The sequence below is a fragment of the Myxocyprinus asiaticus genome, chromosome 20 (assembly GCF_019703515.2).
Source record: "Myxocyprinus asiaticus isolate MX2 ecotype Aquarium Trade chromosome 20, UBuf_Myxa_2, whole genome shotgun sequence".
NCBI lineage: Eukaryota > Metazoa > Chordata > Actinopteri > Cypriniformes > Catostomidae > Myxocyprinus > Myxocyprinus asiaticus.
Window position 1 is genome coordinate 72,090 of NC_059363.1, and position 65,411 is coordinate 137,500.

The window sequence follows — 65,411 nt, forward strand, 5'->3', positions numbered from 1 at the left end:
TTTGATGCACTTCTTGAAATAATTTTGGTGCACTTCTTGAAATGTTTTTGGTGCACTTCTTGAAATGTTTCTGATAAACTTCTTGAAATGTTGTCTGGTGCACTTCTTGAAATGTTTCTGATGCACTTCTTGAAATGTTTTTGGTGCACTTCTTGAAATGTTTTTGGTGCACTTCTTGAAATGTTTCTGATAAACTTCTTGAAATGTTTTTGATGCACTTCTTGAAATGTTTCTGATAAAATTCTTGAAATGTTGTCTGGTGCACTTCTTGAAATGTTTCTGATGCACTTCTTGAAATGTTTCTGATGCACTTTTTGAAATGTTTTTGATGCACTTCTTGAAATGTTTTTGGTGCACTTCTTGAAATGTTTCTGATAAACTTATTGAAATATTTTTAATGCACTTCTTGAAATGTTTCCGGTACACTTCTTGAAATGTTTCTGATGCACTTCTTGAAATGTTTCCGGTACACTTCTTGAAATGTTTCTGATGCACTTCTTGAAATGTTTCCGGTACACTTCTTGAAATGTTTCTGATGCACTTCTTGAAATGTTTCTGGTGCACTTCTTGAAATGTTTTTGAAACACTTCTTGAAATGTTTCTGATGCACTTCTTGAAATGTTTTTGGTGCACTTCTTGAAAATTTCTGATAAACTTCTTGAAATATTTTTGATGCACTTCTTGAAATGTTTTTGATGCACTTCTTGAAATGTTTCTGATGCACTTCTTGAAATGTTTCTGATGCACTTTTTGAAATGTTTTTGATGCACTTCTTGAAATGTTTTTGGTGCACTTCTTGAAATGTTTTTGGTGCACTTCTTGAAATGTTTCTGATAAACTTCTTGAAATTTGTCTGGTGCACTTCTTGAAATGTTTCTGATGCACTTTTTGAAATGTTTCTGATGCACTTCTTGAAATGTTTTTGGTGCACTTCTTGAAATGTTTTTGGTGCACTTCTTGAAATGTTTTTGGTGCACTTCTTGAAATGTTTCTGATAAACTTCTTGAAATGTTTTTGATGCACTTCTTGAAATGTTTCTGATAAACTTCTTGAAATTTGTCTGGTGCACTTCTTGAAATGTTTCTGATGCACTTCTTGAAATGTTTCTGATGCACTTTTTGAAATGTTTTTGATGCACTTCTTGAAATGTTTTTGGTGCACTTCTTGAAATGTTTCTGATAAACTTATTGAAATATTTTTAATGCACTTCTTGAATTTTTCCGGTACACTTCTTGAAATGTTTCTGATGCACTTCTTGAATTTTTCCGGTACACTTCTTGAAATGTTTTTGATGCACTTCTTGAAATGTTTCTGATGCACTTCTTGAAATGTTTCTGATGCACTTCTTGAAATGTTTCTGATGCACTTCTTGAAATGTTTCTGATGCACTTCTTGAAATGTTTTTGATGCACTTCTTGAAATGTTTCTGATGCACTTCTTGAAATGTTTCTGATGCACTTCTTGAAATGTTTTTGATGCACTTCTTGAAATGTTTTTGATGCACTTCTTGAAATGTTTCTGATGCACTTCTTGAAATGTTTCTGATGCACTTCTTGAAATGTTTTTGATGCACTTCTTGAAATGTTTCTGATGCACTTCTTGAAATGTTTTTGGTGCACTTCTTGAAATGTTTCTGATGCACTTCTTGAAATGTTTTTGACGCACTTCTTGAAATGTTTTTGATGCACTTCTTGAAATGTTTCTGATGCACTTCTTGAAATGTTTTTGGTGCACTTCTTGAAATGTTTCTGATGCACTTCTTGAAATGTTTTTGACGCACTTCTTGAAATGTTTTTGATGCACTTCTTGAAATGTTTTTGATGCACTTCTTGAAATGTTTCTGATGCACTTCTTGAAATGTTTTTGGTGCACTTCTTGAAATGTTTCTGATGCACTTCTTGAAATGTTTTTGACGCACTTCTTGAAATGTTTTTGACGCACTTCTTGAAATGTTTCTGATGCACTTCTTGAAATGTTTCTGATGCACTTCTTGAAATGTTTTTGGTGCACTTCTTGAAATGTTTCTGATGCACTTCTTGAAATGTTTTTGACGCACTTCTTGAAATGTTTTTGATGCACTTCTTGAAATGTTTTTGACGCACTTCTTGAAATGTTTTTGATGCACTTTTTGAAATGTTTTTGACGCACTTCTTGAAATGTTTTTGGTGCACTTCTTGAAATGTTTTTGATGCACTTCTTGAATTGTTTTTAAAGCACTTATTGAATTGTTTTTGACGCACTTCTTGAAATGTTTTTGACGCACTTCTTGAAATGTTTTTGATGCACTTCTTGAAATGTTTTTGACGCACTTCTTGAAATGTTTTTGATGCACTTCTTGAAATGTTTTTGATGCACTTCTTGAAATGTTTCTGATGCACTTCTTGAAATGTTTTTGGTGCACTTCTTGAAATGTTTCTGATGCACTTCTTGAAATGTTTTTGACGCACTTCTTGAAATGTTTTTGACGCACTTCTTGAAATGTTTCTGATGCACTTCTTGAAATGTTTCTGATGCACTTCTTGAAATGTTTTTGATGCACTTCTTGAAATGTTTCTGGTGCACTTCTTGAAATGTTTTTGACGCACTTCTTGAAATGTTTTTGATGCACTTCTTGAAATGTTTTTGACGCACTTCTTGAAATGTTTTTGATGCACTTTTTGAAATGTTTTTGACGCACTTCTTGAAATGTTTTTGGTGCACTTCTTGAAATGTTTTTGATGCACTTCTTGAATTGTTTTTAAAGCACTTATTGAATTGTTTTTGACGCACTTCTTGAAATGTTTTTGACGCACTTCTTGAAATATTTTTGATGCACTTCTTGAAATGTTTTTGATGCACTTCTTGAAATGTTTCTGATGCACTTCTTGAAATGTTTTTGATGCACTTCTTGAAATGTTTCTGGTGCACTTCTTGAAATGTTTCTGGTGCACTTCTTGAAATGTTTTTGATGCACTTCTTGAAATGTTTCTGATGCACTTCTTGAAATGTTTTTGATGCACTTCTTGAAATGTTTCTGGTGCACTTCTTGAAATGTTTCTGGTGCACTTCTTGAAATGTTTCTGGTGCACTTCTTGAAATGTTTCTGATGCACTTCTTCAAATGTTTCTGATGCACTTCTTGAAATGTTTCTGGTGCACTTTTTGAAATGTTTTTGATGCACTTCTTGAAATGTTTCTGATGCACTTCTTGAAATGTTTCTGATGCACTTCTTGAAATGTTTCTGATGCACTTCTTGAAATGTTTCTGATGCACTTCTTGAAATGTTTCTGATGCACTTTTTGAAATGTTTTTGATGCACTTCTTGAAATGTTTTTGGTGCACTTCTTGAAATGTTTTTGGTGCACTTCTTGAAATGTTTCTGATAAACTTCTTGAAATTTGTCTGGTGCACTTCTTGAAATGTTTCTGATGCACTTTTTGAAATGTTTCTGATGCACTTCTTGAAATGTTTTTGGTGCACTTCTTGAAATGTTTTTGGTGCACTTCTTGAAATGTTTCTGATAAACTTATTGAAATATTTTTAATGCACTTCTTGAATTTTTCCGGTACACTTCTTGAAATGTTTCTGATGCACTTCTTGAATTTTTCCGGTACACTTCTTGAAATGTTTTTGATGCACTTCTTGAAATGTTTCTGATGCACTTCTTGAAATGTTTCTGGTGCACTTCTTGAAATGTTTCTGGTGCACTTCTTGAAATGTTTCTGGTGCACTTCTTGAAATGTTTTTGAAACACTTCTTGAAATGTTTCTGATGCACTTCTTGAAATGTTTCTGATGCACTTTTTGAAATGTTTTTGATGCACTTCTTGAAATGTTTTTGGTGCACTTCTTGAAATGTTTCTGATAAACTTATTGAAATATTTTTAATGCACTTCTTGAATTTTTCCGGTACACTTCTTGAAATGTTTCTGATGCACTTCTTGAATTTTTCCGGTACACTTCTTGAAATGTTTTTGATGCACTTCTTGAAATGTTTCTGATGCACTTCTTGAAATGTTTCTGGTGCACTTCTTGAAATGTTTCTGGTGCACTTCTTGAAATGTTTTTGAAACACTTCTTGAAATGTTTCTGATGCACTTCTTGAAATGTTTTTGATGCACTTCTTGAAATGTTTTTGGTGCACTTCTTGAAATGTTTCTGATGCACTTCTTGAAATGTTTTTGACGCACTTCTTGAAATGTTTTTGATGCACTTCTTGAAATGTTTTTGATGCACTTCTTGAAATGTTTCTGATGCACTTCTTGAAATGTTTTTGGTGCACTTCTTGAAATGTTTCTGATGCACTTCTTGAAATGTTTTTGACGCACTTCTTGAAATGTTTTTGACGCACTTCTTGAAATGTTTCTGATGCACTTCTTGAAATGTTTTTGATGCACTTCTTGAATTGTTTTTAAAGCACTTATTGAATTGTTTTTGACGCACTTCTTGAAATGTTTTTGACGCACTTCTTGAAATATTTTTGATGCACTTCTTGAAATGTTTTTGATGCACTTCTTGAAATGTTTCTGGTGCACTTCTTGAAATGTTTTTGATGCACTTCTTGAAATGTTTTTGATGCACTTCTTGAAATGTTTCTGATGCACTTCTTGAAATGTTTTTGATGCACTTCTTGAAATGTTTCTGGTGCACTTCTTGAAATGTTTCTGGTGCACTTCTTGAAATGTTTCTGATGCACTTCTTGAAATGTTTCTGATGCACTTCTTGAAATGTTTCTGGTGCACTTCTTGAAATGTTTCTGGTGCACTTCTTGAAATGTTTCTGATGCACTTCTTGAAATGTTTCTGATGCACTTTTTGAAATGTTTTTGATGCACTTCTTGAAATAATTTTGGTGCACTTCTTGAAATGTTTTTGGTGCACTTCTTGAAATGTTTCTGATAAACTTCTTGAAATTTGTCTGGTGCACTTCTTGAAATGTTTTTGGTGCACTTCTTGAAATGTTTTTGGTGCACTTCTTGAAATGTTTCTGATAAACTTCTTGAAATGTTTTTGATGCACTTCTTGAAATGTTTCTGGTGCACTTCTTGAAATGTTTCTGATAAACTTCTTGAAATGTTTCTGATGCACTTCTTGAAATGTTTTTGGTGCACTTCTTGAAATGTTTTTGGTGCACTTCTTGAAATGTTTCTGATAAACTTCTTGAAATGTTTTTGATGCACTTCTTGAAATGTTTCTGATAAACTTCTTGAAATGTTTTTGATGCACTTCTTGAATTGTTTTTAAAGCACTTATTGAATTGTTTTTGACGCACTTCTTGAAATGTTTTTGACGCACTTCTTGAAATATTTTTGATGCACTTCTTGAAATGTTTTTGATGCACTTCTTGAAATGTTTCTGGTGCACTTCTTGAAATGTTTTTGATGCACTTCTTGAAATGTTTTTGATGCACTTCTTGAAATGTTTCTGGTGCACTTCTTGAAATGTTTCTGATGCACTTCTTCAAATGTTTCTGATGCACTTCTTGAAATGTTTCTGGTGCACTTCTTGAAATGTTTCTGGTGCACTTCTTGAAATGTTTCTGATGCACTTCTTGAAATGTTTCTGATGCACTTTTTGAAATGTTTTTGATGCACTTCTTGAAATAATTTTGGTGCACTTCTTGAAATGTTTTTGGTGCACTTCTTGAAATGTTTCTGATAAACTTCTTGAAATTTGTCTGGTGCACTTCTTGAAATGTTTTTGGTGCACTTCTTGAAATGTTTCTGATGCACTTCTTGAAATGTTTTTGGTGCACTTCTTGAAATGTTTTTGGTGCACTTCTTGAAATGTTTCTGATAAACTTCTTGAAATTTGTCTGGTGCACTTCTTGAAATGTTTCTGATGCACTTCTTGAAATGTTTTTGGTGCACTTCTTGAAATGTTTTTGATGCACTTCTTGAAATGTTTCTGATAAACTTCTTGAAATGTTTTTGATGCACTTCTTGAAATGTTTCTGATAAACTTCTTGAAATTTGTCTGGTGCACTTCTTGAAATGTTTCTGATGCACTTCTTGAAATGTTTCTGATGCACTTTTTGAAATGTTTTTGATGCACTTCTTGAAATGTTTTTGGTGCACTTCTTGAAATGTTTCTGATAAACTTATTGAAATATTTTTAATGCACTTCTTGAATTTTTCCGGTACACTTCTTGAAATGTTTCTGATGCACTTCTTGAATTTTTCCGGTACACTTCTTGAAATGTTTTTGATGCACTTCTTGAAATGTTTCTGATGCACTTCTTGAAATGTTTCTGGTGCACTTCTTGAAATGTTTCTGGTGCACTTCTTGAAATGTTTTTGAAACACTTCTTGAAATGTTTCTGATGCACTTCTTGAAATGTTCTTGGTGCACTTCTTGAAAATTTCTGATAAACTTCTTGAAATATTTTTGATGCACTTCTTGAAATGTTTTTGATGCACTTCTTGAAATGTTTCTGATGCACTTCTTGAAATGTTTCTGATGCACTTTTTGAAATGTTTTTGATGCACTTCTTGAAATGTTTTTGGTGCACTTCTTGAAATGTTTTTGGTGCACTTCTTGAAATGTTTCTGATAAACTTCTTGAAATTTGTCTGGTGCACTTCTTGAAATGTTTCTGATGCACTTCTTGAAATGTTTTTGGTGCACTTCTTGAAATGTTTTTGGTGCACTTCTTGAAATGTTTCTGATAAACTTCTTGAAATGTTTTTGATGCACTTCTTGAAATGTTTCTGATAAACTTCTTGAAATTTGTCTGGTGCACTTCTTGAAATGTTTCTGATGCACTTCTTGAAATGTTTCTGATGCACTTTTTGAAATGTTTTTGATGCACTTCTTGAAATGTTTTTGGTGCACTTCTTGAAATGTTTCTGATAAACTTATTGAAATATTTTTAATGCACTTCTTGAATTTTTCCGGTACACTTCTTGAAATGTTTCTGATGCACTTCTTGAATTTTTCCGGTACACTTCTTGAAATGTTTTTGATGCACTTCTTGAAATGTTTCTGATGCACTTCTTGAAATGTTTCTGATGCACTTCTTGAAATGTTTCTGATGCACTTCTTGAAATGTTTCTGATGCACTTCTTGAAATGTTTTTGATGCACTTCTTGAAATGTTTCTGATGCACTTCTTGAAATGTTTCTGATGCACTTCTTGAAATGTTTTTGATGCACTTCTTGAAATATTTTTGATGCACTTCTTGAAATGTTTCTGATGCACTTCTTGAAATGTTTCTGATGCACTTCTTGAAATGTTTTTGATGCACTTCTTGAAATGTTTCTGATGCACTTCTTGAAATGTTTTTGGTGCACTTCTTGAAATGTTTCTGATGCACTTCTTGAAATGTTTTTGACGCACTTCTTGAAATGTTTTTGATGCACTTCTTGAAATGTTTTTGACGCACTTCTTGAAATGTTTTTGGTGCACTTCTTGAAATGTTTCTGATGCACTTCTTGAAATGTTTTTGACGCACTTCTTGAAATGTTTTTGACGCACTTCTTGAAATGTTTCTGATGCACTTCTTGAAATGTTTTTGGTGCACTTCTTGAAATGTTTCTGGTGCACTTCTTGAAATGTTTTTGACGCACTTCTTGAAATGTTTTTGATGCACTTTTTGAAATGTTTTTGACGCACTTCTTGAAATGTTTTTGATGCACTTTTTGAAATGTTTTTGACGCACTTCTTGAAATGTTTTTGGTGCACTTCTTGAAATGTTTTTGATGCACTTCTTGAATTGTTTTTGACGCACTTTTTGAAATGTTTTTGACGCACTTCTTGAAATGTTTTTGATGCACTTTTTGAAATGTTTTTGATGCACTTCTTGAATTGTTTTTAAAGCACTTATTGAATTGTTTTTGACGCACTTCTTGAAATGTTTTTGACGCACTTCTTGAAATATTTTTGATGCACTTCTTGAAATGTTTTTGATGCACTTCTTGAAATGTTTCTGATGCACTTCTTGAAATGTTTTTGATGCACTTCTTCAAATGTTTCTGATGCACTTCTTGAAATGTTTCTGGTGCACTTTTTGAAATGTTTTTGACGCACTTCTTGAAATGTTTTTGATGCACTTTTTGAAATGTTTTTGACGCACTTCTTGAAATGTTTTTGGTGCACTTCTTGAAATGTTTTTGATGCACTTCTTGAATTGTTTTTAAAGCACTTATTGAATTGTTTTTGACGCACTTCTTGAAATGTTTTTGACGCACTTCTTGAAATATTTTTGATGCACTTCTTGAAATGTTTTTGATGCACTTCTTGAAATGTTTCTGATGCACTTCTTGAAATGTTTTTGATGCACTTCTTGAAATGTTTCTGGTGCACTTCTTGAAATGTTTTTGATGCACTTCTTGAAATGTTTCTGATGCACTTCTTGAAATGTTTTTGATGCACTTCTTGAAATGTTTCTGGTGCACTTCTTGAAATGTTTCTGGTGCACTTCTTGAAATGTTTCTGGTGCACTTCTTGAAATGTTTCTGATGCACTTCTTCAAATGTTTCTGATGCACTTCTTGAAATGTTTCTGGTGCACTTTTTGAAATGTTTTTGATGCACTTCTTGAAATGTTTCTGATGCACTTCTTGAAATGTTTCTGGTGCACTTTTTGAAATGTTTCTGATGCACTTCTTGAAATGTTTCTGATGCACTTCTTGAAATGTTTCTGATGCACTTTTTGAAATGTTTTTGATGCACTTCTTGAAATGTTTTTGGTGCACTTCTTGAAATGTTTTTGGTGCACTTCTTGAAATGTTTCTGATAAACTTCTTGAAATTTGTCTGGTGCACTTCTTGAAATGTTTCTGATGCACTTTTTGAAATGTTTCTGATGCACTTCTTGAAATGTTTTTGGTGCACTTCTTGAAATGTTTTTGGTGCACTTCTTGAAATGTTTCTGGTGCACTTCTTGAAATGTTTCTGATAAACTTATTGAAATATTTTTAATGCACTTCTTGAATTTTTCCGGTACACTTCTTGAAATGTTTCTGATGCACTTCTTGAATTTTTCCGGTACACTTCTTGAAATGTTTTTGATGCACTTCTTGAAATGTTTCTGATGCACTTCTTGAAATGTTTCTGGTGCACTTCTTGAAATGTTTCTGGTGCACTTCTTGAAATGTTTCTGGTGCACTTCTTGAAATGTTTTTGAAACACTTCTTGAAATGTTTCTGATGCACTTCTTGAAATGTTTCTGATGCACTTTTTGAAATGTTTTTGATGCACTTCTTGAAATGTTTTTGGTGCACTTCTTGAAATGTTTTTGGTGCACTTCTTGAAATGTTTCTGATAAACTTCTTGAAATTTGTCTGGTGCACTTCTTGAAATGTTTCTGATGCACTTCTTGAAATGTTTCTGATGCACTTCTTGAAATGTTTTTGGTGCACTTCTTGAAATGTTTTTGGTGCACTTCTTGAAATGTTTCTGATAAACTTCTTGAAATGTTTTTGATGCACTTCTTGAAATGTTTCTGATAAACTTCTTGAAATTTGTCTGGTGCACTTCTTGAAATGTTTCTGATGCACTTCTTGAAATGTTTCTGATGCACTTTTTCAAAATGTTTTTGATGCACTTCTTGAAATGTTTTTGGTGCACTTCTTGAAATGTTTCTGATAAACTTATTGAAATATTTTTAATGCACTTCTTGAATTTTTCCGGTACACTTCTTGAAATGTTTTTGATGCACTTCTTGAAATGTTTCTGATGCACTTCTTGAAATGTTTCTGATGCACTTCTTGAAATGTTTCTGATGCACTTCTTGAAATGTTTTTGATGCACTTCTTGAAATGTTTCTGATGCACTTCTTGAAATGTTTTTGATGCACTTCTTGAAATGTTTTTGATGCACTTCTTGAAATGTTTCTGATGCACTTCTTGAAATGTTTTTGGTGCACTTCTTGAAATGTTTCTGATGCACTTCTTGAAATGTTTTTGACGCACTTCTTGAAATGTTTTTGACGCACTTCTTGAAATGTTTCTGATGCACTTCTTGAAATATTTTTGATGCACTTCTTGAAATGTTTTTGATGCACTTCTTGAAATGTTTCTGGTGCACTTCTTGAAATGTTTTTGATGCACTTCTTGAAATGTTTTTGATGCACTTCTTGAAATGTTTCTGATGCACTTCTTGAAATGTTTCTGGTGCACTTCTTGAAATGTTTCTGGTGCACTTCTTGAAATGTTTCTGATGCACTTCTTGAAATGTTTCTGATGCACTTCTTGAAATGTTTCTGATGCACTTCTTGAAATGTTTCTGATGCACTTTTTGAAATGTTTTTGATGCACTTCTTGAAATGTTTTTGGTGCACTTCTTGAAATGTTTTTGGTGCACTTCTTGAAATGTTTCTGATAAACTTCTTGAAATTTGTCTGGTGCACTTCTTGAAATGTTTCTGATGCACTTTTTGAAATGTTTCTGATGCACTTCTTGAAATGTTTTTGGTGCACTTCTTGAAATGTTTTTGGTGCACTTCTTGAAATGTTTCTGATAAACTTCTTGAAATGTTTTTGATGCACTTCTTGAAATGTTTCTGATAAACTTCTTGAAATTTGTCTGGTGCACTTCTTGAAATGTTTCTGATGCACTTCTTGAAATGTTTCTGATGCACTTTTTGAAATGTTTTTGATGCACTTCTTGAAATGTTTTTGGTGCACTTCTTGAAATGTTTCTGATAAACTTATTGAAATATTTTTAATGCACTTCTTGAATTTTTCCGGTACACTTCTTGAAATGTTTCTGATGCACTTCTTGAATTTTTCCGGTACACTTCTTGAAATGTTTTTGATGCACTTCTTGAAATGTTTCTGATGCACTTCTTGAAATGTTTCTGGTGCACTTCTTGAAATGTTTCTGGTGCACTTCTTGAAATGTTTCTGATGAAATTCTTGAAATGTTTTTGGTGCACTTCTTGAAAATTTCTGATAAACTTCTTGAAATATTTTTGATGCACTTCTTGAAATGTTTTTGATGCACTTCTTGAAATGTTTCTGATAAACTTCTTGAAATGTTTCTGATAAACTTCTTGAAATGTTTTTGATGCACTTCTTGAAATGTTTCTGATGCACTTCTTGAAATGTTTTTGATGCACTTCTTGAAATGTTTTTGATGCACTTCTTGAAATGTTTTTGATGCACTTCTTGAAATGTTTCTGACACTCTTCTTGAAATGTTTTTGATGCACTTCTTCAAATGTTTCTGATGCACTTTTTGAAATGTTTTTGATGCACTTCTTGAAATGTTTTTGGTGCACTTGAAATGTTTTTGACGCACTTCTTGAAATGTTTCTGGTGCACTTTTTGAAATGTTTTTGACGCACTTCTTGAAATGTTTCTGGTGCACTTCTTGAAATGTTTTTGATGCACTTCTTGAAATGTTTTTGATGCACTTCTTGAAATGTTTCTGATGCACTTCTTGAAATGTTTCTGACACTCTTCTTGAAATGTTTTTGATGCACTTCTTGAAATGTTTCTGATGCACTTCTTGAAATGTTTCCGGTACACTTCTTGAAATGTTTCTGATGCACTTCTTGAAATGTTTCTGGTGCACTTCTTGAAATGTTTTTGGTGCACTTCTTGAAATGTTTCTGATGCACTTCTTGAAATGTTTCTGATGCACTTCTTGAAATGTTTCTGATGCACTTCTTGAAATGTTTTTGATGCACTTCTTGAAATGTTTCTGACGCACTTCTTGAAATGTTTCTGACGCACTTCTTGAAATGTTTTTGACGCACTTCTTGAAATGTTTCTGATGCACTTCTTGAAATGTTTTTGATGCACTTCTTGAAATGTTTTTGGTGCACTTCTTGAAATGTTTCTGATGCACTTCTTGAAATGTTTCTGATGCACTTCTTGAAATGTTTTTGGTGCACTTCTTGAAATGTTTCTGATAAACTTCTTGAAATGTTTTTGATGCACTTCTTGAAATGTTTCTGATAAACTTCTTGAAATGTTTTTGATGCACTTCTTGAAATGTTTTTGGTGCACTTCTTGAAATGTTTCTGATAAACTTCTTGAAATGTGTCTGGTGCACTTCTTGAAATGTTTCCGATGCACTTCTTGAAATGTTTCTGGTGCACTTCTTGAAATGTTTCTGATAAACTCCTTGAAATGTTTTTGAAACACTTCTTGAAATGTTTCCGATGCACTTCTTGAAATGTTTTTGGTGCACTTCTTGAAATGTTTCCGATGCACTTCTTGAAATGTTTTTGATGCACTTCTTGAAATGTTTCTGATAAACTTCTTGAAATTTGTCTGGTGCACTTCTTGAAATGTTTCTGATGCACTTTTTGAAATGTTTCTGATGCACTTCTTGAAATGTTTTTGGTGCACTTCTTGAAATGTTTTTGGTGCACTTCTTGAAATGTTTCTGATAAACTTCTTGAAATGTTTTTGATGCACTTCTTGAAATGTTTCTGATGCACTTCTTGAAATGTTTCTGGTGCACTTCTTGAAATGTTTTTGGTGCACTTCTTGAAATGTTTCTGATGCACTTCTTGAAATGTTTTTGATGCACTTCTTGAAATGTTTTTGACGCACTTTTTGAAATGTTTTTGACGCACTTCTTGAAATGTTTTTGACGCACTTTTTGAAATGTTTCTGATGCACTTCTTGAAATGTTTTTGATGCACTTCTTGAAATGTTTTTGACGCACTTCTTGAAATGTTTCTGATGCACTTCTTGAAATGTTTCTGATGCACTTCTTGAAATGTTTTTGATGCACTTCTTGAAATGTTTCTGATGCACTTCTTGAAATGTTTCTGATGCACTTCTTGAAATGTTTTTGATTCACTTCTTGAAATGTTTTTGATGCACTTCAAATGTTTCTGATGCACTTCTTGAAAGCAGATCACGCGGTGGCGCTAAAGAGTAATTTCAGGCGTTAAACTGAGTGAATGGATTGAATCGGTCACGCGTAAGAGCCAAACTGAAACATTAAATTGTAGAATTTGGACAAACAGACATAAAGGGAGAAGGAGCGCTAGCTCCTGTTGCACGAATACAAAAATGTAATCAATTACATTTGTGATTTAATACTTAAACTCGCTGGTTTTGAACTTACCGCAGTGGGACGCGGAAGACTGACCTGATCTCAGATCTGTCTTGTTTAAATTTCCTGCGTGCAGCTTTCAGCCCGAAACGCACCAGTTTCAAATGGAGGAAAAGATGAATTGATTTTTAAATTTCGGTCTGTTCCTCACACAACACTGTCGAATGGCTTCAGAAGAATTTAAATATACGGCACAAGTGATAAATGTGTTTTTGAGATGGGTGAGTGCGCGCGAAGCAGTTTTCTGACCACTATCGATTCTTTAACGTGTGGACGGCAGTTGGACCGTTCACGTACCCAGAACACCACGTGACGGCTTTGGTTTCCGGTCCGTTTTTATTTCAGTTTCATTAATGAGTAGTAAATTATTGTCCAGAGGTCCGAGAGTGCACGAAGGTGACACTGTCACATGGTACCTGTAACTTTTCTCAGCGCTGGTAAGGATGGGCCAATCACAGTCGTTTATTATTACTGGAGTTTAAAATGCTTTAATGCATTCTGCTGAGGCGGATTAACATTCACAGGCATGAATCCTTGCAATTATTCGTTTTTATTAAAAATATCTATCAGTGTAAAATGTCTCCAATTTTGCTCATGCTTAGCAGCATTATAAATGTTTACTCTTTTTTTTTTGTATGCATTGAAAGCATAATTAACATGTTTAATGTATTTAACACAAAGCTTGCATAAAATAAGAGAACGATGTTGTCACAAATGTTCATTCACATCCTTTTTCAATGAAGTGTAAATTTTCATCTAGTTTTCATAGTATTTTTAAATTTAAAAAAAAAATTATATTGCGAAATTAAGTCAAAAGACAATGTAACTGATCTTGTATATTGGGGCCGAGAGAACCACTGACTGCAGAAAGTCCCCTATAGATGCTCAAATGAACTAAAACACTAAATACACTTGATTTAATTATTTCAACATGATCACCTGTTAATTCTTCTTATAATAAATGAGTGACACCACATTAGCTTTATTTGAAACCATCATGCAAAGCTTTAATCAACTTCCATTTTCCATCTGAAACACATCCATATTCTTTCCACTAAAATCAACATCCATCTCAGAAATCCAAACACAATCCATCGTCCAACCTGCTTCTGACTTTCTAAACTCGTCCTAGAAATACATGACATTTTACATGCAAAATGACCATTTCATTACATCCACAGTTTTATCTACCACACTATTAGGAATGATTAGTAAGTATAAGTGACATGAATCTGATTCATTATGGGTTATTAATGTCGTTTAAGAATGATCTAATCCATGCAGAGGACGGCGACTCCACGCTCATAGAAGTGATGAGGGTCTTCTTTAGTGGCGATGTCAAAATCAACCGTGAATATGAGATCAGCACGTGTGAAGTTCAGATACACGGGCAGAGTGACCTGTAGGTATACAAGAGAGAGAGAGATGTTACAAATCAGGAATGACGGCACGAGTGACATCAGTGTTTGTGTCTCATGACTGACCATGTTCCTCTTCTCAGTGTTGCTCTGTTTCAACCAGTGCAGCTGTGTCAGAGGAAGTTCAGTGGAGATCGTTGCAGACAGAGAGAGCTTGTTGTTTGCACACGTGGCGCCCTGAAGCTTCAGTCCTGTTTACAGACACACAGAAGATAACATTATTAAACTGATTTACACAGGATGAATTCTTTGACAGGACTCTTGGGTTCTGCTGGCCGCTCTCTCTCTCACCCTTGATGCCGAAGCTGCAGGAGTCCAGCGCCGCTCCCTGAGCAGATGTGACGTTCACCTCCAGACAGAGTTCCTCCAGAGACCAGCTGTTGACCTGGGCCACATACTGACGTGTAGCGGTGATGTACGCCTCCGGAACAAACAGACTGCCCAGATTCACGTGGATGTTCTAAAGAGGATCAAAACGTGTCAAACACTGAAGTGATGTGTTTTCATCAGTTCTACTCATTAAAACGGTGCACTACATCGACACGTTCAGTGTGGTTTAATTGGTTTATTTCATTAGAAACATTTAAGTAGCGTGCACAGTAGAACCTTGAGCTCTTTAGCGCCGCCGCTGGCCGCTCCCTGCGAGATCTGCTGCAGCTGTTTAATTCTCTCACTGAAGTCTGCGATCCACTGGATGACGGTCATGGCCGCAGGGACGGTGTAACGACACCAGCTGCGAGGCAGAATGCCTGAGAAAAACAACACAATGACAGTGACTCTGGTGGGAATATATACATTTGATGATCATTTTTATAATGCTTCATAAAATTAGGAAAAAAAAAGCCACAAAACTCTATAAAACAGGTTAGTATTTAAAACAAATCTTTGACGCAAACACACAGCGTTACCTTTAACGAGGTCATTGATGAGCGTGCGCAGGTCGTTGGTCTGTTTCCTCTTGCCCTCACACACCTGCACTACATCAGTGAGATCCTGACGAACGTCCTGCAGCATACGAGAACCCATCTTCACCTCACGCTCGAAGAAACGGAACAGAGGATCCTACAAATGTAGAAGATGCAGGTGCCGTTATTCAGATCAGTTGAAGACTGATGTTCATTGAAAATGTTCAATGCATTTATGTGGAGGCTGCCGTCTGAACATTATCAACTGCCTGCAAGGAACTGTGTAGACTAGAGCTGTCAATCAGTTAAAATATGTAATCAAATTAATTACATTATATGCTGATTAATTAACTCAATAAATTGCAAGTAATCACATATACAAATATCTGCTGAGAAAGGCCCTGAAATAATCCCATTTATAATGATTCAATATTTATATTTAAATCCTAATAAAAATAACAGAATATATTATATTGTAAATTAAAAATAATAGAATAGAATGTATTATAAATATAATACTTTAGATAATTAAAATGCATTGCATTACTGTGGCAGACAAGTAAAGCATCGATAAGATAAAGGTGCATTTATTCCCAAATTACTGAACAGAAGTCTATCATTGGCCTTAATTCCACAGAAAAACATTTTGCAACTGAATTCCTCAATCTGTCCGAGATAGATTTTTTATAAAGGTTTTTCTAAGGACGTGTCAATGTACACATGCATCAGGACACTTTACAAGTGTCTGTCTTTGGTTGTGTCGCATCATAAGCAGTGTTTTTTAGGTTAAATGTAGTTTGAAACTTAGAAAAACTCATGCCGAGATTGCTGCTTTCGGAATTGCGCACCATCCAGCTGTGTTTGAACTCAAGAACGCGTCCTCATCTTGTGCTGTCGCAGTGTAAAGCAAGCCTGAGTGTTTGTTCTCTGTACAGCTGGAGTTTGGCTTACTGCCCCCTGCTGAAAACAGGTGCTACTTCAAGCTTGAATGTCTCTGATGATAGAAATATTGCTTATTACGGTCCTGGGACATGATTCATTGCTTTTTTAACAAGTAATTTTTAATATAATTAATAGGGGTGGGGGGATTTTTTTTAATTTTTATTTTTTTACAAATCACGATTCTTGAGACAAACGATTTTAAAATCATCTCCCTGATGTAAACTCGATTTTTAATTTAATTTTAAAAAAGTTTTCACGTTTAGCTTAATGCGACAATGATTAATAAATATAGTAAATATATTTCTGCAGGAGTTCAACACGAACAGATTTTCTCTGAGCAGTTTCCTCTCTTTAATTCTTTACATTAAGTGGTTTACTGCACCGCTGCTACAGTCATCAAAGCGCCGCTTGTTCACTGTCGGACGACAAATCCTCTGCAGTGATCAATGTTCCTGTTATTATGCATAAATGAATCGCAATACACACTGAATGAGGAAGTGTGTGGCAATTCCCTGTCCTAATAATCGCACTGAATTAACGCATTACATCTACAGACCTTGTAAACATGTATGAGGTCCCGTGCAGCGCTCAAGCATACCTTGATGTTCTCCACAGTGCGTTTGAGTGGAATGACGGATTCTGGGATGAGCTGCAGCCAGTTGCGGGCGGTGGTGTGCAGCGTTCTCATCCAGGCCGGCTGCGCGTCAGATGAAGACGTTGTGCGCTGCTTCTTCTCCGTCTCATACGCCAGATCGTCCTCATCCTCAAACATCTGCATTTTCAGCAGCTTCCCCATCATGTCAATGCCTGAGGATGGAGCAGCAGTGGAGGGAACAGGTTGGTGAAGAGCAGGAGGGGTTTGAGGTACAGAAGAATCAGGAATGAGCCGCCCACAGGAAGTGAAGGAGGGAGATTAAATTAACTGGTGGACAAACTTGCCCGTTCAAGCAGTGCTAATAGAGAAAACCTGACATTACTGGTGTTCAAGAGTGCATCACTACTAACACCGATCAAGAAACTGCTGAAGATCACATGCATTTAAGCAGTGCACTAAAACAGAACAACAAAACAGCTTCAAAACGTTAAAGAAAGCATCACAAGGTTTGCAGGAGTCAGTGACATAACAGCAGTGAAATACAGCTGCTGAAGGAAGAGGACACAGAACCGAAACACTCTCCACTGTGTACGGCCCGTTTACTCTACTAATATAAAGCTTTTGTCACATCAGTCCTCGGGGTTCCCACTCTTTTCAACCAATGAATTTCCATGACTTTTCCATGACTTGAAAGATAATTTCCATGCCCAAACATTTAGCCTTCCATTCTGAAAATGGCACCGAAATCACATAAATCGTAAATTTGTAAAAACACACACACACACACACACACACACACACACAAAAAAAACCACACCACTGTCTGATAGAAGTTCAACTGAAAACATTTCATTTTAAAGTTAATCCATACAAACACACTGCGTGACTCAAATGGGCAGGGATTAGCGGCACATCGTTGTTTCGAAGGGTGCTTTCACTCTTGGTTCACTTCCTCCCCCCTCCCCCTGCTGGTCTCTGTTCACATTATATTATTTCGGTCCGAACCGCGTTCTGATTGAGTCATCAACACGAGTACAAGCGGCAGCTGTTTACCACTGTAACTAGGCAACAATCAAGAAGACATCAGCTTCACTGTGTTATTAAAGTATTAATCTCTTTGGATTCATCACCAAAACTTTACATGCACACAACGACACTTGTGTTTGTCTCCCGCTGATGCATTGAATGTGCAGTGATGTGATGAAAATTAGCGTTTATCTGCCGCAAGCCCACGGATGCGTTGCAAGAGATGTGAAGAATGTGATCTGCAAGAAACACACTTATTATATTTTTAAGAACAGTCTAAAAAAAGCCGTCATTGCTTGTGTCAGATTCGCTGTTTGTTCAGAGGTGTGCAGCGGGACCCTGTCTCGTGTACAAGCGCATGTAAAGAGTTTTCACTCCTTTATCTCTTTTTCATTCATCTGAAAACTGTTTGCAAGAACAATGTCGTCTATAAGAATGCTGCAAATGATCTCCGATCATCTCAGGAGGTGCTGTGAGTTTAGTTCGCTTTATTTCCACGGAGCAGTTCGTGGGTAACCTGCATTGTGAACGCAACTCTGCAGGTTCAGTAATAAATATCTTTGTATTAAAGAAACAAAGATGAAAGTGATTAAATCATAAAATAATAAAAGACACCTTAAACCTAAAATTTAGTTCTATTTTATTTTCTTTAGGCAGCATTAATTCTATTACCAAAATGAATTACAAACACATTCGATAAGAACACACATTTGGCAGCATTATTTTGGGAGCACAAGGGAATTTATTAGGCTTTATTATTATGATTATTATTATTATCTTTACATTTATAATTGTCTTTTTGTAGGCTATTAGTAATTTTCCACCTGTTGTCGTTGACTGATACTTGCGTGACGGCAAATGGGGCCGTTGGAGACGGTAAATGTTTGGATTTGAGGAGGTGGTTATATAAGATTTTTATAGTTTTTTATATTATTTTAATAGTTTTTTTCATTTAGTTCTAAGTGTAATTTGAATTTAGAAATGTCTTTTATGTTTTTCGTGTTTCAATAAATGAATTTAAAATGAATTTTCACCAACCCTCGGCAGAGGGGTTGACGATATAATCGAATAATGCAATATTTTTTTAAGGTGATTATCGTTAAAATATTTTTTATGTATCGCCCAGTCCTAGTTCACTTCCGTGATTTGGTACGACTGCATTCATATCAGCAGTGAAGTGTACTGGAGTTCACATGAACCGTACCCCAGACGGTTCCCGGGTGCGCACCTGAGTTTGGAAAACAGTGTTCACATTATCCAAACGAACTGAATTTTGACGTCATTCGAACCCAGGAGCATACCAGAAGAGCTAGAGTGAAAGCACCCTAATTGGCCAGGTATTCTTCATTTATAACTCTTCACCGTGTTTTTAATCCAGCGCAACGTGACACTCTGGTTAAATATTTCAGGACAGAGCATAATAAATAAAAAATATATTTACTATTAAAAAAAATTCCATGATTTTTTCCATGACTTTTATGATTTTATTTATTTCCATGACTTTTCCAGGCCTGGAAATCACAACTTTAAAATTCCCTGATATTTCCAGGTTTTCCATGACCGTGGGAACCCCCGAGTCCTATCCTGTACGGCCGTACACAGTCAAGCAAGTTGTTCTGCCCCGTCAAGATCAAACTTCTGCAGAAACTGACAGCTTGAACTCGAGAAAGAGAGAGGTCAGACGCCATGAGAACGCAATGTCTCCATTGCAAACCAATATGTGTAAGTCGTGCATACGCTCGTACCCTGAGTGGTGAGCAGGACCTTCTCCGCGTTGCTCGGCAACCCCAGCCAAGATGGCGTCTGAGTGTCTGGCAGCATCTCGACCCAGTGCATGAACTCTTCACGCCTGACAAACACATAACAGGAAACACATCACGAGAGCGCATCATCTGCAGTGTGACTCAAACACGGAGACAAATACACCGAGAATAAAAGCATGTTTGTGCTGACCGGATGCCTTCGGGCATTTTGATGTCCTTGTGTCCGTCCACTTTGAGCGCCAACTTGAATTCGCTGTCGAAGCTGCTGGTGGTGAACAAACTATCCAGGAAGGTGATGAGCAGCCGCTGGTCAAACTCATTATCGATGCGACCGCCATAGATGGACTGAGCCATCAGGGTCTTCAGCGCCGCCCACGGGATCTTATCTGGAGAAATGTTTTGACGACCCTGTAGAGAACAACATGAAGTTCAGCTGATGCACAGATTATCATCAATTACTGTTTCACTTTACAGCAACATGCATCTAATCAGACTGAAAATACATGAACACACTCTGACCTTTGCGGTGTCGTCCAGCCAGGTGTCTACAGTGTCACAGGCGGACCGCAGATCAGACTCCCCAAACTCATATTTCTTAGACCAGCCCAGCGGTACATAACGCAGTCGCTCCTGAATGACTGCATGGAACCAGGCCAAGAGGAAGTACAAACGAGCTCGTTCATTTGGAGACTGCGACAAAAAACAGACAATATGATTGACGGTTGAACTGCTCAATGACTGAGAGAAACAACAACAGAAAAACTCATTAACAGCGACAATCTACTTCCCGAAAACTCAAACCACAGCTGTCGCTCACCTTGCACATGCGTGCCACAGGAATATTGCTGAACGTGCGCAGCATGTTGGCCTTCACACCAGGAGGCGGCTCGAAAACAAAGATTCGTCCAGCACGCAGCAGGTTCACAGGGACCTGAGGGAGATTCGGTTGGAGTTTATTGTTGATAAATGTCAATCATTCTTCATGACATTAAACAACACAAAACACAATGACCTCTGACCTTTGGATTTATCTCCATGGTGAGGAAGAGACGGAAACTAGCGTGTGGCTGCATGGAGTGAAGCTTCTTCTCCAGCTGCATCAGCCAACCAGGAGCCAGATGGACATTCTCCAACATCACCCACCTTCAACAAACACAAGAGAACATTTCATGAGCCCATCATCATCATCATCATCATCATCATGAGTATGAAGGATCCGTCACTCTTACCTGCCGGACTTCACAGCTGTGTTGATGTCTCTGTCGGCTTTATTAAAGCCTTCAGCAGAACCTGAAGACAAATGTGTTAGTTGACATTAATACACTCTGGACAGTTAAGATGTTTGTTGATATTGAAGGTTCTTACCAATGGAAATGGAGGTGATGTGTTTGTTCTGTTCAGCAGCGAGATCCCGGACCAGCCCGCTGGCATCATAACCCGGCACAGAACACATGAGAACTGGAGTTCCGGGCTTCACCTGTAGATTCAAACATCTCCATTAATGCATGACCAGCATCCATCACACTGACAGCAAATAATCTACAGTCCATGATGAGAAGAGTATGAAACGAAACAAAAACTCCACATCAGTGACCAACAGAACACTCATCTTTACCTCACTGTCCACGATGTTGGCCAGGTCAAGCGGCTGTTCAATGATGGCCATGAAGTTTTCTCCCATGACTTTAGACACAAAGATGTGTGTCATGGCCAACAGACGATCAGGTCTGAACGCTTGAATCAACAGCAGCTGATGCACAGCCTGACCAATCACAGCTGAGGACAAACATCAACACACACTTGTTACTTCTGTACACTTCAACAAAAAGTTGTAGTATGAAAATTAGGCTTGGAATCAATCTGTTTTTCACACATCGATAAACAGAACATTTTCCTGATGATTATCAATATATATATCGGCATTTTTCAGATATAAATAGGGCTTTTCAAAAAGTCTCTTCAAACATATTTCTCAACACAAGTAAAGTGTGAGCGGCGGGGTAAATTAAAGGGGGTCACACACCAGACGCCTGGCAGACGACGTGGCACATTTTAAAATTAGAAACAATTATTTTCAATGCAGGCATGACCAGCTACAAGTGCAAAGGCTGCTCAAAATTCTGCAGCGCCACCGAGCTTAACTCACATAATTCTCCATTACATTCGATCCAAAACATAATCAGAAGGACATAGATTATTTACTCCAGCCATCACTGGATAATCTATTGTGTATATGTATCTTTCATATAGTCCACACAATATATTTTCAGTTACAAGTATGTATTTTTGTGGTTTGACAGCTTGAATGAAATCTATTCAAGGCCACATACAGAGAAATTGCATAATAAACGTCGCCATTTCTAATAGTTCAGTTTACGCAGTTACACCTGTTTCATACACTAACCTGCAAACTCAAAGTCACTTCTTGAAGAGGTACAAAAACCTTCAAAACTTTTGTGTCTGTCGATGACTAGATCACAACTTAGTTTCGACTGCCACCTGCACCACATCAATGCATCCAGTGTTGTGAGACCTGTGCCATGTCCGCCTCTCGTCTGGTATGCGACCGGCTTTAGTAAATGTTATTTCACCCCCTTGTGGTCTACCAAAGCTATTACATCAGACTACATTAAACGGAGGGCCTGACAGTAAATTAGAAAGCAGACAATTTAGGCTTCTAATTTAAATGTCGGCTAATGTTATCTTGATGCCTCAAAAATGTATCAAAATAACATGCCAATTAATAAACAATATATCATTGTTTTATGACATCCCAAGTGAAAATGCATAAATACTTACTGGATGTCTTCTCTTCAGTCCACAGATACGGCACAGACAGTTCTGGAGAGTTGCTCTCAATCCACATAAAGAATTGCTGGAGAAGAGAAAATCATCATTTAACATTTAGACACCGTATCAACCAAAACGTTCCTTCTTTAGCTTATTATTTCTGTGACAGTATAATGGATGGACGGACGGATAGTCACCTCATCAGCCTGAACTTTAGACACCAGATCTTTAAATGCCGGCAGACGGCTGAGGCGCACCATGGCTTCCGACTGCTCTGTGCTCAAACCCTTCACCTTCGGCACAGTCGACCCGCTTAACACAATCTCCTTTCCACGCAAAAAGTGCTGGAACTCTGCGTCAAATGATGGTTCACTGGAAAACATCAGGGCAGAGATAACAGGAAGTGATTAAGTAAAACAAAATGTCAGTTTTTTTCAAATGACACCTCTCACTTATAGAGCAGGGCCACCCCGTCTTACACTAATAATACTCAAAGTGCATTTGGGAAATCTAAAAGTTGTTTCAATTTTGAAGTTCTTGATGGTTTGTACCTGGTCAAGCCCTTCAGGTTGATTCTGGCAAGCAGCATAGCAAACGTGATGTGATCCTGATGCAACATTCCTCGAGCAACTCTGTTAAAAGCAACCTGAACAGAAAAACACCACATCACAATATATTACAACACAACAACATAACACTCCCTAAATAAGTCCTTCAAAAGACATCTACCTCCCCTTGGGAGTCTTTTTTTTTTTCTCTCTCTCTTTTTCTCCCCAGTTTGGAATGCCCAATTCCCAATGCGCTTTAAGTCCTCGTGGTGGCGTAGTGACTCACCTCAATCCGGGTGGTGGAGGACGAATCTCAGTTGCCTCCCCGTCTGAGACAGTCAATCCGCACATCTTATCACATGGCTTGTTGAGCGCGTTACCGTGGAGACGTAGCGCACGTGGAGGCTTCACGCTATTCTCCGCAGCATCCACACACAACTCGCCACATGCCCCACCGAGAGCGAGAACCACATTATAGCGACCACGAGGAGGTTACCCCATGCGACTCTACCCTCCCTAGCAACCGGGCCAATTTGGTTGCTTAGGAGACCTGACTGGATAAATGTTACTGTGTACAACTTTCACATTGCATTCCTTCAAATGTGACACGAAGTTTACTCGGAATTGCTATCCAACAGAACATGAGGACAATTGTGTTTCACACTGTTCATGGAACGGCGATTTGTTTGCATGCACAGTAAGGGAATTTAAGCATTTTATAATGTTTCAGTGTGGACGATCAACTTTTGGAAAACGCTTGTAAACTGCAGTGTGGACGGAAAGCGTTTCAAAAATGAAAACACTGTTTTCAAATGTATCCGGATTAATCTGGATGAAGCCTTAATCTTTCATCAAACCCCACATACAGTGAATACTCAAGAGTATCTGACCTGGAACAGATCTTTAGTGATGTGGGACAGGCGCTGTGTATGGTCGCTCACACTCTTAAGATTAGAGTTCTCATATAACACAGTGTGGTAGATATCCAGGAAGAAATGCAGCGAGTACTGATACAGGAAATGCATCTGAGAAAGACACAAAAACAGTGTAAATGAAGAGGAAGAGTATAACGACAGTCACAGACACACAAAACCATAAGCCACATTAGAAACAATATGTTCTGCCTATAGAGAAAATCACTTCAGCATTATTAATGATCCAGATGTTTGTGTGACCTGGTTTAGAGACTCCATAGTGAAATAGATGCTGCTGCAGGCGGAAGACAGAGACAGATACTGCTGAGACACCGTCTCCACTTCCTGCATGATGATATCCGTTTCCTCCACCTTCCTGGTCACTTCTGCTGCTTCCTTCTTCAGGTTCTCTAGAGTGGTGATGATGGTGTCATCGTCCAGGATACGACCCTTGACCTCGTTCAGGGCCTGCAGCAGAGATTTCTCCAGTTGACGCAGACGCAGCTGGAATTCACCTGCACAGACGATGGTCATGTTGACATTATAAACCACAGCAGAACTTCAATAGTCCCTTCAATAGCAATCAGTAAATGTGCTGTGGTGTTCCCAGTCACTCACCCTGCAGTTTCAGCAGGTCTGATCGTTTCTCGTCCACGTCTGGACGCTCTGCCTTCAGGACCTCATTGAGACACTGACTCTGCAGGCTGCTGCGGGTCACGGTGAAGTTCACAAACGTCACACGTGAGCAAAGATCTGGAGGGAACTCAACCTGCGAAGACACGTTAACTTTCAATCAATACTTGCATGTGTGTTTCAATATTTGGTTTCATAATTCACAGACAATCTGAAGGCAATGATATCCATGTCATCAGATCATGTACCGTTGGGTCTCGTGTGGAGAGGAAGATGACAAATGAGGGAGACAAGTCGATGTCCTGATCTCCGAGGGTGATGAGAACTCGCCCGCCGGTCCTGCGCACCTCTCTGTTCAGCACTGGGTTCAATATAGGATCGTAACTCTCCACATCCTAAGAGAAGATTGGACAAAAGCCTCGAATCATGAGCAATAAATGATCCAAATACCAACAGATTGACACAGAGTTTACAGACATTAAGGTATGATTTCACTGGAGTCTTCAAGACTTTACAGTTAAGAGTTTCTGTAAAGCTGTTTTAAAACGATTCAAATACAAATGACTAGACTTGACACAATGTTTCTATTATGTGCAAGTTTAAACTTGGACATGAAATTCTCAGTTTGGTACATTCAGGTCCAGACCAGATCAACCCCATTACGTGAACGGCTCCATACCTGAACCAGCAGAGGGTTGCCGAATCTCAGGGCACTCTCCAAATTCTTCCTGAAGGCATCGTCCAAAAAGCTGGTGCGCGTGATCTTTTTGTCTTTGTATTCATTCAAGATGAACTCAGTGGCTTGACCTGATGGATCTATTATCAGTGGATACCTGCAGAACAAAGTCATAACCAAATTACCCATCTTCACCCATGTCAAGTCGTAGCAGAACTCATCCTATCTACTCTGATGTGGTCATGAGGTCACTTATATCCCAACACTCACCTGTTGAATCTCTTGAGCATGATGGCATTCTCGGTGCAGAGGTCATCGGCGGGCAGTGAGTTTGCCTGCCAGCGCAGTCGCTCATCGGCATTAGACAAATACTCTGTCCTGGCAATGTCTGTGCGGAACTGGTTTGAAAAACAGAAATTCACTATAATGAATTTTAGTTAAACAACACTGAGGACTATGAGGCTGTGTGTTTTCATCTTCTGAGGTGTCATCTTTGTGGTCGTGTATCTGTACCTGAATATTGGCCTGTTGGAGATGATGAGACCAGGTGGTGAAGAGGTTCTGCCTCATCTGCTGATCAAAATAACCAGCATAAGCGATGAAGGCAGCCGAGAGGAGACAGTCTCCTGCGATGGTGGACATCTGATTCTTGAAGGTCTCGCTGGTCTTTTCCCAACGCTCTCTCTCGGCAGATAAACTCTTCAGCAAAGCTGTACTGCGGTTCACCTGCAGAATAAAATGACAATTACTGACTGTTGATGCAAGAAATATGAAAAAGCTTGAAGAAATCACACTAGTGAAGTCCCACATGTGCGCTTGCACCACGGATTGAGCTTCAACACAAGAAATCTGAACAAATATTCAGAGCAAACAACAACTTCTTAAACTACCATAAGTTTAAGTGCGCACACACCTTTGGTAGCCATTATAAAAGCAATTAAATCTTGTGCCATCAAATCAATTTGCTACAGTAAGTAAATGAAAGAGACAGGACAAAGAAAGAGAGAGAGCAGTCCATGAGTGTCGTGACCTCTCGTGTTGTACCTTTGCCTCCACAGCGGCCAGATCAGCTTTAATGGCCTGAGCTTCAGAGATGAGCACGGCATACTCCTCCTTATAGCGAGCAATGCTGGCCTCCAGATCCCTGATCATCTGCTCAACTTCCTCCGCCTTTGTCTTGTTGTCTGTAGCGTCATCCTCCAGTTTCTGCAGCTCATTCCTCAGAGGCTCGACCCGCTTCAGCATGTCTGCGTAATTCAACTGAACACAAACATCTATTATGACCAGAGTCACTGCGGTCACAGCAGAGGTGCAGCAGCCCGATTCATGAGTTCATACCTGAGCAATCGCCCATTTGACCATCGGCCCGCAGGCCAGAGACGCACGGTTGACCTGCTCGTAGTTGTAGCTGGGGTTGGACATGTAGTTCTTCTTCATCTTCTCACGGATGGAGTCACTGTGATGAACACAATAGTTTGTTAGAATTAAGCTTACAGGTTTTGGCTGTAATGTTGTAATGACACACAATTAGGAAAGGACTAAAGCATCCACACTTCTGTCAATATTGTCTGTACTACTGAATATCTCTTCACTAACATAGTAATAACCAATCAAAACAAGTTCATCTGATGTCTGATTAGCCTGAGACTGTATCTAAGAGTCCATCTCTTGTACCTGAGAGGATTATATAAGTATGAGAAGAGATGATAATACCTCATGTCCTCAGAGACAAAGTTGACTATGCTGGAGATGAAACTGTCTCTGATTATAACTTGTCTGATCTTTTTCCAGTCATTAGTTTCCTCCCCCAGCAACAGACAGATAGACTCTAGAGCCAGTTTAACAGCTGCCGGCGGGTTGGCCATAGCACGCACTTCAACAAGATGCTGCTTCTTTATAGAGCTGACCGCTAAAGAGGAAATGGAGGGGTGGGGTGTGGGGGTTGTGGTTTTAGGGCCATGAAGGATGAACGGGTTCATATGGCAGGAGCAGAACAGCCACGGCGGTGAAAAGAGGGACTGTGTCACATGACCTGCTAATCTGACTGATTGGGCCTGATTTTGAGTCTATACACTATCTGTATTTTATTTGATCACGAGGTGCAAATGATTTATAGAACAAACAGTTTGCCTCTTTTAAACACAACGGCCGCTGCTCCACACCAAGCATGACAGTCACCTGATCTCATCAGCAGAAAAGTTCACAATAGTGGGGATGAAGTTCTCGCGCATTATGATGGAGCGAATCTGTTTCCAGTCGGTGGTGCTCTCGCCCAGCAGCAGGCAGATGGACTCCAGAGCCAGTTTAACTGCCGCCGGCGGGTTGGCCATCGACCGCACCTCCACTAAGTGCTGCTTCTTAATAGATTTAACAGCTAAACGGGTCACAAGATCATGAGCAGAGAGAAAAGTGAAGACAGATGGAGAGCAGAGACGTTACCACGGTGAAGAGAGTGAACACCACTGCCAAACATACAAAGATAAGAGATGAAAGCAGAAAGAATTGACAGTTTCACAGATGGAAATATTCACCATTGTCTTTATATTAACTAGGTGGCATCACTGAGGCGATGTTCAGACTGTCAGTCCAAAACAGTTTTTGTGTGTATCCGATCGGAATCCAATCTTCATGACTGACTGTCCGCACTGTGTATCGAAACTGATCAGATCCGATTTGTGTCCTGCGGCTTCATTTTCTGGCATATCTGCATCTTTTGCTATAGCAATGACGTTTCGTCAGTACACAAAAAACAACATGGAGGGGAATGGAATAGAGAATTTAGCTTATAACATGGCAATGTGTAACTGCGACACTGGATTACCACTTTATGAGGCGGTGGCAGAGACAGAGGAGGCTGGCATGTGGCGCTTTATTCGTGCTGCTGTCTCCGCCGGTCTCATCGTTCAAATCGGTGCAAGGTCGAGAATGCACGTGGGAAGATTCCACTAATAATATTCTCAGCTAGACCTACCCTCCGCCACCACACAGCATGTTTCCTGCAACAATGTGTCACGTATAACGCGTCTTTACATAGCGTGAAAAAGTGACATATGGCAAAAAGCCACTTGAGATCTGATCAGAGCGTTCAGATGGAAACGCATTTCCAGAAATGTGATTTGAATAGGATTTCAAACCACATATGAACATAGCTAGAAACGGATTTGTAAAAATGTTATTTCATGTGATTTTTTTGTCGTTCACACTTGCTAAATATGATCGGATATGCACCAAAAATCAGATTTGGACTGACAGCCTGAACATAGCCTAAGAGCTTAATATGACACGCTGCTCGCTGCTGTATGTGCACAGTTCTGTTCTCTGTGGTGTATTTCACATACTCCAAGCACTTGTGATAATGAGCCGAGCATGTTAAATTTACAGCGCCCCAGATTCACTAATTGCACATCTGTGTTATTCCAAATATGCTTGGCTGCTAAAAGTTACGATCCAGATCTGAAGTAACCTCATAACACCGGGTTTTTGTGGACAGAAGAGTGGATGAGAGCATTTCTCTGCATTAAAAGGCCATTGTCAACTCTACTGCAAACAGAAATGTGCTGCCAAAATAAAGGCAGCAGAGCTATGCCGCATGTAGATGAAGATAAGATTACATAAATATAATGCCGATTTATAATAAATAATAATAGTTTTTATTAATATTATACAAAAGTATTTTCCATAATAATTTCTTAACTTATTATTGGATTACAAAAAAGATGAGAAGTAGGCCGAGACCCGATCACAAAGTTGACAAAAACAGGTTCACAGTGAACACATACAATGTGAAGATGATGTGAATCTATTTTTTCTTTTCACTCCATGTTTCACTGTATTTTTTATTTTATTTGGTCTGGTTCTCTCAAGTGTGAACATCCTTTCTTGAACAGTATTTCTGTTAGCAGTAGAGCATGTTTTTTTTTCTTTTCTTCAAAATGTTAATCATCATATCGCACTTCAAATTACAACATTTTTCAAAATATTAGCCATTAGATTTTTTGTCCAAATTGTTCAGCCCTGGCATCACCACTCGTTTTAGTATGTTCCCCGTATATTAAAATACCAATATCTTAATATTACTGAGGTGAGACATAATACAGCAGATGATGTATGTGCCTCTTCTGGCCCTCAAACAACACATGGAAAAATGGTGAATATTTCTTTAGAAGCAGATCACAATATGACAGGAAAAAATGTCATTTCACATAGATATGAACTTTAATCAGGGTCATTTACTGTAATTGATGTGATCAGATTGTCTCAAATGTAAAATCACACTGACACGGAGGAAAGTGCCAGTGTGCTGCAGTGAGAATAATTCATCATTCATACCGTTCTGAGCTTCAATAACAGCCGGCTCCACTTGATCCAAATCCTGTTTCACACTCAGCTGCTTGTCTTTAATCACTTCCTGTTGCTTGTAAACTGCTTCCTGTATCTCTTGACTCATGACCTGTTGACAGAGACAGTGGGTTATGAGACCTTATTTTAACCAGTTGAACACAAGGGCACTTCACATGTTTACGCAATCGCTCCTCTTGCCTTTTTCTTCTCGGCCTCCTGCTGATCTTTCACCATCTTCTTCAGTTTGTCGTTTGCAGCAGCGTTCTTCACCTCCAGCTCTTGACTCTTGATGCGCAGGTCACGCCGCAGCTCCTCCACCTGTGACACAACACATCGTCAACACTAATACAGCAGACAAGTCTGCCTGCGTTCAGGTTGCTCGAGTGATGATGTCACGACATACCTGATCTACAGTCTCTTTTATTTTGCGCAGTCCCACGTTGAGATGCATCTGCTGCTCCTCCAGCTCGCTGCGTTTTTCATTGAACAGGTTAGCGTAGTGGTTGATGAAGTCCAGGTAGTGGCGGGGGGTGATGGCCATGGTGCGACCGCCACGCTTAGCCAGACGGTTGTTCGCCTAACACACACCAGAGTAAAATACACAACTGTGTGCTGCAGGTCACCAAATAAAACTTGTAAAGCAACAGATCATGTGACAGCAGACAGTGTTTCTGACCTGGTGCAGCGTCTGATGCACAAACACGCAACCGTTGACAATGGCCTCACGATGAGTGGGCGGCTGGGGCAGTTTGTCATACACTGTGGGCATGTAGTCGGGCACTTTGTAGTTTGGTTTCTCCAGGTCCATCTTGCTGGTGAACTCTTTACCCACCTGGTAGAGTGCTTCAGTGGACCAATCACCAAACCAGTTCAGCACACACCTGCAGAGAAACCACCATCAGTCCAGAGAAACTTTGACAGAAACATCAACATAGACACACATCTAAAACATGAAACTCTGCAGGAGATGCTGCTATTCTATTGGCTGAGAGCACACATCACAGTCTGATCAGTTCTCTAAGCAACGTGAACTGAACAGGTTAAACATTGCTGGCAATGGTTGTACCTGTTGAAGAGGGCGGGTGATGTGGCTGCGCGGTCCTTCAGGCCCTCTGATGAAGGATTCATGGTGAAGACCACATGCAAGTTCCTGATCACTTGACTGGTGAACCATTTGTAAAGCTCCTCATGGGTGTCTAACATCAAGCCCTCCTTCTGCGCGCCCTCCTTACACTGGGTCATCAGGGTGGCATATTCATCGCCTTCAAACAGGCCGGGCACCTACAGCAGCAGCAGCACCACATGCACTTCAGAATGCTGAACTCAAAACAAACATCAATGGAGGGCTGCGCTTCAAACGTGTCTCACCTCTCCGTTTGCCAGCAGCGTGTTCATGCGCTCCAGGAAGCCAGAGTCCAGCACGTTAGACTCGTCCATGATGAAGGCGATCTTCTCATTCTTACATCCAGACCGACGAAGAACCGTCCGCAGGTCTTCATCAAAGTCCTCTCCGGTGTATTTCCTGTGTACCTGTGAAGATGATCAAGGTTATAAACCCTAAAAAATACACAAAGCAGCACAAGAGTTTTTCATGGTGTTCATTTGGTAATTTCCACCTTGATCTGATAGACACTCAGTCCGTTCATCCAGGCCACAAACCGAGAGAGTGTTGTCTTTCCAGCACCACTGACTCCAATTAGGAGCAGATGACCCTGCGGCTGACGGAAGATTCTAGAGAGAGAATCAGCCAATCATTAATGACCCATCAACAGAGTGAAATCATGCACAGTAACAATGATTGTGACTCTCCACACCTGTCGATCCGCAGCACGTGATCCAGAACCTCATTGAAGAGCACCAGAGGAACATCCAGCTCCTCCTCGTAGAAGACCTTCAGACGGGCCTTCACATAATCACGCAGCTCCTCCTGCTCCACAGGAACATAGTCCTACAGGAGAACAGAAACAGCTTAAACATCTCAAGAGTTTACTGGTGACCTCCAGGATTTTACTGGTGACCTGCTATGACGTCTCGGACTGCTCACCTTTGAGAGCCAGTTGCTGTAGAGAATGGGTCTGTTGAGGCCTTTGTCACGGTCGATGTTGGGAAAGTGTTTGAGGGCCACAGTGTCGATGTTCTCATCGGTCCAGCGTCTCTCCTCGTCCTCTACCAATCTGTCAGAAGAATCAATTAAATCATTGTGCCATTTCACTACAGTAAGACATGAGTTCTGCCAGACCTCCTTATTTCAACACTCATTTTAAACTCACCGATCCTGGAAGAGTCGAAGAGCTTCATGAGCCCAGATGCGAATGAGACCCTCCACAGGTAATGTCTCCAACGGGCGTAAAGCCTCAAAGATGCCCCTCACCCAACGGGTCATCTCTCGAGGGGAGTAGATGTAGTGCGGCTGCGTGTCCTGAGTGAAGCGCTCCTAATTGGAGAAGAGATTTTGAAAAAGTGTTCATTTTATGTTCGTTTACTTCACAGACAACTTTTATCCAAGTGTCTTTCAGTGTATTTAATGTATAATCACACATTTTATCAGTATGTATGTTCCCTGGGTTTCAAACCCCTGATCTTGGCGTTATCAGCGCTCTGCTTTACCAGCTGAGCAACAGGAACTGATAAGGTGTGTTCAATATTCAAACCTGAGACATTGTGTAGAACTCCACCATGGCAGCAGTGAGCGGTTCAGCGAAGGTTCGCAGTGAAGGAATCAGTCTGAGCATTGCTCTGTTGAAAGTGCCGTAGATCTGCGTGAGGGAGGCGGGGCCAGGATAGTCCACGTACACGACCGGCACATGCCGCAAGAATCTGTATTTATACAGGCAAATAAATATCCTCATGACATCACTAAACAAACACTATAAGTAGCGTTTTAAAACAATGCAGATCACATGACAGGTGAACCTGTGAGAGAGGGGCTTCCTGCCGGGGTCTGTGGGGGGGTTACAGGCACCGACAAACTGGATGCGTTCGAGTTTCACCCACGTCTGATCGGAGGTGCGATAAAAGCCGCCGTGCTCCACCATCTGAAGTCAAAGGCACAATGTTTTAAATTCCACATCATGAACAAAAAGAGCCCATCACAATGAAATCACCTGGTGACATCACACCTGTCTGATGAAGGAAATGACGCGCTGCGTGCCGTATTTGTCCATGTCGGGCAGGTTGATTTCATCACAGAAGAGCACGAGCCATTTGCCCAGCTGCACAGGAGCCAGAACGACGCCGTTAGGAGTCCTGCGGTACTCGCAGTAATGATCAAACGTCTTCAGCAGCAGCTCGGGGGTCGTGGCACTCGAGAAGTTCAAACCTACAACCTGGTGACAAACAAACCAACACTCTTTATGATCATGTAAAAAAAACAGGAAGACACTCATGAAAAACCCTTTTAGGGGTCAAGCACTGGAGGTGTGTAGACACCTGCTGCTGTATCTGTTAAGAGTTCTTATTACTGGCAGTCCACTGAACCGTTTGGTTAATGTTTGTAAACTTTTAAAGTTTAAAAAGTGTAACTATCATATTTGGATTTGTAAACCTGAAATTACTTTTGATGATGTACTCAATGACAGTGATTCTACGAGTTTGATGTCCTCACCTCCATGTCTGGCAGGGCTCTCAGGGCACTGAACAGGGTCATGGTTTTACCGGAGCCCGGCGGGCCGCACAGCACCAAAGGCTTATGTTCAGCCAACCAGGTGTACAGAAGAGCTTCATGACGCACCGTATCCAAAGTGGGCACCACCACATCAGGTGATGCCACCTTGTGTGTCTCCACCTCAATCTGAGGCACCTTACCCTGCCAGGACTGCCACTCACCCGTGATGAACACCTGACGGACGCAAGAGTTCAGTTCAGTCACATTAACCTCAAAAAAACACAATGAATCACTGAAGCAGTTTTAGTCTTCAGTATTATGAACATCTGTGTGCATCTGTCAGTTCACACCTCATAATCGATGATGGGAACGTTGGGTGCTGACGGAAGTGAAACAGTAGTGATGCGGCGAATGTATTCTCCAAGCTCCGCCCTCATCTTCAGTCTGCTGTCACCCGAGAAGGACCACAGGACGGCGTAGATCAGATATTTCTGTGCACAATGGAGAACGTTAGCTTGTTTTCTGTTCATAGCAGGATTCTCTAGCATTTATTCTCAAACATACGCTCTTTCTGTACAAGAATGAACATCCGTTACACACAAACGTCTCTCGTACACACCTGCATGTATTTCTCCAGCTGGTCGATGGGCATGGGGAAATCCGGGTGGTTGTTGTTGTACAGCGCGACATTGCGACAGGCCTGATGCAACATGGAGAAGAGTGATCCCAGCGAGCGCAGGCGGGTGAAGTCCATGATGTGCTCCATCTTTGAAGCGTGCTCCAGAGCTTTGATGACGAGTCCAGTGGAGGTGAAATATGGCTGCAGAATTGCAGCGGCGTCTCTCTGGATCTGTCAGTCAAACACACAGAGATGTAAACACTGATAAAAACGCAGACTTGAACTGAACATGTGCTGCTCCTTTTCAAATCAGAACACCGAGCAGCATCTTCACTTGTACCTGCAGCATGGGTGATGCGGCCTCCTCCCCCTCGTCTTCAGTGCCCTTCCTCATGCGCTGAGCCTCGTCTTCACCTTCATCCAGCGGGATGCTCCGCAGACGCGCAAGGAAGTTATTGAAGATCATGTCTGTGCTGAGAACGTCCTCGCTGAACCAAACCATCCCGCATCGAGACACCGTGGCTAGTGTGGCATATTTCAGGTCCTGCACTTCAAACATGATGCGCACCTGTGTGATGAAGGCAGTGACGTCATTATCTGACACGCTACACACTCACAGCAGACAACAATCTGAGTGAAGTGTAAACCGTTTCAGTACATTTGGCGGCAGACTGAGACGCTCTCCGTTGGGAAGAGTCAAGAGTTTGTTGTCGTCCAGCACAGAGTTCAGATTCTCCACCCACTCAGGATCCACGTCACCATCAAAGATGATCCACTGTCTCTTCTGCAGCTCTCCACGGACATTATCAATGATCCTCAAATCAAACACACATACAGTCAGTGACGTCAATGTGTGATCTGATCAATGACTTAATAATGAGGTGTGTTGCTGACAAAAATAAAGCTGCTAATATATGGACATTAAAACTCAAACACTACTGAAACAGGATAACAGTCTTCGACACTCACTTCCTGAGCACATGCGTGAAGAGTCCGTCGGTCCACTCGCGTGTGTTGGGGTCCAGGGTTCCGTAAAGGTGGTCTTTGCTGATGGCTTTGGGGTCGATGATGTGGGCGACGCCCTCCAACCCCTCCAGTCTCTCCAGGGCTTTGAGCAGAACTCTCCAGGCCATCGTCTTACCACTGCCTGATGGGCCGACCATCATCAGACCATGATTGATCTGAGTGATCTGATACAGCTGCAGCACCTGAGGATCATCAAGATAAAGATGAGTCACTCAAGATGTAGTTTTGGGTCAAGCGTGCTTCTCTAATAAAAGGTTTCTTACCTTCTCGACCCACATGCTGCCCACATCGTCTCCGTCTCCGTACGTGAGGTACATCTCAGCACAAACCTTCTTGAGCTCCTCACGGAGCGCAGTCATCTCTCCTCTTATGTACTGAATGCCGGGGAAGACGTCAGACAGCAGACTGAAGAGCAGAGGAATGTCTTCTGCCACCAGCTTCGGCACCATCGTCTCACAAACACTCTGGATCAGAATCTGACATGTGAACATAAGGGGAACAGGGTCAGAGGTACAAGTAGACGCTCTTCTGTTTACTCCTGTAACTTCTAAAGTCTATAGGGCTTTTAGTCAATGAAAAATTTTAATCAAAGTAATTAGATGATGTGCAGATTAATTAATTGCATCCCAATGCTTTCTGGTGAAGACCCCAAATACAGGTAATTTAAAATAATTAAAAATATAAGGGCCTAATAAATATTATATTTCAGATAATTCAAATACATTACATCATATTGTGGCAGCGTGAATAAAATACAATACAAAAAGTGGCTTTAAAAGTGAGAATCTGGTTTGTTTTATTTCCATTTCTTTGAAAATAACACTGTGGCGTACTTTACTATGCTCTATTTTAAACTGTTTGTCTAATTACTCATGCATCAGACGGATGCTTTGAGCATCTCACTTTGGTTGAATCTGCTCACTAGTTTTCAGTGTCTCTAGTCCTAAGCGCTAGACCTGTCACGATTACTAAATAATCACCTGATCGTGGTTATTTCACATTTTAATGCCCAAATCAGGGAATTTTAAGCAAATATATACATTTCATGAACAGCATGTTTGTGTGTAATTCAGCTGAACTCGAGCGTCACTGAGCCGCACCGTGGACATTAACCAGAGCAGCTCCTGTCCAGAAGAGCACATGAAGCGCTTCAAGCACTCTGATGCACATGCCATCAGCAGAGACTCACGCCAAACTCCCATGAAAATATAAACTAACAAACATAAACACAAACACAAACCAAATTTCATAATTGTGACAGCCCCAGTTAAACATAGTTTGGAACTTTGAAAAACCCATCTCGAGATCCTGCATTCTGTTGTGTTCGGTCCAGCAGTCATTCAGCACAAGAACGCATCATCTATTGAAGGTTGTGCTGCCTGCTCGCTGGTTAGACGAGGCATGTTATCTGTTCTGATGGAGTCGCGCTGACTGCCCCCTACTGCATCAAGGTGGTACATCAAGCTTGAATTGCTCTGATGGTAGGAACATTTCTTAAACCTGCAGCTCAGGGGCATGATTCCTAAAAATGTTTGTCTTCATAGTTCAGTGTGTAATAACTTGCTCCCCATCTACAATGACTTTCAGCTGATGTCACAAAATCCTTTGCTACATTTATTTCTCAGTGAATATTTAGTTTCACTCACAAATTAGTGACATTACTAAAGTAAAATGGTCTGTGAACAGCGTTTCATGTTGATGTTAGCTCAGTCTAACTCGCGCTCTCTGTGCACCGCTCATATTTACAGCAGCACCCAGTCGGTGTTTGTTTGTGTCATTTGTACCTCCTGCTCTGGAAGATTCTCTGCAATCTCGTTCTCATCCACGTCCTCTCCTCGTTCACACTTCTCTCGTTTGATCTTCTGGATTCGTTCTCTCTTCACGTTCCCGGCGCTGATCAGTACACTCTTGAGCGCACGCAGACCGAAGTCATAATGCGACTGAGACGACAGCTGCTCGTCACACAACCTGCAACAAAGAGATGAACATTTGTCATTGCGTGCCCCTAAATCTTCATAAAGCTTCTGTAATCAGTACACAAACCAGCTGATCTAGTTGAATATTTCACTTTATATGCACCGTGATGTACTGAACACATCAGGTTACAGTTCATGTGTTACTCATGTTCTGTTATAAGACTGCACGTACTTGAAGAAGGGGACGATCTTCTTGGCGAGTATCTCCGCGGTTCGGAAGCCCTGCGAGTAGAGCATGACCTGAGCGATGAGCTGTCGGTCCGGTTTGGTCATGGCTAAACTTCTGAAGAGCTTCTTCAGGTTATCAGGCAGGTTGGAGCGTCCAGCGTAACCAGGATTCATGGTGATGAAGATGGCCATCTCTGGACTCACCTTCACCTGTTTGTTCAGCAGTTCTGTGGTGATGGGCACACCTGAACACACACACACACACACACACACAAGATATGATCTGATCACCTCCATTTAAATATCTCAACTAAGCTAGATTCCAGATAGGACTGGCACAGACCTCCAGCATTTCACACCAATTTATACAGTTTGACACACTGGTGAGTTTGGGTAATTTTAGAGAACTTAATGACTGTAGGGTTCACGGTGAATGTTTTTAGTAAAGACTGCCATGAGTCCACCTCTTCTCTTTCTGAATGCACAGATCTTTAGAAATTATTATCTCTATTCTCATCACATTGCTAACACAGATTAAAAGCTCCGCATGTTCTTGTTGGGATGTTTGTAAAGTACGTACTGCGGTCTCTGTTGGGGTTGCTGTGTTCTCTCAGCGCCACCTGGATGTACTGAACCTGCTGAGATACAGCAGACAGCATACGCTCCTCCAGACGGTTGAACTCATCAAAACAGCCCCATGCACCCACCTGACACAGACCCACGAAGATACGGCCCATCGCCTGACAGAACACACACGGTTTCAACATGATTAAAAGACACTCTTTACGAACAGTCTCCTGATATTTAGCCCAATCCTCTGACATACATAAATAGAGATGTTACGGACATATAACATGTACTGGGTCAGTGTGCACAGACTGAACAACTAGTTAAGTCTGCAGATTCTTATTTAAACTCTAACCTGAGCAGGTTTATATGCCATCATGTAGTCACATTTCAGCTGATAAATGCAGGTCAAAGTAAATTGTTCTGTACCTGGAAGTCAAAGGTCTCGTCACAGTTGAAGACCAGCACGAATCGTCCGAGCTGGTGCCCGAGAGCTTTGACAGACTCCGTCTTTCCTGTTCCAGCAGGACCTACAGAACAAGAACCACATTTATAACAGCTTCACCTCACGTGTATGAACACCTAAATGCTGCTCCATCATTCTAGAAGACAGTTCAAGAATCAGATGACAAAACAATTTCTGAAACTGGACCGACCAAAGGGAGATCCACCCAGACGGGCCTCCAGCGCTTGTGTCATGGTGAGGTAGCAGCGGTCAGTTAGAGGCGTCTGCACCAGCTTGTCCTGCACCCCCAGATACTCGAAGCCATAGTTGAACTTTGCGTTGGCCATCTGAATGGAGAGCTGCTGCAGGACGTCCGTCTGTTTGGGGTCAAAGTAGAAGCGCATCTGACAAAGCCACTCGAAGGATTTGGGGTTGTCAATCTTGTTCTTGAGCAGAGCTCTGGTCACGTCTCTCTGGTGGACCATCTCAGTGATCTAAAAAAAAAAAAAAAAAAAAAGAAGTCAGATTAGTCGGAAGGGAGCCATTAGTCTCAGCTTTCCTGTTTTAATGGCCGGTTCTCAGCCAGAATAAAGTGCAAAGTGGAAGAGACTTCATGTCCATATGTGTTGTATTGATGTCTGTGGTCTACATGAACCACTCAGGGTTCCCACATTTTTTGACCATGATTTTCTTTAATTTATTTCTTTAATTTTTTTTTTTTTTTTTTTTTTTTTAAAAGAGTAAATAGAGAATTTGTTTTTATAGATTACACTTACGAAGAACAATTTCTAGCCAATGAAATATTTTAGAGCAGAGCAGAGCAGAACTAGAAGAAATTAAAATTCCCTGATTTTTCCAGGTTTTCCATGAAAACCAGAACTTAACACACATATCACATTATCTAAGGTTTGAAACATCAATATGAGCTTCTGATGTTCTGACCAGATGTTCCAGTTTCCTCCTGCGTAGCGGCGGCTGCTCCATCAGAACCGTGTCAGCCAGCAGGTTCAGAGTGGCCTCCACATTGGCCAGAACCGCCTGCAGCGGAGCCATGTTCCCTCCGCCCGCAATCGTTGTCAGAGCGTTCTCCACATTCTCAGACCAGTCGATCTGAGTGGACAGAACCACCAGCTGGGCCTGAACGGTAAAGGCAGAATTAAGATTGAGTTTGTGTTGTGTGTTAACTTGGATATTCGTTTTGTTTCGGATTTCATGTTCTCAGAAAGTTACTGACCTGGTATCTGTCAATCCAGTCAATGTAGGTGCTCAGGTCGACGGCGGTGCCCTTGTTAAAAGCGCCCACCTCAGTGACGGACTCCGCCAACAGTTTAGCCAGTGTCACTCTCATCTCGCGCTCCACCAGCGTGAGCCACTCGTTGATCTTCGGATGCTCCGTGATGGACACTGGAGTTTTGTAAAGCACCTGAAAATAACAGTGTACATGTGAGAGACTAGCACTGTTTTACCTGTGAACAAACATATGATGATGAATTTGACAAGAGGCTTCTGACAGAGAATTTGCTGATTTCAGATGTACCTCTTCTCCCTCTCTGGATGAGATACCCAGCACTTCAGTGTTGTCGTCATTCAGCAGGATGCTGGAAACTCCTGCAAACATTTTCTTGAAGTGTTTCTGCAGTTTGGCCACGTTCTTACTGTTGCCGATAATCTCCAGAAGATCTTCATCACCAACAAAGTAGAACCTGCAGGAAACAATATAGTTGGATGTCATGTGTCAGTTAAAACTAATTTATAAAACAATCATCTTTATGGGCAAATCAAACTAAATACTAAACACTAGCTGCATGTAATTTAACTGACATATGCTGGTGATTACTAGAACAATCTTAATATATTTTGAAAGTCATCTATTGTTGCTTCCACTTATTTACCACGTCTGATTACTGGGACTGCAGTGCTTTCAGCAGATGTAACAGACACTACACAGCTGATATTATAAACACTAAAATATCTGACCTGGGGAAAGAAGAGCGCTCTCTCTCCAGATATTCTCCCAGCGCTTTCTGGATCTTTCCCAGCAGATCTGCGAGTCTCTCCAGTGACCTTTGAACCCCTTGAATGTTCAGGACGTCCATGACCAGCGGAGACTTGGTGACTTTCTTCATTAGAGCCAGAAACTCTGTGCTGATGCTGGGAAATCAAGCACATGTGTCACATGATCAGGTTCAAACTCTGTTGTGCGATACATATATTAATCTATTGCATGATAACACTCACCTCTGGAAGCGCTGCGTCTCCACTGGCAGGAGGTGTTTGATATCGGCACTTCCTGTAAAAATGCCTTCAAGGTAAACCCAGCGGCGCTGCACATCAATCCACACATCAAACAGAGCCATGATGCGGTTCAGTTTATCCTCCCAGCTCAGAGCGTCTTCTTCAAACACCTGCAGGACACGGTCAAGTCTTTAAATCAACACAGCCGTTTTCACACAAGATGCGTCAGAGGAACGAAATCTGGTCTGAGATCAACACGATATATAAATGGAGCATGTTTCTGCTTTTGAACTGAAAGTGGTAAAACACATTACCTTGTAGTAAGGAGACAGTTTCATGGCCGACACACTGTTGATGTGCTCTTTGACTTTGTTGAACAGATCGTCCCATCCGCGAATCAGGCGACACTTATTCTGATAGTTGACCAGATCGAGCTCGTAGGAGTTCCACACTTCACGAATCTACAGTTCAGGAAACAGAGGTTGACCTTTGACACAAACATCTCATAAAGAACCCTCAAGTCAATGGAGTTGCATTATGGACAATAGACCTGAGAGACAGATATAGATACAGCATTATAGATGAGAAACCTGTTTGAGGAACTCCTCGAGCGCCATCTCTCCCTGAGCCACCAGCAGCACGTCCTTCACCACCATCTCATTCTTCTGCAGGTCCACGTCCCAGATCTGCCCCAGAGTGAGTTCTGACAGAACCCAGTTCACATGCAGACGCTTCATTAGCTGCTTCCAGTGACGGTCCTTCAGAGCTTCAGACTTCAGCTCGATCACCAGCATGTTCACCTGGAGACCAACACAGAGTTCAGATGGACCACTGCAAGACCACAGTCTCTCACCCAACATTCAACAGCTCTCATGTGATTTGAAGTGTTTAAGTGTCTCACCTTCATGTATCCTTTGAGCATTCTCTGCACATACTCGTATGAAGCGTACTGCCGCAGACGAGCGGGGAAGTTCTTCAGCTGGTTGAGAAGAGCGTCTAAATTCTGACGCAGCTGTAAACAACAACAACATGAAGTCAGTAACACAAACGGACTGATAATCAGGTTATACACTGAGATGCAGGTGTGTCGTTCACCTTGCGCGGCTGCACAGAGACCCATGGCTGCTCCTTCATCTGATCGATCTGCTCCCAGACCTTCGACAGCTCAGACCAAACGCCCTTCAGATCCTGAAGCTCCTCCAGAGCCACCTGACAAACCACACACACACACACAAATGATCTCTATATCCACTTTCTAGCCTGTCAGTCTTTTGCAATAACCATTTAACCAAAAAGTCTAATTTAGTTTCTTCATGAAAGCATCCTCCAGGAATTACATAGTTTCTGGTAGGAAAACAACAGCACAAATATCACTTAGCATTAGTCATGGTTTTGATTAAGTCTGTGATGTTTGTGCCATTAATCGTTTGTCTCATTATAAAAACAAATCAATAATATTTGATAAAATTACAAATTGGTATGATATCAACATTACTAAAGATCAAAAATATAAATTTACTTTCAAGTTGACACCTTCATGTACACTAAACTCCAAAGTATACTTTGGATGAGCGCGTTGCGGAATGAACCGTGCACAGTATGTGTGACGCAAACTGCATCATCAGCACAGCACCGCGGCTTGACCGTGCACCGCCTAAATTTTCTTGGTTGTGCGCGTCGTCTGCACATGCACTGGCCATTGACTGTACTAAAAGTGTCACAAAACAGTTGTAGTGCGCATGCATCAAACGCGTTCCTATTCATTCGCGGTCAGAAAAGTATACTCACGAAGGCAATGCGGTCGACCTGGCACGAGGCGATCCAGAACATGCAAAAACAAAGTATACCTGGGCCTTTCTTATTAATCCCTCATCTTACGTTTGCTCTTTATTTTCATCCTTATCTTCTTGCCATTGTGTAAATAGTTAAGTTATAATTAACAAAGCTGCAATGTCTACATATTTCTGAGAGTCTTCTATACTCATTTACAGGAACACTTGCTTACGCTGAAACACAAACGTATCGATTTTTTTAAAGGTTAGAGTTCAGATGTTCTGTTGGAGTGACTCACCTGCACTCTCTCCTCACTGCTGCTCAACAGACCCGTGTCCGTCAGCTCTAACGCCTCCTTTGCTTTTGCACACTTCTCTCGGTCATCCTTCAGACGGCCAAATTTACCCTCGTAGATGGTGAGAGACTGCAGCGCTTCCTCTGGACGCAGACTCCCCTACAGATCAAACAGCAGAAAAACACTCTGTCCAGAACTGAAATGAACTTGTAACTGCTGCTGTCAGATGGTTTACAAAAATGAGCTGAACGTACAGCCACTGGTTTGGTCTTCTCCCAGTCTGACAGCAGGTCTGTGGTGCGGTTCTCCACTGCACGATCCTCCTGAACGATCTTCATCTGAAGGTTAGCGACCTGCTGCTGGATGGCTGTGTCTTTGCGCTTCATGATGTCACTGAACGCACCCCACTCACCCTCGATATTATCAATGTACAGCCACGAGGGGGGGAACTGGAAGCGCTGCTTTTCCAGAAGACGCTGACCATTGCGGAACAGCTACAGGAACAAGAAGATTTGTCATGTTTCCTCAACAGAAATACATTTAAGAATCTAAATGTGGTGGATTATACTCACATCTACTTGCTTCTCAAACTGTTTGATCTTGCGCTTGAGGGTCTGCACGTACGTAATGAAGGTGACGGCGTCAGAGGTGCTCGCCGTGTCTACTGAATGCTGCTCCAGTTCTTGACGAGACTGAAGAATCAAAGAAGTTCAGACAAACTCACATGGACGAACAAACACGATGCTTCAACGCTGAGACCTGCACTCACCTTAGAGATCTGAGAGTGGAAGTCCTGCATGTTGTTGCCCAACATCTGCCCAAACTTACTCAGAACCTCCTTATGCCACGAGTCATACTTTAGATTCACCTTGGACTGAACCTAAACCATCAAAGATGAAGAAAAACATTAACAGAAATTTAGCTGCTGACATGAAACATTGAACACGAAACAACATGAAAAACGGAGATGTTAACGGTCACATTCTGACCTTGCCATAGTCTATGATGACGGGTCCAAACTCTTTCCTGGTCTCAGCATTGTCAAACGTGCCTCGAGCTTTGCGGATCTGCACGAGCAGCGCCTGCCACTTATTGAGATCTTCTCCCAGACGATTATAAATGTTCTCCGGTTGCATGTCCCACAGACACTGATACTGCAGCCACACCTAAAGGAGGAAACAGGAGTCAATCTGCTTCTTTCTTTATGAATACTGAACAATTATTAAAGGCTCAGAGCAATTAACTTTACCTTCACATATTGCTCCACCTCAGACACATTTTCCTTTACGGCATTATAAGCTTCCTCCAGTGCCGCCGGCCCATCAGGCATTCTGGTCAGAGCATTCCTGTAGAACTTTTCCTCTTCTGATAACTCGTAGTGAACACCAACCTGTTTAAAGAGCAGAAGTTAACACACACGCACACTAAAACTAAAGGCTGACAGCAGAACACACATCCTCACACACTCGGACCTGATATCTCTGACTCTGAATTCTGGGCAGTGACAGAATGACCATCTTCCAGAAGAACATCTCCTGATAGAGTCTGTAGCGGCAGTCTTCAATAGGCGGGTTCAGATAGATCACTTGGTTTGTGATCCTCAGTTCATGGATGACGTTCTGTTTGGACAAAGACAACAATTCAGTGTTGAGTTCTTAATAATAAAGGTCAAACAGTCTAGGGTTACAGCAGCAGTTTCTACACATTAGCAGAAATTAGGCGTCAAATCTACGCTGTGATGCCTTGCCTTGATCTTTGGTTCTCCTCCAGGTTTGTGACTGACTTGAGGAGCTTCAGTGTCCATGTCAACATCGGCCTTGTCCTCCATCTGTCCCCTGAGGACCTGCGTCCAGGCCTTGAGTCCCGCCTGCAAACGCACGCCGAGGATGCGCTCGATCTGCAAATGAAACATGGACCATGTCTTTTCATTCAATGAATGTACTTTTTACCATTTGTAACGTGTACATGTGCATAAAGTCACACGATGTGTCAGATGTCTGGTTCGATGTCCCCTTACACCTCTGTCCAGTGTAACTCACCTCAATGTCCAGTTTATTGACCCAGATGGGCAGATTAGAATAAGAGTGCAAGTTGAGGTCATCAACAGCTTTCTGAATGCGGCTCAGGATCTCATTGAAGGTCTTATTGTCATACATGCAGGTCTCAAGAGAACGAACCTCCAAATCAATCTTCTCCTCAATCAGTAGGAGGTCATCCACCTACAATTCAACATCATATTCACACTTTGTCTTTTTCTCTTGAATGTAAACATGTACCATTTTACAGGTCTTTGATTGACCAACCTTTTCCTGGAAGTTGAAGACAGTTTCCGCCAGACGCTGGACGTAAGGGTCGAGTTTGTAGGACTCCCAGACCAGAGCGATGCCCTCAGTGATCAACGCCTGGACCTCCTTCTTCAGTCCTGCCACCAGCAGTGAGATGGACATCCGTTCTTCCACCTTCTCACAGGTGCGCTCATACGTGCGAACGCTCTCGATGAGTGAGATGGCGAACGGATACAGCTGATTGGCCTGATGAGCTTTGTTAACGATGGCCAGCGGCACACGGAAGCTCAGCCACTTCAGGTTGCGCACTTCCTTGGAGAGAGTGATGATCTCGGGCAGGAAGTTCACTTTGAGCTTCAGCACAGTTCCCGTGCGGCCGCGGGCACGAGTGTTCTCGATGGTGAAGATCCGGCCTGACACACCGAGGTTGCGCTGCTGCACCTTGCGAGCCCAGTCATCAAAAATCTCCTGCGTGTTGAGTTTGGCACGGAAACTGTCGCCATCCTGCTTGAGCTTCAGACCCTCCACGTGATTCTCCCAGCCCTTTCCAAGAACATCCTCCACGCGCTTCATGTAGGCGGTGAGCTGTCGGTCGATCTGTTTGGCCCAGATAATGGATCCAGAGACCGGAGGCAGATCTCTCACGTGACTCATCTTACACGACTGGCTCTGAGGGTATTGAACTTTGAACTTATCGTGCAGCGACTCGATGTCATCTTTGACGCGCTGGATGAGCTGTGTCTGGTACTCTCGGATGGCTCCACGAATGTGCGGACGGACAAACAGGGCGTTGAAGCGAGAAAATATACGGAACATTTCATTGGCGTTCTTGGCGGTGCCCAACTGGTCACGCAGTCGTGCGGTGATGCGAGTCTCCACACGGTCTATACGCTCATCGTAGCGCTTCATAGCCGCTTCCCACGCCTCCATTCCCTCCTTTGACACGTCCAATCCATCAACCTCCTTCACGTTTTCATAAGCCAGATTCACTTCCTCGATGGCGTTTGCATCTGCAGCATCGAAGAGAACCTCTGTCACCTTCATATCGGGCTGTTCGGCAGTCTCCCCCTGAGCATGCTGGGGCACGGCGGACAACTGCAAATGAAAACAGTACAATGAATGAGCCAGTTACACAACGATATAATGCTTCAATGGAAAGTCTTTCACATCATTAGTTTGTATACATTTAAAAATTCTATTTACAGACTCCAAGTATCTATTGATAACATCAACTTGCACTCAGAGATCTACAGAAATGTCTGTCCAGTTGAATGCTCTTTAAGTTGAGAATGTCCCTCCCCTTAATACCATCTGCAATAGCAAGTAGCACATCATGGTTTTTCTGGACTGGGACAAAAAAGTATTAGCTACTTGCAAAAAAAACAAAAAAAAAACAGAAACATTCCCTTTCAATACGTCCAATCCCAACCTCCTGTTTCAACAGGAAATACATCAACACAAAGAAAACTTCCCAGTGAGCTCTAAACTAAACTATATCATGACTATACTATATCATGAGTTCATCAGATTTAGTACCTGAGGTCTCAGCACACGAACAATAACTGCTCTGAGCTGCTCGTGTTGGCGTCTGAACCGCCGCATGTGGTCCAAACGGGCCTGAAGCTTGCGGTGGGCGGGGCTTAAACGCCATACCATCTTCAGATTCTCCTCCCTCTTCCTCTTCACAATATCCCTCAGGAGTACCTGTAGTTTCTCATACTCATCCTCCCACGTCTGGAAGACTTCAAAACACGCCACCATCACCTGAGGATGACACAAGAATATGAGCTGTGACCTGCAGGTGCACCATTGCAGAATGAACGAGACCTGAACAGCAGCAATACCTTCTCAAACTCTTCATAGGCCACATGCATGAGCTTGCGAGTGCCAAGGACTTTGAGCAGCTGAGAGCTGAGGTCTCGCGAGATGGCCTCCACCAGTCGTAACGCACGCTGGATGGGGTACTTGGTGTTTCGGATCTTGCGCAGGTGGGTGAAGATGGCTACCAACGCCTGGCGGATCTTGTCCAGTTCAGTGGCTGACAGAAGATCGTTGAGGGGAAAGTCTTTCATCAGGGGGTTGTAATCATTAACGGTCTCCACGGCCTGCTTCAACCCTGAGAAACACACATTATGACAGACCAAAACGTTAGAAAAGCAACACATAATTAGATGACACTTGAGATAACTCCTGCAGGGATGAAGGACACCTCACCTGTGTCTGTGTCGAAGCTGACTGTGGCGTGGAAGCGTTTGCCGTGTTTCAGGATGTCTAAGGTGAGCAAGACCTCTGGGCTCTCTCTCTTCTCCTGAATGCGGTTGAGGGCACGCTCGAGGTTCAGCCAGAAGCTGATCTCCTGCAGGGCGGTCCCAGAGGCCGGGTCACGGTCCAGTTTAGTCACCTGAGAACAGGTCACAGGTCAGAAACCGCAGCACAAACCTGAGATCCCGATCATGTGTGGGTAAAATCACATTTCTGAGATGTTTTTTTCCAACTACCTACGACTCCAATATTGTTTCTTGCACAGTAACACCATTTGAACGCAGTAATGCTATGAAGCTCAAACCTTCTGGATTTCTCTGATCCAGCGATTGACTCCAGACTGCAGCTGGTTCAGGAATGTCGGATCCTCCACTTTATCACCAAAGTCAGTGACCTTGGGCTTTTCCGTGCGCTCATAGCACTGCTTCGCCACATTAGTGATGATGGGGTGGATGAGCAGACTAATCTCTGGGATCTCAATATTCTGCTGCAGGTGGAGGAGCCCCATCTCCAACTCGGCAATCTTCTTCTCCACTGAGGGAGCCATCTTATCTCCATCCCTGAACCAAACACACACACACACACACATATATATATAGATACATACACATGCACCCATACACACATCGGTTCTGTTCAGTAACGTTGACTGATATACAAGATAATGTATACATGCTTAAAGAGGGTAGCACTGCATTACTGACACAATTCTTCTCTAAACGTCATACATAAGGTCAGAGGTGACATTACCTGTCGGCTTTGCCGGACTCTCGGATGTAGGATTTGAAGTATGGAGCGACTGCATTACTGATGAAAGAGTGCAGTGTCTCATATGGAGAATCCTCACTTAGAGTCAGAACTCGCACCTGAGTCGAGATGGGTTTATCTGCATCAATAACTCCTGTCCGCTTGATCAAAGCGAGGCTGAAAGATCATGTGTCCCTGTTAGTGACTGAGTGAAAAGCCTCAACTCACATAACACACTAATTACCATTAGATAACTAATATCATAAATCAATTAGAATAGAAAACTCTCAATACAAGCTTGTTACCTGTTTGATTTGAGCCCGTAATGAATGTCAATGCTGATGCTGTAGGAAATACACTCTTTCTCCTCTTCACCTTCATCACCAACATCCTCTGCAGTTCAAACAAAAGTGTCAGAAAAAACTAATTAGCAGTTGTTTTTGGACATTTAACGTTTGAGATGACTATTCAGGGCTCAATGAAAAAAATACAAATATTACAAATCAAACAACACAGATCAATACACACAGATTGAGTGGATCTTGTGTTTGTTATTGTCTGAAGACTACACAGAAACAACAGCACTACAGTCACCGTTTCAATAAGATCATAATCAAATATGAATGCAAAACACACAGACAGAGACACACACACACAGACAGACACACACAGAAACACACAGACAGACAGAGACACGCACAGACAGAGACACAGACAGACAGAGACACACACACAGACACACACACACAGACAGACACACACACACAGACACACACACACAGACACACACACACAGACACACACACAGACAGAGGCACACACACACAGACAGAGGCACAGACACACAGACAGAGGCACACACACAGACAGAGACACACACACAGACACACGCACACAGACAGACACACACACACAGACAGACGCACACACACACAGACAGACGCACACACACACAGACAGACGCACACACACACCACAGACAGACGCACACACACACCACAGACAGACGCACACACACACAGACAGAGGCACAGACACACAGACAGAGGCACAGACACACAGACAGAGGCACACACACAGACAGAGGCACACACACAGACAGAGACACACACACAGACAGAGACACACACACAGACAGAGACACACACACACACACAGACAGACACACACACCACAGACAGACACACACACACCACCACAGACAGACACACACACACCACCACAGACAGACACACACACACACACCACCACAGACAGACACACACACACCACAGACAGACACACACACACCACAGACAGAGACACACACACACAGACAGACATACAGACACACACAGACAGACATACAGACACACACAGACAGACACTCTCACAAACACACACACAAACATATAAGACGATAAAAGCAGCACAGAATGAGAAAACTCAAGAGTCTCTTCATTTACAGGCCTGAATGATCCTCGTGCTGTCACTCATCTGATCTGCAGTGCAGTAGACACGCCCTAAACTCTCATCGATCATTTATTATTGATCATTTATCACTGATCTGATGTCAGATTGAAGCAGCTTTATAGCCTCATTAAAATTGTGCCATCTTTTCTTTATTAGCCTAAACATTTGACTGAACTTTCACCCAGATATACGTGACCGTGACTAAACAAATAGGGCGGTGCAAGACAAAACCCGCGAGAACATTTAATATAATGTTATATAATATTTCAGTTTAATAGTAACATCTAAAGAGATTCAAAACGGCAGACATTAAAATGACGTCGTGTAAAATGACGTACATGTATGTAATGGGAGTTTAAAGCCGTCAATATGTTTGATTCATTAAATTCATCCTGTAAAATGAATGTTTTAAACCTTTCAGCGCGTTCCGCTCCACCAGGATCGAGTGAATTTGCGGGTCTGACAGGAATTTTCTCATCTGCTCGAGCGCGCACTTCTCCTCCAGCGCGCTCTCGAGTGCCGCGGGCGCGTCCCCGCCATCTTCCAGCAGCAGCGGCACGAGCTTACGGATGTGTTTCTGCAGAACAGACGCGTCCGCAACCGTCTGCACGGCCGCAGAAACCTCCATCCCGCCGCTGCCGTCGTCTCCTCCGCCACCGTCAGACATTTAACACCGAATAAAGCGCGAGAAACCGCAGATTGAGCTCTGACAAAGCGCACGAGCTGTATCACGGTCACTGACACAATGACCAGCGCCCAGTGCAGACGGAAACTTTATTGTTGCATTGTGTTCTGGGAGATGTAGTTTTCCACAAGCTGAAAGTGATGAGTAGTCATGACTGATGAACTACAACACCCAGAAAGCCGAAACACAGCGCAGGCGCAAGCGTCACACCGTCTCTGCTGTAGTGTCATGTCTTTTATTGTGTGTATATATATATATATATATATATATATATATATATATATATATATATAAACAGAATAAAACATTATGTTCTGCATATCCGTAATAATGGTGAATAATAATGTAATCATTGATGCTCTAACAAGACTATAACCTTTCTGTTAGAATTTGTCTCCTGTGTATGGAAGAAAATGAGTCATATATTATAACATTATAAACCGATTGAAATGTTGTTAAAGAAAACATAACGGTTACGTACGTAACCTCGGTACCCTGAGACGAAGGGAAGGAGACATTGCGTTTATTAACGCATATGGGAGTGCCTTCTTATACGACCTGGTTGAAACCAAGTCTTAGCCTGCAACTCATAAGCCAGGGCAATTGCATCGACAATCCAGTGAGAAAGTCTTTGCTTGGAGATGGACATTCCTTTTGTGCATCCTCCATAGCATGCAAAGAGCTCATCAGACTATCTGAACTGGCGTGTATGCTCAACGTATGCGTGTAGTGCCCACACAGGGCATAACAAATGCAATGATTGTTCCGCATCCAAATTAAATGGAGGAGGGAAGAAGGCCTGAAGGTGAACCACCTATGCTCTGAAGGGCGTGGTTAGGACCTTATGCACATAGCCTTTTCTGGGTTTGACAGTGGCTCTTGAAAGACTGGGGCCAAACTCAAGACATGTATTCTCAATACATAGTGCATGCAGGTCACCGACCCGTTTTACTGAGGCCAGAGCCAGCAGTAGTGTGGTCTTAACGGAGAGCATGTGCAAATCAAGTCCAAAGGCTCGAAGGGGGGCCCTGCGAGAGCTTTAAGGACGCAAGACTCAAGTCCCAAATCATGACTGTAGCCGGCTGAGGTGGATTTAATCGTCTTAAATCCACCTTGGATTTAATTTAATCAGACAGATTTAATCGTCTTGCTCCTCTAAGAAACTTTATGATTAACTCATGCTTGCCTATAGAGGCGCTGGTTTCATGTGCGTGATACGCAAATATAGTTACCACATACACTTTGAGTGTTGACGGGGTGAGTCTGCGTCTAATCGCTCTTGAAGGAATATGAGAATTTCATATATGGGGCAGTTTACTGGGTCTTTGCCATGTGAGAGACACCAATCAGTGAACACCTTGCATTTCAGAGGCGTCTCGTGGATGGCGCTCTGGCCTGTAAAATGGTGTTCATGACTGAATATGTCAGTTCTGGCACGTCTAGCACGCTCCGTTCAGGGGCCACACATGCGGGTTCCACATCTGGGGCTGGGGGTGCCAGATTGTGTCTTGTGCCTGAGAGAGGAGATCCCTCCTCAGCGGTATTTCCCATGGCGAGCTGTACAGCATCTCTATCATTTCCGGAAAACATGGCTGGTTGGGCCATTTCGACACAACTAATAGAATCGTTTCCTTGTCCTCTCGGACTTTGCATATGACAGAGTGAATCAGGCACACCAGGGGAAACGCATATTTGCGTTTTGCCGGCCATTTGTGTGCCATTGCGTCCGCTTCCAGCGGGGCTTGGGACTTTGAGTACCAGAGGGGACAGTTGGTATTCCCCACTGAGGTGAATAGATCGATTTCTGCTTTGCCGAATGTTTCCCAAATCCTCAATACAGTTTGAGGAGGAAGTCTCCATTCGCCCGGTATCACCCCTTGGCGTGACAATAGGTCCGCGACATAATTCAGGTGGCCTGAGACATATGTCGCTCTCAGGGAGAGGAGATGACGCTCGCTCCATAGGAGGAGGTGACGCGTCAGTCTCAGCAGTGGCGTGAATGAATTCTGTCTCATAGCCTGTGACTGCTGCTGAATCACGTCGCAACGCTCAGCAACATTATTCACAGAGCCGCCAAAGAAGCCGGCTGGAGACACTGGAGCATCCAACAGAGTAGCTTTTTGCCTATCACTCATTTCTGTGAGGGTCAGCCATATAAGTCCATCCTGAACTGCCAGGTTGCCCATGGACTTGCCAATGGCCTGTGCAGTGACTTTCGTGGCATGCAGCGTTAAGTCTGTAGCGGTGCGGAGCTCTTTGAATGTCTCTGGATCGAAGCCGTGATCGTCCATTTGCTTGAGGAGCTTGGCTTGAAATACCTGGAGCACCGCCATTGCGTGGAGTGCTGATCCAGCTTGTCCTGCCACTGAGTAAACTTTTCCTGCCAGTGCGGAAGTTTGTCGACATGGTTTGGAAGGATGTATGGGGCGTGATTTCCATGCCCTATTACTTGCAGGGCAGAGGTGTGCCGCTACCACCTCCTCCACAGGGGGTAATTGGGCATAACCATTTTCTTCCCGGTGATCCACATTAGAGAGGATGGCATCACTGCGCGAGCGCGCCTGAGAAGGGCGTGCCAGGACTTAGATAGTTCGTTATGAACTTCGGGGAGGAATAGGGCAGATTTGCGGGACACTGCCGTTTGACGGCGTCAGGACTGCAGGAACCATTCATCGAGGTGAGACTGTTCAGGTTCCTCTGCGGGAGACCACTCAAGGTGAAGCTCTTTGACCGTCGTTGTAAGGACGTGGAGCATCTCCCTGTCAGTGGCGCATGCACACACACACACACACACACACACACACACACACACACACTCATGTTGGTGCAGCTATCGTTATGAGGACTCTCCATAGACATAATGATTTTTATGCTGTATGAACTATAGATTCTATCCCCTAACCCTAACCCTACCCCTAAACACACACCCACACACACACACACACACACACACACACACACACACACACACACACACACTCACACTCACACACTCACACACACACACACACACACACACACACACACACACACTCACACTCTCACACACACACACACACACACACACCACACTCACACACTCACACACACACACACACACATGTTGGTGCAGCTATCATTATGAGGACTCTCCATAGACATAATGATTTTTATACTGTATAAACTATAGATTCTATCCCCTAACCCTAACCCTACCCCTAAACCTAACCCTCACAAAAAACTTTCTGCATTTTTACATTTTCAATAAAACATCGTTTAGTATGTTTTTTAAGTGATTTAAATTATGGGAACACTAGAAATGTCCTAATAAACCACATTTATAGCATAATACCCTTGTAATTACCAGTTTATAACCTTAAAAAAAATCCTAAACCACTATAACCTGCCCCCCCCCCCCCCACACACACACACACACAAACTGGTTTATGAGGGCTTTTTTTTAGGTTATAAACTGGTAATTACAAGGGTATTATGCTATAAATGTGGTTTATTATGACATTTCTAGTGTTCCCATAATTTAAATCACTTATTAAACATACTAAACGATGTTTTATTGAAAATGTAAAAATGCAGAAAGTGTTTTGTGAGGGTTAGGTTTAGGGGTAGGGTTAGGGTTAGGGGATAGAATCTATAGTTCATACAGTATAAAAATCATTATGTCTATGGAGAGTCTTCATAATGATAGCTGCACCAACATGTGTGTGTGTGTGTGTGTGTGTGTGAGTGTGTGTGTGTGTGTGAGAGTGTGTGTGTGTGTGTGTGTGTGTGTGTGTGTGTGTGTGTGTGTTTAGGGGTAGGGTTAGGGTTAGGGGATAGAATCTATAGTTTGTACAGTATAAAAATCATTATGTCTATGGAGAGTCTTCATAATGATAGCTGCACCAACATGCGTGTGTGTGTGTGTGTGTGTGTGTGTGGTGTTTGTGTGTGTGTGGGTGTGTGTGTGTGGTGTGTGTGTGTGTGTGTGTGTGTGTGGTGTTTGTGTGTGTGGAGGTGGGGTGTGTGTGTGTGTGTGTGTGGTGTTTGTGTGTGTGTGGGTGGTGTGTGTGGGGGTGTGGTGTTAGTGTGTGTGGGGGTGGGGTGTGTGTGTGTGTGGTGTTTGTGTGTGTGGAGGTGGGGTGTGTGTGTAGTTAATTAATAATAATAATAGTTTATAAAACAAGCTTATAATCATATTTAATTTTGCAAGTTTGATGTTCTGTGCAAATGTTCTTTACTAGCCTTTAATTGTTTGTGTTTTATGGATGAAATAAAGAGATTGTGTGGATTTATATTTGTATCTAATGTACAATAATTATGATTCATTCTCAGATAAATAAATACAGCTCCTTAGAATACAAAAAGTTGTTTTGAGAATATCTCTGTGTTCTGTGCAGATGGATGTGTTTCCACCACTAGAGGACTCTGTGTGTTTGTGAGCTGCTGAAATGACTGATGTGCTTTAGAAACACCATCTGACCTCTTAAAAAAGCCTTTTATCTACTGATGGATTACTTCCTGGGTTGCATCAGGGACTTAATAAAGCCGGAGTTTTTCATCATGACAGTCTGTCAGCTGTTACTCTCACAGATGAATTCAAACTCATGTCGACACTGAACTATCACAGACATGTCATAGTGATCAAATCAGCATTACATTTACATGCGTGTTCATTAAACATAAAAATTCTGTTATCGTTTACTCACCCTCATGTTGTTCCAAACCCGTATGACTTTCTTCTGTGGAACACATTTGGAGATGTTTAGAAGAATGTTCATGCTGATCTTTTTTTATACAGTGAATGTTTATATGACTTGTGTATTAGATTCCAAACCTTATGAATTAATTTTATAACTTTGTGTGAGAAACAGACCCAAATGTAAGTCATTAGTGAGTGTTGGGCATTACTGTATATTATTGTGTCATTCCTAAAAAACTAGCAAATTATAATCACATTGTTACTTTTATGGTAAATGTTGTGTTAGTTTAACAGTGTGTCACAAATGTTCATTATTATGGTGATCTACAAAACGTGCGAAAAATCTAAAATCACACAGATTCACTGTAAAATATTTAGTGTGAGTTTACAGTAAATTCCTGGTTACTAGTTGCATTACTTTCACAGTATATTTTATGTAGTATTTCTACAGTTTATCACAATTAACAGACAACTGTATATTGTGACTTCACAGTGAACAGGTCCATGAAATACTGTAATGTAGCAGTGCTGTGTTGTAGAATCACAATGATCATCTGTATTTTTTAAATCTACATTGTTTGTTTTTTGTCATCATAGTTGAGATCTGTGCGTGCCCGGTTGATTTTTTTTTCTTCTAAAACTTCATGAGATTTAAAACCAATCAAATCCTAGACCAGCACTACAAACATCCCTCCCTTGATTTTCTTTTAAATTGATTTTATTTCTTTACTTTCAAATGTATCATATAGTATAGTCTACACATCACGGTCTGACATAAAGTCGACCAATAAATTGCATAATGTTAATGAAGGTAAGTCAGTAGCAAAACTCGAGAGCTTGCATATTTGGATTTGAGAACTTGTACAAAAAATATTGGTACTCGTAAGTTGAAACTTACATTTACCGATGTGAAAACTTGTCAAATAAAAATCTGAAGTTGAATGCTGCAATCTGCACTCACAGACAGTAACTCAAAGCTTGTGTCCTGAATTCACAGTTATAGACATGTAGTCACAAATGTGTACAATGACATTCACATAAATACAACGGCAGACACAAACTTGTATTTGTCAGGGTTCTGCCCTTAGTTTTGGGTTTTCTTTCCCGGACATGTGTGTTCTTCTTTGTCTGTTTTGTGTATTGTGTCTGGATTCAGCCCCTTCGGTTGGTTCGGTTGATTCTGTGACTGTGTTCAGACACTTGTGTTTTGTCTCATGCTGTGTGAATGCACTTGGGTTTGTGTTTTCTCATTCCCTTGTGCATTCGTTTCTGTCTTCAGTGATAACCCGCCCTCTCATTTGCCTTGTCTGATTGTTAAATTATTTGTTTCCTCGTTTTCTCCCTGTTTGCTGCTCTATTTAAGATCCTCTCGTGTTCTGTCCTGTGCCAGATTGTTTTGTGTGTTGGTCCTTGTTACTCGGTCTATCTAGCTCCGGTTCCAGATTCGGTCAGTCATCGTTGTTTGCTGTCAGTTTCTCTGTTTTGATTTATTTATATCCATTGTGATAGTTTTGGTTTGTAATTTGTTTATGTAATAAAGCCCCTTTCATTGCCTCCTGCGTTTGGGTCCTACCTTACAACATGTGACAGTATTACTTATTAACTTTTGTACTTTCATTTATTTTCGCAGTACAACCACAAATCAGCACTTACAACCTCTCAAATCTGGCACTGCAACTTTAAATCTTCACGTCTTGACTTTTGCAACTACGTTTGTGAAAAACATGTAGCAAAACTCACTTGTGCACTTGTAAATCCTGATGTGAGAGAGCAAGACTAGTGTTCGGCGTGAGAGGGGATAATGAAGTCGATTTCTGGTTGATGCCTAGCCAATGAAATGGGACATTTTTGAACATGATGACGTCACGCCACAGTGCCAACCCGCACCTTTTTGTTAGGGCTAATCAGAGCCGATCATATGGAACAATGTTTATATTACAAATGTACAGTCAGCCGATCATTATCTTAAAATAAACCTCATTCAGTGTGATAATAAAAGACCGCTTCGTGTTGGGGTTCTGATCACCTTGTCGTGGTTTATTTTAAGATGATAACTGGCTGACTGTACATTTTCCCTTAATTATTGATCATCATTAACGAACTTGCTTTAGTTCAGTTACATCAGTATATCAGTGAAGGAAAATAAGTGTGGGAGTTTTACAAAACGTTTTTTAATACTATTTAATTAATTATTAGATCCTTCCATCATGATGACCAGCTCTGCTTTGCCCTTACAAACATTCCTTTTTCTTTCTTTCTTTTTTTTATTGAAGAAAAAAAAAGATTTCAGTAAAAAAGTGCAATAAAGGAGTATCAATGCTGACTTGCATATCTGTAGCAAAAAAAGCTTCATGCCCAGAGAAACTGAAAGATCGTTGTGTGCCTGACAAACACCAGCGTCTGATCTCACAACACCGTGTATCATTCATCACAAGAACAGATTAAAATAAAGATGTGATTATTATTTAAAGTTCATGAATGTGATGGTAGGAGAACTGTGACCTGTGATGACACTCATGTGATTATGCGTCATCACCAGGCCACCGAGTACAGGTGCATCTCAATAAATTAGAATGTCGTGGAAAAGTTCATTTATTTCAGTAATTCAACTCAAATTGTGAAACTCGTGTATTAAATAAATTCAATGCACACAGACTGAAGTAGTTTAAGTTTTTGATTCTTTTAATTGTGATGATTTTGGCTTACATTTAACAAAAACCCACCAATTCACTATCTCAAAAAATTAGAATATGGTGACATGCCAATCAGCTAATCAACTCAAAACACCTGCAAAGGTTTCCTGAGCCTTCAAAATGGTCTCTCAGTTTGGTTCACTAGGCTACACAATCATGGGGAAGACTGCTGATCTGACAGTTGTCCAGAAGACAATCATTGACACCCTTCACAAGGAGGGTAAGCCACAAACATTCATTGCCAAAGAAGCTGGCTGTTCACAGAGTGCTGTATCCAAGCATGTTAACAGAAAGTTGAGTGGAAGGAAAAAGTGTGGAAGAAAAAGATGCACAACCAACCGAGAGAACCACAGCCTTATGATTGTCCAGCAAAATCGATTCAAGAATTTGGGTGAACTTCACAAGGAATGGACTGAGGCTGGGGTCAAGGCATCAAGAGCCACCACACACAGACATGTCAAGGAATTTGGCTACAGTTGTTGTATTCCTCTTGTTAAGCCACTCCTGAACCACAGACAACATCAGAGGTGTCTTACCTGGGCTAAGAAGAAGAAGAACTGGACTGTTGCCCAGTGGTCCAAATTCCTCTTTTCAGATGAGAGCAAGTTTTGTATTTCATTTGGAAACCAAGGTCCTAGAGTCTGGAGGAAGGGTGGAGAAGTTCATAGCCCAAGTTGCTTGAAGTCCAGTGTTAAGTTTCCACAGTCTGTGATGATTTGGGGTGCAATGTCATCTGCTGGTGTTGGTCCATTGTGTTTTTTGAAAACCAAAGTCACTGCACTCGTTTACCAAGAAATTTTGGAGCACTTCATGCTTCCTTCTGCTGACCAGCTTTTTAAAGATGCTGATTTCATTTTCCAGCAGGATTTGGCACCTGCCCACACTGCCAAAAGCACCAAAAGTTGGTTAAATGACCATGGTGTTGGTGTGCTTGACTGGCCAGCAAACTCACCAGACCTGAACCCCATAGAGAATCTATGGGGTATTATCAAGAGGAAAATGAGAAACAAGAGACCAAAAAATGCAGATGAGCTGAAGGCCACTGTCAAAGAAACCTGGGCTTCCATACCACCTCAGCAGTGCCACAAACTGATCACCTCCATGCCACGCCGAATTGAGGCAGTAATTAAAGCAAAAGGAGCCCCTACCAAGTATTGAGTACATATACAGTAAATGAACATACTTTCCAGAAGGCCAACAATTCACTAAAAATGTTTTTTTTATTGGTCTTATGATGTATTCTAATTTGTTGAGATAGTGAATTGGTGGGTTTTTGTTAAATGTGAGCCAAAATCATCACAATTAAAAGAACCAAAGACTTAAACTACTTCAGTCTGTGTGCATTGAATTTATTTAATACACGAGTTTCACAATTTGAGTTGAATTACTGAAATAAATGAACTTTTCCACGACATTCTAATTTATTGAGATGCACCTGTACATGTAAATGACCTGCACATAATTATACGTGACCTCTGACCTGAGAAACCCACTGATCTGCAGCTCCTAAAAGAGCGACTTGGCCGAACTGTCCAATTGAGGACAAGAGAGTCTAACTGGAGCGCACGACGCAGCCAAACATTGAGTGAGTGAACAGAAGTGCTCTCAACTGATATTTGTCTTGACTGAATGTTGTGCTTTTGAAGAGTAACAAAGAGAATTCAATATTTTTGCTTATGTGGCTCACTGATTAACCAGCACATTCGTTTATTTCCTTAAGGCCAAGTCATGTTTTAGACTACTGAGAAAAATGGGCTATAAATTCAATTTCGGAATAGAATTGAATAGCGTAAAGATTTCAATGTTACACAGTGCATAAATTACACACTCCAGGCACTTTCTCCATTACAGAACATTTCATGATTGTACACTATGTGTGTGTGTGTGAACATGACCAGTAGCAACTGAATATCCATTTATAATTACTGATTAAATATGAATCTTCATTTCATTAGTAATACAGAAACAGGATGCACAGGAGAGAAATACATCTTATAGAGTCTGTGTTTAGTCTTTCCTTGTTCATTAAACAAATACACAATCTCTTCTTCAATATTTATATAAATGAATGCATTTATTAAATTATATCCTCAGGTGATTTCAGGTTCCTTGATAAACACAATCATCTCCACACATAAAAAATGCAAAATGCAACAATGGTTCAGATCCCAATAGCGATGAAGGATTCACAATAATTCTGTGTTTTTATGCTTATACATTATCCATGTTTATTAACTTCAATAGTTTACACTAAAGCCCGACAGCACATACCGAACCAGATCTTCATTATTATCTGATTTTTTAAAATTAGAACAAAAACAACAAAACACACAAGTCAGACTACATTTTTTCAAATAAAATTAGTGTCCATGTAAAATATAATGTTTTGACAGAAATCATGCACTGAAACCCCGAATAAGTTGACTTTCATCAATTGACAGAATAAACTCGGTTGGCATCTCCAGAACTTGTGTAATTAAGTTCACTTCACTTGGTGTTAGTATAAAATAGGGGGTCAGTGGTAGCTCAGCAGTTAAGGCTCTGGGTTACTGATCAGAAGGTCGAGGGTTTAAGCCCCAGCACCGCCAAGTTGCCACTGTTGGGCCCTTGAGCAAGGCCCTTGACCCTATCTGCTCCAGGGGTGCTGTATCATGGCTGACCCTGCACTCTGACCCCAGCCTAGCTGGGATATGTGAAAAAGAAGAATTTCACTGTATATGTGCAAATGTATAATGTGTGATAAATAAAGAAAATTATAAATTATTATTATAATTATAATTATTAAAATGAACTATTTAATTTAAGGTAATTAGAAGCAAGTAGACTTAACTCAGATTTGCTATTTAAATGTTGTTGTTTCAACTTAATTTTAATTGCATAGATTCAAATTTAGGTAATAAAATAACAGATCTTAAATAAAGAACTGATTCTAGGTCAACCATTAAATACACAGAACTGTATAGACACCTGTACTTCAGTTGCACAAGAGCTAAAACATATATGAATGTTTAATAACAACTGTTTACATGGAACAAGTCAAGCACAAGGCATCATGGGTATTAGGGCTGTCAAATTAAAATTCGAAATTCGAATATTCGTCGAATTAAAAAACAAATGCACATTCGAATGCTAAAACAGTGCATTTTAATTTTGGATGTGTGCCAAGCACTGACAATGACTTCAGATTGATCGCATTCTTGCGCTAATAAAGGCAAGACACAGCGCAACAAATACAGTTTAACAGAAAGCAGGTGTCTCAATATGCTTTTAAACTTCTTTTTAATTAGAAATAGCATCTAAAAACAGCGCTCCTGCACAAGATACTGAATAAACAAAAACAAAGCGAAACAAAGATGTTCGTCTAGCGTGCGTTTACATAGAAAAACAAATGGATTGTTGCAAAAGCGTTCGGTGTGAACAGCCCCTTACAGTTGGTGGAGGTACTTGCTCTCTTATAAGCATTTCTCAGATTAAGCAATGAGTTGTTTAAATGCTTTGTCAGGAAAGAAGTTCAACTTGTAAATGTGTGTCTCGAGATCCTGGTGTTCGGCTCCAGTCTGTTGTGTTTCGTCTGATTGAACAGCCCCTGACCTGTGCTCATAGTCTGAGCCACTTCACCACTGAATTCAGCCGAATACCACTGTGATCTTGAATATTGCCACTCTATATACAACTATACTGAATAAAAAACAATGTGGTATATCGCTGTTATTATGAAGCTTGAGTCTGGAGTAGTCAGGAATCAGTGCAAGTGTAACACCATGTGAACTGTCTATTGAAGCGTTTCCCCCCTTCATAAAACTTTGTATTTATTTATTTTATGCACATTAGTTGAAAATGGAATGCTCTTTTTTTAACAGCCACAAATGTTCTTTGCAATAATATAATGGTGTTTTATGCATTTATTGTGTCCTCTTGTGGACTAAGGAAACAATGTCTGTTTAAGAATCAGCTGACTTTAAAATCTGAATATCATTCGAATTTTGAAAATCTTTAAGGTAAAAATTTGAATTTTGTTTTTCTGCCCAACTGACAGCCCTAATGGGTATTCCCTATAGCCTAAATTTGGTACTCAATAGTTTGAGTTATTAACACTTAAACTCTTAAGTCTATGCATTTTTAAGAAAAGTAAGTTCAAGGAACATAGATAATTGACTTGTGGGGCCAAAACATGATATTACAATTCATGTTTAATTAAGACAGCTTAATTTTTCCAGTAATGACAACATTAGTATGTAAACAAAGAGACATAATGCACCAGTGGACATCTTATTAGTACACAAATGGATAAAAATGTATAATTAATTTTGATTGTCATGTAGACACTGGAGGAAGGGCCCCACATTTTAGAAGATTGTTTTAGAGGACTTGGATTCATTAAAACGCATCTTTTCACGATGTAAAACAGAGACTGTCTCACCAAGCCATCTCTGAACTGGAGGAGCAGTAGTTTTACAGAAACACAGTGGTTTGATCTGGATCTGTCCGTTCAGACCTGAAGAAAGCTCACAGTTCACAGTCACACAACACTGTTCATTGGAACGTTTTTCTGCGAAAGCTCTGAGCACAAGTGAGAGTCATATTCACAGTCGCTCTGCTTCTGGTTGAGTCCCTGCAGCCACTGCACGATAATCTAATCAGCCCGCTGCGCCAACATGTCCCCGACTGACACCCGTTCACAGTTTAATCCTTTATTTGAACCACAGACACATTTATTTATTCTGTCCATTAGTCTGTAGGGTCACACAGATCTTATTTATTTTTGTATAACTTCTGCTGGTCAGTGACCAAATATCCGCCTTCCACTGAAAATAACATTTTGCTTCTCTAAATACATCATGTGTGTTGAAATTCTGCATCCATAATAACAATGTTAAGCTATTAAGAACCTTTTGCTGAGACAGAATAAACTCCAAAAATGTTCATACATGAAACAAGTTCAACGTCAACATCGTCCTACATTTATAGATTGAATGTTAATATGGTGAGATGATCTGATTTTGCTGATTGAACGCACATCAACGTCATACGTTTCATTTCGTTAAGAGGAAAGTCGATGTGTTTCAGAGAAGTTAAATTATGTTTATTAATGTGGATTGCTGATGACGCCAGAGAGCTTTAGCGCTCATGCTAATTCTCTTTTGAGAAGTGCATGATGGGAATAATACTGTATGTTGAAACACTGAACTGGTTTCCGGGCAGCACTGATTACGTAGATCCACAAACCCTGAATATAAAGTGCCCTGGATCTTCCAGATGGGATTTATTCAAAATAAACCAACAATCTTTTCCTGAGGAAGTAGATGATTATCTACATAACATTATACAAATAATGGATTGATGAGCAGATGTTGTTTTATTGTAAAGCAGATTTGGTGAGTACTTATACGACACATCTGAGTATAACACACACTCACACGTGTGTGTGTGTGTGTGTGTTTGTGTGTGTTGGGATTAAACTCAGTACATACAGAAGAGTTCATCATAAGAATAAGAGCTTTCAACTAATTCTGTGTATATGTGACGCTACAAGAGTAAGAATCCCACACCACCTAAACACAAGTCATCTACTCTCTCTCTCTCTCTCTCTCTCTCTCTCTCTCTACACACACACACACACACACCACACACATGTTGTTGCAGCTATCCTTATGAGGCCTCTCCATAGACATAATGATTTTTATAACCCTCACAAACCCTCACAAACCCTCATAAATCTAACCCTCACAAAAAACTTTCTGCATTTTTAAATTTTCAAGAAAACATGGTTTAGTATGATTTTTAAGATATTTGAATTATGGGGACACTAGAAATGTCCTCATAAACCACCCAACCCCCCCCCCCACACACACACATGCACAAACACACACACACAATTCAATTACAGAATGTACATGATCAATCAATCAATAAATAAAATGAAAACTCAAGACAAAAAATCTTTATAGTCTAGTCACAATCACAACCTCAACTACCACAACCTCATAAATCACAACCTCAACTACCACAATCACAAACTCAACTATCACAAACACAACCTCAACAATCACAACCTCAACTACCACAATCACAACCTCACCTACCACAATCACAACCTCAACTACAACAATCACAACCTCAACAATCACAACCTCATTTATCACAATCACAACCTCAACTACCACAATCACAACCTCAACTATCACAACCTCAACAATCACAACCTCAACTATCATAATCACAACCTCAGCTATCACAATCACAACCTCAACTATCACAATCACAACCTCAGCTATCACAATCACAATCTCAACTATCACAATCACAACCTCAACAATCACAATCTCAACCTCAACTACCACAACCTCAACAATCATAATCTCAACTACCACAATCACAACCTCAGCTATCACAATCACAACCTCAACTATCACAATCACAAACTCAACTACCACAATCAAAATCTCAACTATCACAAACACAGCCTCAACTATCACAATCTCAACCTCAACTACCACAATCACAACCTCAACAATCACAATCTCAACTACCACAATCACAACCTCAACTATCACAACCTCAACAATCACAATCACAACCTCAACAATCACAATCTCAACTACCACAATCACAAACTCAACTATCACAATCTCAACAATCACAATCTCAACTACCACAATCACAACCTCAACTATCACAATCACAACCTCATCTACCACAATCACAACCTCAACTATCACAATCACAACCTCAGCTACCACAATCACAACCTCAACTACCACAATAACAACCTCAACTATCACAATCACAACTTTAACAATCACAACCTCAACTACCACAATCACAACCATATCAATCACAATCACAACCTCAGCTATCACAATCATAACCTCAAAAATCACAACCTCAACTATCACAATCACAACTTCAGCTATCACAATCACAACCTCAACTATCACAACCTCAACTACCACAATCACAATCTCAACTATCACAATCACAACCTCAACAATCACAGTCTCAACAATCACAACCTCAACTACCACAATCACAACCTCAACTATCACAATCACAAACTCAACAACCACAATCTCAACTACCACAATCACAGCCTCAAATATCACTACCACAATCACAACCTCAACTATAACAATCACAACCTCAACAACCACAATCTCAACTACCACAATCACAACTTCAACTATCACAACCTAAACAATCACAATCTCAACTACCACAAGTACAACCTCAACTATCAAAATCACAACCTCAACTACCACAACCTCAACTACCACAATCACAACCTCAACTATCACAATCACAACTTTAACAATCACAACCTCAACTATCACAATCACAACCTCAACTACCACAATCACAACCTCAACTATCACAATCATAACCTCAACAATCACAATCGCAACCTCAACTAACACAATCACAGCCTCAGCTATCACAATCACAACCTCAACTACCACAATCACAATCTCAACTATCACAATCACAACCTCAATAATCACAACCTCAACTACCACAATCACAAACTCAACTATCACAATCAATCACAATCTCAACTACCACAATCACAACCTCAACTATCACAACCTCAACAATCACAATCATGACCTCAACTATCACAACCTCAAATACCACAATCACAACCACAACTATCACAATCACAACCTCAACTACCACAATCACAACCTCAACTATCACAACCTTAACAATCACAACCTCAGCTATCACAATCACAACCTCAGCTACCACAATCACAACCTCAACAATCACAATCTCAACTATCACAATCACAACCTCAACTACCACAATCACAACCACAACTATCACAATCACAGCCTCAACTATCACAATCACAACCTCAACTATCACAATCACAACCTTAACAATCACAACCTCAACTATCACAATCACAACCACCACAATCACAACCTCAACAATCACAAACTCAACAATTACAACCTCAACTATCACAATCACAACCTCAACAATCACAACCTCAGCTATCACAATCACAACCTCAACTATCACAATCACAACCTCAACTATCACAACCTCAACTACCACAAGCACAACCACATCTATCACAATCACAACCTCAACAATCACAACCTGAACTATCACAATCATAACCTCAGCAATCACAATCACAGCCTCAACTAACACAATCACAACCTCAACCTCAATTAACACAATCACAACCTCAACTATCACAACTTCAACAATCACAACTATCATAACCTCAACTATCACAATCACAACCTCAAATATCACAACTAGCAAAACATCAACTATCACAATCAAAACCTCAACAATCAAAACCTCAACTACCACAATCACAACCACAACTATCACAATCACAAC

The 65,411-nt window shown here is 40.9% G+C and overlaps 1 protein-coding gene across 2 annotated transcripts; it reads right to left on the bottom strand.

The window, feature by feature from the left end:
• Nucleotides 1-13,968: 13,968 nt before the first annotated feature.
• Nucleotides 13,969-49,750, bottom strand: LOC127411019 (cytoplasmic dynein 1 heavy chain 1-like). Of its 2 annotated transcripts, none has more exons than XM_051646327.1 (78): nucleotides 49,412-49,750; nucleotides 47,851-47,938; nucleotides 47,549-47,722; nucleotides 47,103-47,358; nucleotides 46,751-46,937; nucleotides 46,381-46,652; nucleotides 46,073-46,300; nucleotides 44,555-45,631; nucleotides 44,291-44,470; nucleotides 43,999-44,148; nucleotides 43,724-43,870; nucleotides 43,501-43,641; nucleotides 43,241-43,417; nucleotides 43,021-43,131; nucleotides 42,824-42,943; nucleotides 42,506-42,745; nucleotides 42,255-42,410; nucleotides 41,279-41,392; nucleotides 41,085-41,195; nucleotides 40,774-40,983; nucleotides 40,498-40,644; nucleotides 40,187-40,353; nucleotides 39,926-40,099; nucleotides 39,486-39,651; nucleotides 39,183-39,371; nucleotides 38,891-39,085; nucleotides 38,160-38,442; nucleotides 37,933-38,033; nucleotides 37,517-37,676; nucleotides 36,941-37,181; nucleotides 36,577-36,760; nucleotides 35,056-35,268; nucleotides 34,736-34,974; nucleotides 34,425-34,581; nucleotides 34,107-34,334; nucleotides 33,767-33,997; nucleotides 33,498-33,638; nucleotides 33,148-33,381; nucleotides 32,663-32,869; nucleotides 32,457-32,578; nucleotides 32,195-32,360; nucleotides 31,814-31,977; nucleotides 31,588-31,717; nucleotides 31,358-31,491; nucleotides 31,160-31,274; nucleotides 30,912-31,073; nucleotides 30,610-30,824; nucleotides 30,220-30,424; nucleotides 29,947-30,120; nucleotides 29,742-29,861; nucleotides 29,532-29,652; nucleotides 26,916-27,111; nucleotides 26,541-26,658; nucleotides 26,247-26,462; nucleotides 25,716-25,928; nucleotides 25,473-25,600; nucleotides 25,206-25,359; nucleotides 24,775-24,921; nucleotides 24,512-24,662; nucleotides 24,155-24,408; nucleotides 23,870-24,004; nucleotides 22,983-23,077; nucleotides 22,629-22,803; nucleotides 22,441-22,516; nucleotides 21,257-21,417; nucleotides 21,007-21,118; nucleotides 20,871-20,931; nucleotides 20,661-20,784; nucleotides 20,459-20,572; nucleotides 20,161-20,331; nucleotides 19,832-20,049; nucleotides 19,624-19,727; nucleotides 16,856-17,064; nucleotides 15,319-15,472; nucleotides 15,017-15,159; nucleotides 14,702-14,870; nucleotides 14,477-14,601; nucleotides 13,969-14,392 (listed from the first exon to the last, which is right to left on the bottom strand). In XM_051646327.1, the coding sequence occupies exons 1-78, from the start codon at nucleotides 49,662-49,664 to the stop codon at nucleotides 14,264-14,266; spliced, it is 13,929 nt and encodes a 4,642-aa protein (XP_051502287.1). In that variant the 5' UTR covers nucleotides 49,665-49,750; the 3' UTR covers nucleotides 13,969-14,263. The 2 variants fall into 2 exon arrangements, with proteins under 2 accessions (XP_051502287.1, XP_051502286.1); XM_051646326.1 differs by lacking the exon at nucleotides 26,916-27,111 and adding an exon at nucleotides 27,381-27,576 and having other exon boundaries at nucleotides 49,412-49,749.
• Between the last annotated feature and the right edge of the window lie 15,661 nt (nucleotides 49,751-65,411).

Bases quoted from the DNA above. Each gene is read 5' to 3' on its own strand.
- LOC127411019 (XM_051646327.1), bottom strand. From the start codon at position 49,664: ATGTCTGACGGTGGCGGAGGAGACGACGGCAGCGGCGGGATGGAGGTT. The intron at 21,119-21,256 runs GTAAAGATGAGT...TTGAATCTACAG, and splicing joins CCAACATCGTGGACAGTGAG to GTGAAGCCCGGAACTCCAGT. The intron at 19,728-19,831 runs GTCAGCACAAAC...TGTGTTTGTCAG, and splicing joins AAAATGCCCGAAGGCATCCG to GCGTGAAGAGTTCATGCACT.